Source organism: Phacochoerus africanus, chromosome 2 (assembly GCF_016906955.1).
Source record: "Phacochoerus africanus isolate WHEZ1 chromosome 2, ROS_Pafr_v1, whole genome shotgun sequence".
Taxonomy (NCBI): Eukaryota; Metazoa; Chordata; class Mammalia; order Artiodactyla; family Suidae; genus Phacochoerus; species Phacochoerus africanus.
Window position 1 is genome coordinate 247,917,897 of NC_062545.1, and position 72,089 is coordinate 247,989,985.

The 72,089-nt window shown below is 36.4% G+C and overlaps 4 protein-coding genes and 1 pseudogene across 4 annotated transcripts; 1 reads left to right on the top strand and 4 right to left on the bottom strand.

Annotated features, from left to right (window-relative positions):
* The first annotated feature begins 12,007 nt into the window (after positions 1-12,007).
* LOC125121321 (olfactory receptor 13D1-like) lies at positions 12,008-12,964 on the top strand (annotated as a pseudogene).
* A 1,667-nt stretch (positions 12,965-14,631) lies between these two features.
* On the bottom strand, positions 14,632-15,591 carry LOC125120846 (olfactory receptor 13F1-like). The gene has a single exon (XM_047769251.1). The coding sequence runs from the start codon at positions 15,589-15,591 to the stop codon at positions 14,632-14,634; it is 960 nt and encodes a 319-aa protein (XP_047625207.1).
* Positions 15,592-35,370: 19,779 nt separating this feature from the next.
* LOC125120847 (olfactory receptor 13C2-like) lies at positions 35,371-36,348 on the bottom strand. Its single transcript, XM_047769252.1, has one exon. The coding sequence runs from the start codon at positions 36,346-36,348 to the stop codon at positions 35,371-35,373; it is 978 nt and encodes a 325-aa protein (XP_047625208.1).
* Positions 36,349-48,003: 11,655 nt separating this feature from the next.
* On the bottom strand, positions 48,004-49,065 carry LOC125121322 (olfactory receptor 13C2). Its single transcript, XM_047769571.1, has one exon. It carries the CDS (start codon positions 48,980-48,982, stop codon positions 48,026-48,028), a length of 957 nt encoding a protein of 318 aa, XP_047625527.1. The 5' UTR covers positions 48,983-49,065; the 3' UTR covers positions 48,004-48,025.
* Positions 49,066-58,166: 9,101 nt separating this feature from the next.
* Positions 58,167-59,123, bottom strand: LOC125121324 (olfactory receptor 13C9). Its single transcript, XM_047769572.1, has one exon. It carries the CDS (start codon positions 59,121-59,123, stop codon positions 58,167-58,169), a length of 957 nt encoding a protein of 318 aa, XP_047625528.1.
* Positions 59,124-72,089: the final 12,966 nt, after the last annotated feature.

Here is a 72,089-nt window from a genome sequence, read left to right on the forward strand (position 1 = left end):
GTCCAATTCAGTAAGTTATATAATTTTGTCTTATACAAAACCCATATTTTCCCCAATTCATCCAGGAAGAGATGTGTTCTTTGGCAGCAGGGATTCATTTTGATACTCTTTCTATTGGTTTCTATTGGTTTTCATGGAGAGTAGAAAAACTACACTCAGACTCACTGAGGAGTAATCAAATATCATAGTGAAACTGTCTTTTATGGAGGTTATGCCTATTAAATACCAAGAACCACGATGAGTACTCTGTCACATACCAACCCTACAAGGTAGTTATACTACTCATTTTACAACTTAAATACCTTACTCAAGATCAATAAGCTACCAGTCAGGAAGCTGGGATCTAGCATATACAACTCCAGAGCCATTTTCTTTCTGTAGCAGTAGGATGCATATTTTAAATCATCAATATAATTAAAATAGCAAGCACATTTATTGAGTACCTACCATGCATCCATAACTATGTTAAGCTCTCCATGTGCACTGCCTCATTAGTTCTCAGAACAATAGTATAAGGTGTATTTTAAGTTCCTCCTTTTCAGACATGGAAACTTAGGCTTAGAAAGGTGCAGTGAACTCAGTGAGGTTGTAGAGGTACGTGTCTGACAGACCTGGCCTATCTAACTTCAGAATCAAATGTCCTCAACCATCTCACTCGTCTGCCTCCTAAATGACAGAAAATGCTTTATTCCTGTGGAATCAGGCAAAACCAGTAACCAAAGTATAATACATAGGTGAGGGCCTTACTTATTATAGAGAATCTCACAATCCTAAAATATTCGCTTCAGCAATTCATGCTCTTAAATATTTTGACAAAACGCATGGGGAATGGCTGAAAGAACCAAAAAACTGTAGTCTGGTATAAGAAAGACTCAGAAATAGCTATCTGTAAGTACTTGAAAGCTGTCAAGAAAAAGAAGGATATACTTATTCTTGTTATTCCACAGGGAAAGATGAAAATGGCATACAGAGTTATATATACAGTTAAATGTAAAAAAAAAAAAACTTCCTAATAATGAAAATTATCAACCTGAGTGGCCTCATAAACTGCTCTAAGCATCACTGTATTGTGGGGCAGAAGTAAAACAAACACCAACCACACTGTAGGTATAATTCTGTCATCTAATAAGGGTTAGGACTAGATTAACTTTTTTATTTTTTTTTTAATTGTTTGCTTTTAAGGCTGCGCCCACAGCATATGGAGGTTCCTAGGCTAGGGGTCAAATCAGAGCTACAGCTGCCTGCCTATGCCACAACCATGGCAGTGTAAGATTCAAGCCATGTCTGTGACCTATACCACAGCTCACTGCAATTCCATATGCTTAACCCACTGAGCAAGGCCAGAGATTGAACCAACATCCTTATAGATCCTAATTGGGTTTGTTATCCCTGAGTCACGACAGGAACTTTCAGGACTAGATTAACTTTAGGATGATTTCTCTGAAATATAATCATTTAGAATTTGGCTATTCCACTGGTATGACTGTATACAAATATATTTAATTATCTTACTTCTAATTTCATAATTATGAAAGTGAGATTACTCCATAATAAAATATAACCATTTCTGTTAAAGAATAAATTAATTCTAATGTTTTTTGGCCATGCCCACAGCATGTGGAAGTTCCCAGTCCAGGGACTGACCTGCACCACATTGTAACCAGAGTCACAGCAGTGACAACACTGGATCTTTAACCCAATGAGACACAAGGGAACTCCAGGAATAAATTATAATTGTCATTGCAGCACTGTTTATAATAGCAAAAAAAATGAAAGCAAGGTAACTGCCTACTCTTTGAAAATAGATTAAATAAATCTCAAAACATAAATATAACAAATATTATATGGCCAAATAAATGTATTCCCTGAGTTTTGATGATATTTGAAAAAATGCCTATGGTTTAATGCTAAATATAAGAGGATTTAAGTTACACATATGGTGTAGAAATTTTATGACCTATAATTCTTTTCATGTTTATCTTTAAAATTTTTGAAATGGTATTTTTCTATCAACTATGTCCAAGCTAATCCCAGTGTTGGCCATAGTGCCTGCACATAAAAGGTGCTCAAAAAATACTTGGTGAATGAATAATGGGAGAAGAATGAGACATGTTTTCAATATAGTATTGTTTTAATTACTTAATTATTTTATTTTATTTTTCATTATAATAATTTTTATTTTTTCCATTATACCTGGTTTACAGTGTTCTGTCAATTTTATACTGTACAGCAAGGTGACCTAGTCACACAGACACATGTACATTCTTTTTTCTCACATTATCATGCTCCATCATAAGTGACAATATATAGTTCCCAGGACTATATAGCAGTATCTCATTGCTTATCCATTCCAAAGGCAATAGTTTACATCTATTAATGCCAAATTCCCAGTCCATCCCACTCCTTCCCTTCCCTCTCCCCCTTGGCAACCACAAGTCTGTTCTCCATGTCCATGGTTTTCTTTTCTGTGGAAAGGTTCATTTGTGCCATATGTTAAATACCAGATATAAGTGATATCACATGGTATTTGTCTTTCTCTTTCTGACTTACTTCACTCAGGATGAGAGTCTCTAGTTCCATTCATGTTGCTGCAAATGGCATTATTTTGTTCTTTTTATCTCTGAGTAGTATTCCACTGTGTATATATACCACATCTTCCTAATCCGATACTCTGTTGATGGACATATGGGTTGTTTCCATGTGTTGGCTTTTGTGAATGGTGCTACAATGAATAGGCGGGTGCATGTGTCTTTTTTTTTTTTCCTGCTGTACAGCATGGGAACCAAGTTACACATACATGTATACGTACTATTTCCTGCCATTGTTGTGTTATGATGTAAGTATCTAGATATAGTTCTCAATGCTACACAGCAGGATCTCATTGTAAATCCATTCCAAGAGCAATAGTTTGCATCCGTTAACCCCAAGCTCCTGATCCCTCCCACTCCCTCCCTAAGGCAGCCACAAGTCTATTCTCCAAGTCTATTATTGCATGTGTCTTTTTTAAGGAAAGTTTTGTCTGGATAAATGCCAAGAGTGGGATTGCTGGGTCATATGGTAGTTCTATGTATAGATTTCTAAGGTATCTCCAAACTGTTCTCCATAGTGGTTGTATGAGCTTACATTTCCACCAACAGTGCAGGAGGGTTCCCTTTTCTCCACACCCCCTCCAGCACTTGCTACTTGTGGACTTCTTAATGATGGCCATTCTGACTGGTGTGAGGTGGTATCTCATGGTAGTTTTGGTTTGGATTTCTCTAATAATCAGGGATGTTGAGCATTTGTTCATGTGCTTGTTGGCCATCTGTATATCTTCCTTGGAGAAATGTCTACTCAGGTCTTTTGCCCATTTTCCCATTGGATTGTTGGCTTTTTTGCTGAGTTGTATAAGTTGCTTGAATATTTTAGAGATGAAGCCCTCTCAGTTGCATCATTTGAAACTATTTTCTCCCATTCTGTAAGTTGTCTTTTTGTGTTTTTTTTTTTTAATGGTTTCCTTTGCTGTGCAAAAGTTTGTCAGTTTGATTAGGTCCCATTGGTTTATTTTTGCTTTTATTTCTGTTGCCTTGGAAGAACGACCTGAGAAAACATTCGTAAGGTTGATGTCGGAGAATATTTTGCCTATGTTCTCTTCTAGGAGTTTGATGGTGTCTTGTTTTACGTTTAAGTCTTTAAGCTCTTCTGAGTTTATTTTTTGTGCATGGTGTGAGGGTGTGTTCCCTTTTCAGTGATTTACACGCGGCTGTCCAGTTTTCCCAGCAATTCTTGCTGAAAAGACTGTCTTTTTCCCATTTTATGTTCTTGCCTCCCTTGTCAAAGATTAATTGACTGTACGTGTCGGGGTTCTCTATTCTATTCCATTGGTCGGTCTGTCTGTTTTGGTACCGGTACCACACTATCTTGATGACTGTGGCTTTGTAATATTGCCTGAAGTCTGGCAGAGTTATGCCTCCTGCTTGGTTTCTGTTCCTCAGGATTGCTGTGGCAATTCTGGGTCTTTTGTGGTTCCATATAAATTTTTGAATTGTTTGTTCTAATTATGTGATAAATGTCGTGGGTAATTTAATGGGGATTGCATTGAATCTGTCGATTGCTTGGGTAGTCTGGCCATTTTTCCAATATTAATTTTTCCAAGCCAGGGGCATGGAATATCTTTCCATTTCTTTGAATCCTCTTTAATTTCCTTGATTAATGTTTTATAGTTCTCAGAAATATCAATATGTTCCATGCATTAGACATAAAACAATGTAATTATCATATTGATGAAACAAATAAAACCATAGAAGAAAATTTCTCCCATAATTTTCAGGGATAATTGAAAATCTTAATGCAATGAAAATTTAAATAGCATGTCAAAAATAAGAAGGAAAACTATATATTGGAAAACTATTTGCAGAAAATATGTTATTTTCTACAAATTGTGTTATTTGAGCAATGAGCAAAGTGTTATTAATTGGGACTTCACACACGTGGAGGAAAACTATCAAGAGATAATTAGGCAAATGTTATCGATGCATAGTAAGAGAGAACATGTAAGTAATAAATACAGAGGAAATGTTCACTCTAACTAGCAATCATAGGAATAAAAACTAAAACAATGTTTTATACAAATAGAAAAGTATGAACACCTTCTCTGGTTCTAGAATATATATGAAAAATGGTCTGAACAAGTACCACAGTAGCAGAGTAAATTTTACATTTTGAAAAAATATTTTTGCATATGTACTAAGCATTCTCTCAATTCATATCTTTCCATTCTATAGTACTATCTCTGGAGTTTTATCTTGTTTCCATTGGAAGGAAAAGTAGATTAGATTGCCAGATATATAGATATCAAAGGTCATTGTATCAAAATCTCAAAATATTAGAAATAATTTAAAATATCCAATAATATTAAATTAAAGGCTGGGTTTTTCTTCACATATTAAAAAGAATATTATAAAGACTGAAAAATCACAGAAAAGTATTGATTTAATATGAGAAATGCTAATTAAAATTAATCCATACTACAGTTATACTGCTATAAAGAAAAATTATTCGTGTGTGGTTGAATACGAATATGAAAGACAAATAGCTTAAAGAGAATTATTTGTGGAATTTAAAAGAATAACAAATTCTTGTGGAAATTTAACTTTTGGAAAACTTTTAGACATAGTCTGACTTCAGTCCCAATTTATGTTGAGGTCAGTAAGCAGATGTATTCAAAGAATATTCCAAGAAATGTATGGCTGGGGAAAGTCTTCTTTAAGTCAAGATAATTGTGCCTTTGGAATGAGCAGAAAGCAGGAAGTTTTATCTCTAGAGAATCCTAAGTTTCTGACTCAAAACCTTAGGGACCAAAGAAGTTCATAAAAAAACAAGAGCTAAATTAACTTCCAAAAGAAGCTGATTCTCTTGAGTAAGTGTCAACTTTAAGAGAACTCATGAGAAACTAGATCATTGATTTTTAAAAAGTTTTTTTCTTCATACCTTTTAAGAATACTCATGTACAGGCAAACTGCCTGATTGTAGCTATTATTTCTCATATCTCTTTTTCAGGAAGGAGCAACTGTCTTTTAAGTTGAGAATCTTCCAGTCTCATTTGAAAAATGCAAATGAAATTCAAAGTCTTGGGAATTTTTCCTATTACTTCATAGAATGGAAAGGTGTGAGTAACTTTAAAACGTAGTGAGAAGGAAAGGTAAAGTGAAAAGTTTTATTTAAATTATTTCTAAAGAAAAATATTAATAAATGTAAAGACTTTTGGGTTGTAATGACATTGGTGGTGGGAGTTTGAAAATATGAATGTGTATGTATGCAAAGGAGGAAAAAAAAAACACACAAAAACCTGGGCATCATCTCCAGGATCAGGATACGACTTAACTTTAAAAAAAAAAAAAGTCCCAAAATCTCCATGAGAGAGAGACTAGTGAAGAAAGGCAAGTTGCTTGGAATGCAACAAACCCATATAAATAATAGGCAAATGGCTACTGTATTCAAGTATCGAGAAGTATCCAGATCACTAAAATCTTAAGTAAAAAGTATCTTGAGAAATAGCCCATGGTTATGTATCTATTATTCCTTCACAAACTATGCTCAATAAGTGTCTGAGAAAACATGTAATTAAAGATGTTTATGGTAAAAATCAGATTAGAAATAAAAATATGCAAAAGAGGGTGGAAGGACATATGAGTGTTAATCTGAGTCGCAGGAGTCCAAAGCAAAAGAAAAAATATGAAAATTTTTGAGTTCTCACTTATATAATTAATAAATTCCACTACCTAGAAATGAATTCTCTACACTAAGCTGAAAGACACTTGGGGCATGTTTTTCAGTTTTTTCATTTGAACTCATTCTTGGGATGATGTCTTCATAAGTGGAAGACAATGAATGTCTGCAGTGTTTTCAAAAGAGGCAAATATGTATTTTATATGTATATTATACCATACAGGTCCTTGTAAAAGGTAAGTGTAACATATTAAATTGTGATTTTATTAAAATTTTATACATAAATATTCACTGTGACATAGTGGTCAAAATGGAGTCTTGGAGATCAGAAAGACAAGGGTTTAAATCCTAGTTCTGATATTTACCAACTATAAGATATTGAAAATCATTACTGACCTTTGAAATTGCAAATTAATTTCCTCCTCATTAAAAGTTTAGACTAATATTTGGGCTATTCTGGAAGTTAAATGATTAAAATTATAAATGTCTTACATAGTTGTCAATTACTCTTCTCTCTCTTGCTTTTTTTTTTTTCTTTTTAGGGCCATGCCTGTGGCATATGGAAGTTCCTGGGCTACAGGCTGAATCAGAGCTGCAGCTGCCAGCCCACGCCACAGCCACAGCAACACCAGATCCAAGCCACATCTGAGATCTACACCACAGCTCACAGCAACGCTGCATTCTTAACCCACTGAGTGAGGCAAGGGATCGAACCCACGCCCTCAGGGATACTAGTTGGGTTCGTTTCTGAGCCACAACAGGAACCCCTCAATTACTCTCCTCTTAATGAGCTAAAATAATGCATATTTCCTTGTGGTACTTGAATGGAAGACTAGAGTTTATAAAGTCTGTAATTGAGAGTTGGCAAATCCATTTATTTTTGCATAATATCAACTGTCTTAATTGATTTTTAGAGGAACTGGAAAGGATAACAGAATTATTTCTTCTGGTGAGAATGTATAGATGGTATGTGTTCTTCACTGAAAATTCTTAGTACTGTAAATATTAGACCTAGAGTAGCCAACTCAATAAAACGATACAAAAAAAAATTCTAGAAAGTCAGAAGTTTTTCTAGGAAATTAAAGAACTTGATTTCTGACTTGAATTTTTAAAAACAGTTATAAACATTCCTTTAGATCTATTAAAACACTAAAACAGTACCTGGATGAAGTCCCAAGCATTGGTTATTTCTTCTAAAAGACTAGGAGTTGGGTGAGAGAGATTAAAGAATAGCTAGGATCGGGTAGTTCAGAGCCTTTACAACTAGGAATTTTAGGAGTACCCAAGTGACTAAGCAATTTAAGGATCTGGTGTTGTCAATGCTGTGGCTTGGGTTGCTGCTGTGGTTCAGGTCCGAATTCCTGGCCTGGGAACTCTCACATGCCACTGGTGTGGCCAAAAAAGAAATTAAGAATTTTGCTTCTAGAGACAATTATGTTCTAGGCGCCAATGTTCTGAAATCTCTTGAGAAAACATGATTAAGTCAAGAATAAAATCTTATCTTGGTTTTCTCCTAAAAAAAATAAACACTGCTACCTGGAAGATTTTGAAAGTAGAGATTATAATTCCTGGACATACACCTAGATGAAACGGTAACTCAAAGAGCTACATGCACCCCCATGTTCATAACAGCACTATTCACAATAGCCAAGACATGGAAACAACCTAAATGTCCACTGACAAATGAATGGATTAAGAAGATCTGGTACATAAAGCAACAGAATATTACTTAGCCATAAAAAAGAATGAAACAATGCCAATTGCAGCAACATGGATGCAACTAGAGATACTCATATTAAGTGAAGAAAGTCAGAAGGAGAAGGAAAAGTACCATGTGATATCACTTCCATGTGGAATCTAAAATATGGCATCAATGAACCTACCTACAGAATAGAAACAGACTCACAGATACGGAGAACAGACTTGTGGTTGCCAAGGTGGAGTGGGGGAGGAAGTGGGATAGATTGGGAGTTTGGGGTTAGTAAATGCAAACTATTACATTTAGAATGGATAAGAAATGAGGTCCTCCTGTACAGCACAGGAAACTATATCTAATCTCCTGGGATAAAACATGACAGAAAATAATACAAAAAAAGAATGTATATAGATGTATGACTGAGTCACTTTGCCATTCAGCAGAAATGGGCACGACATTGTAAATCAACTATACTTTAATTTAAAAACCTTTAAATGAGTTCCCTTGTGCCTCAGTGGGTAAGGACCGGACATTGTCACTGCTGTAGCTGTGGTTATAGTTATGGCATGGGTCCGATCCCTGGCCAGGAAATTTCTGCATGCTACGGATGTGGGGAAAAAATTAAGAAGTGAAAGTAGGGGTAATAAATGGTCTAGGTCTGCCAGAAATAGTGGGTTCCTATGAATAACTGGACAAGGCACACCAATACAACTCAGCCTCAATGTGTAATCACTAGCCCACTAAGATAACCATTATACCATTTATTTTTGTTTGTGTTTTTGCTTTTTTAGTTTTTTTGGAGTAGAGGTGACTTACAATGTTATGTTAATTGTAGATATACAGCAAAGTCAATCAGTTATTCACAGGCATATATCCATTCGTTCTCAGATTTCTTTCCCATATAAGTTATTATAGAATACTGAGTATTTTTCTCTGTTCCATACAGGACATCCTTATAGGTTATCTGTATGATAGTAGCATGTACATATTAATCCCAAACTCCTAATTTATCCCTCCCCACTACATTTCCCCTTTGGTAAACATAAGTTTGATTTTGAAATCTGCGAGTTTGTTCGTCTTATAAGTAACTTCTGTACTATTTAAATTATTTAACAATTTTCTACTTTGAGTTAATCTTTCTAACATAATTGGACACCATATTCAGTATTTTTCTCTTTTCCATTATATTTTCTTTATGCATATTTCTTTGAGAAATTTAAGTTACTCAGAAAAGTAGAAAAGAGCTATCCAAGGTAACCATTAATGTTTGGGATTTTCTTTCCAAATGTTCTATTATGTCTTGGTTATCTTGGTTAGCTTTTGGTTTTACAATGCTGTAACTCTTTTGTTTCTGTTTTCACTTAATCACTTGTAAGTAATTTAAATATCATTTTTGTTTCTGTTTTCACTTAATCACTTGTAAGTAATTTAAATATCATTTTCGGGTTAGCACAAATTTGTCACAAACGTCATATACGTAGGTTATAAAGGCCCATCATATGAGGGTAGTATGGTCATATAACATATGGTCATATAACAATTCTCCTATCATTAGCCATGAATGAAAAGTATTTGAAAAGATAACCTCCTATCAAAAACCAAATTGAATTAACCAATATGTAGATATCATGGAAAGCAATGCTTTTAGAAACCACTGAAAGTCTTAAACATCTTCATTCCCTTGTTCCAAGATTCTGGGAATCCATTTAAGGAAAGTAAAGTCAAACAGGGAAAAAAGTTCAGGCACAATGCTATTCAACAGAATGTTTGGTAATTGATTCTTAAAAGTTACACTAACATTGCAAGAGCGAGGAAAAACATCTCCTCTTTACTATCCATTTTCTATTCTCCCCCCTCATTTGAAAGCATTAAAGCAGATTGATGAGAACACTTTAAAAAGTTTGCTAGTGAAACTTTTTTTGTGTGCAATTATGTCAGGACTACTGGGATACCAAAAGTTCACCATAATGATTTTATGCAAGGAATTTCCAAATAGGAGTCAGTTTTAAGAACATATCCTAGAAAGAAAGAAAGAAAGGAAAGGAAAGAAGGAAGAAGGAAAGGAAAGGAAGGAAAGGAAAGGAAAGGAAAGGAAAGGCAAGGAAAGGAAAGGAAAGGAAAGGAAAGGAAAGGAAAGGAAAAGGAAAGAAAAGAGAAAGAAAGAAAAGAAAACGAAAAGTTATTTGACCTGGATTCACATTTTCCCTGCCAAAATTGTAACAAATACAGACTTCAGTCATCTGGCACCTCTATCAGAATTATATTCCCAGAGAAAGAGTAGATTGATAAGTGCATCTATGGTCAATCAAATTCCAATCTTTTTTTTTTTTTTTTTGCCATGCCTGAGGTATGCAGAAGTTCCTGGGCCAGGAATCAATCTAAGCCACAGCAGTGAAAATGCCAAGTCCTTTAACCACTAGGCCACCAGGGGACTCCCAAATTCCAATCTTAATATCAAGTAGAAGTATATCCTGACCTACACAACTTCCAACCCTCTTTGAAATGTATGCAAAGTAGGATGCAGCTTGAATTGGATAAGAGTCCTCCTTTCCATAGCCAATAGATATGTAAGCATTTTATTATGCCACTTGATTTGTCCTGCCATAGTAAACTGGTATTTTCATAGAAAGCAACAAAACCTGTTGCCAAATGACTATCAGAGAGAAATGGCCAGTCCTCTACCAGATACACAGCTACTGTATGAAAGCATTAAGTAGAGACACATTCATTAGGTCAGTTTTTTTTTCCCCCTCTGGGAATATTTTTAAGCTAAGTAAAAATACCTTGAAGATGAAAAGGAATTTTCAAAATTCTGCTCATTTACTTATTTATGATAAAGAAGTACGACATCTACTAACATCTACTCTTTAAATTTTTTCAAATTAAAATCATTTTATTCTTACTCTATGGTACACTACTCAGATCTTGAGCCAATCTCAAAATCCTTTCTTGGCAAATATTGACCCTAATTGTGACCCCCTTCCTCAGCAAATGGAAGAGGAATGACTTTCATATGGACAGAAATAAAAGGCAAACCCTTCTGCATTTAATTTGGTTGTTTGTATATCTAAAACCTAACAATACAACACTAATTGCAATACACTTCTACAAAAGTCTCATCTCCAAGTCTCACCAAACTGTTTAGTTTTGCATTGTCTGCTATTTAATTACAATCCTACATACAATTGAAATAGCGGTGGGCAGCTCCAATGGTACCAGAGAGAGATGGTCTGAAAGGCCATGCTATTCATATACCTGTAGACAAGCACCATCAGCAGCATCTAGAAACATGTCCATAAATTTAGATCTTGGAACCCACCTCAGATCCACTGATTGAGAATATTTTACAAAGATTTCCCACATGACTCATCTGAATACTAAAACTTGGAAACACTTTACTGGGTGGGTGGTTCTCTTCTTGAACTGCACAATAGAGTCATCTGGAGAGCTTATTTTTAAAAGGTGCCTTATTTCTCCTCCTTAACTTTGGGAGGACAATAAACATGTATTAAAAAAAGGAGGGGATACAAAGTCAGAAAATGCAGATTTGAATAGAAGCTTGTTCACTTACTGTGTTTTAAAATACCTTTATCTCTAGGAACTTTATTTTCCTCAGACAATTTGTATGAGGATAAATAAGTAATATGTGTGAGCATATTCGTAAATTGTCAAAGCCTAGTCCAATATATTGTTAGTGACTGGTATGGTATAAAGTCAAATAAATAAAGAGATTAAGCAAAATAATGATACTCAAAACAGGTCTGTGTTCAACTGAATTGGAAATAATCAATGTTTGCTAAAAAGCAAAGGGCTCATCCCTGACTCAGAACTTCTACACCACAATCTCCAAAATTGAACACAGAAGTTTTGTATTTTTAAGAAACGACCAAGGTAATTATTGTGAGTCCTTTATCTCCTGCCTTATGAGCTAGAAGAGGAATTTCAAAAGCTAAACTCACAGCTGTTAACCTACTCCAGCCAGTGCTGACATACTTGTTGCCCCTCCCCCCAATGACATCTTCCTTCTTATGCTAATACTCTAGAGACTCATGAAACTCACATGTAGTTTTTCTCTTCTGGATTACTCTAGGTACAATAAAGTAAATGGAAAGGACCAATTGGACAGAGATTGAGTTCATTTTACAGGGACTTTCTGAGTACCCGAGAGCTGAAAATTCCTTTCTGTGATATGCTTAGTGATGTACCTGGTAATCCTCCTGGGGAATGGCACCTTGATCATCCTCACTCTCCTGGATGCCCCGCCTTCACACCCCTATGTACTTCTTCCTTGGTAATCTTTCCTTCCTAGACATTTGGTACACATCCTCCTTTATCCCCTCAATGCTAATACACTTCCTTTCAGAGAAAAAATCCATCTCCTTCACTAGATGTGTTGTTCAGATGTCTGTCTCTTACACTATGGGGTCCACAGAGTGTGTGCTCCTAGCAGTGATGGCATATGACCGTTTACGTAGCCATCTGCATCCCTTTGAGGTACCCCATCATCATGAGCAAGGCACTATGTATTCAGATGGCAGCTCTCTCCTGGGGACTCGGCTCTTTCTCAATTCATTGACAGAAACGATTCTTGCAGTACGACTGCCCTTCTGTGGAAAAAATGTCATTAATCATTTTGTTTGTGAAATACTGGCCTTTGTCAAGCTGGCTTGCACAGATATTTCCTTGAATGAGATTACTATAATGTTGGGCAATGTCCTATTTTTGTTTTCTCCATTACTGTTGATTTGTGCCTCTTACATTTTTATCCTTTCTACTGTACTAAGAATCAACTCAGCGGAAAGAAGAAAAAAGGCTTTTTCCACCTGCTCAGCCCACGTAACAGTCGTGACTGTGTTTTATGGAACAATCCTCTTCATGTATATGAAACCAAAGTCTAAAGACTCTGCTTTTGACAAACTGATTACCCTTTTCTATGGAGTAGTCACACCCATGCTCAATCCTATCATCTATAGCCTGAGGAATACGGAGGTGCATGGAGCTATGAGAAAACTGATGACTAGGCTGGTTTGGGAGGAAAGGATGAGGAATTTACATCTTTGAGTTGATGCACAAAATAAGTTCATATGGAAGGTTTTCATATAAACAAAAGAAATACAGGCTACATGTAGAATCACAGAATTTAGGGGTTGTAAAGAAATTGCAAGGTAATAAGTAAACTTTACCTTTTATGAAAATAAGATAAAATATAGAGACAACTAGTCTAACAAATAACAACAAACTTTTAGAAATAAGAAAACAATTGATAATATCTTTTACCAAAAAAAGCCAGTGCACATGTCTATTTAACAAGCAAAACAAATGTTTTCACTTCCCTTTTAGGGGAGAACTATTTGTCTTCATGTTTTTGTGCTCATTATTTTGTTTTACTCAAGGGAATTAATCTGGCCCCAACCTAATTTTCCAGGTACATGGGATTCCTTCTTTCCCTCCCTGGGTTCCCCCCATGCCCTTTGCACATACTGTGCTCTATTCACTATATAGTTATCTAATTATATCATGTTCTTTTTCACCTAAAATAGCACATGCCATTTCATCCCCATTATCACCTTTCTCCTGTGGCGGCACTGCAGCCACCTCATTAAAGACAATTTAAGTGTTGTATCTTCCTGAAAATCCTTCCAAACTTTACCCACATTATTTGGGTAAATTATTGCAAAGCAGTATTTACAATAGCCAAGATATAGGTGCCATCTAAGTGTCCATGGACAGATGAATGGATAAAGAAAATGTGCTGTGTGTGTGTGTGTGTGTCTGTGTGCGTGTGTAAATGATGTAACATTACTCACCCATAAAAATGAATGAAATAATGCTATTTGTAGCAACATGGATGGACCTAGAGTTTATCTTTGTACTGAGTGAAGTCAGTCAGACAGCAAAAGACAAACATTATATGATAACATTTATATATGGAATATAAAATAATGAGGGAAAAAAAGGAGTTCCCACTGTGGTACAATGGGATCAGAAGGGTCTCTGAAGGCTGAAACTCAATCTCTGGCCCAGCACAGTGGGTGAAGGATCCAGCATTGCTAAAGCTACAGGGTAGGTCACAACTACAGCCTGGCCTGGAAACGCCATGTGCAATGGGGCAGTCATAATGAAAAAAAAAGCATAAAATAATAATTACTATTATTATAAAAGTGAACCTATCCACAAAACAGAAATGGACTCGCATGGAAAACAAACATGCTTACTAAAGGGGAAGGGGGTAGAGGAGGGAAAACTTGGGAACTCGAGATAAAAAGAGCAACATAAAAAAACATACAGACAGAAAAAGGAATTAGATTCAATATAATGTACATACCTAAATGGAAATACCTATATGGAAAAGATTCTGAAAAAGAATGTACATATACATGAACATATGTATCACTAAATCACTTTGCTATACACCTGAAAAACTTTAAATCAGCTACATTTCCATTTAAAATTTTTAAAAAGAAATCAAAATAACACTAGGACAATAATAAAGTTGTATTTACATCCCATAAGACAAAAAAAAATAAAAATTGTCATGGTAAAACCTATTTGTTTACAATTTCAGGTAAACTTATGTAAGATAAATCAATATTTTCTTAGACTTTCAGTGACTGGCCAAGGAAGAGACTTAGAGATTCACACATCACATTTAAAATGATTGGCTACCCCCATTATCCCAATCTTCAGATGTATACTGACCACAAAACATCCCTTAATGTTTAGAGATATTAATTGCTAATAGAGATAAAAAGAGCACAAAGAGAGTTCCTGGCCAGCAATTTATTCACAGCCACTTTTACCTCTTTGTTCCGTAAACTATAAATGATAGGATTCAACATGGGGGTTAACCCACCATATACCAAAGCCATAAATTTATCTATTTCCTGAGAATCTACAGCTGAGGGCTTCAGGTACATGGAGAGAGCTGTCCCATAGAACAAAACCACCACAGTCAGGTGGGCTGCACACGTTGAAAAGGCTTTGCTTCGACCATCCACTGAGCTGATTCTTACGATGCTGGAGACGATGAACCCATATGAGATACAAACAAGGAGCATCGGCATAGGAAGAAGAAGTACACTGATCACCAGCATGATGAACTGCACCTTGGACGTGTCCACACAAACCAGTTTCAGGACAGCCAGAATCTCACAAGTGAAATGATTGATGATGCTATTTCCACAGAGAGACAGCTGCAACACAGACACCGTTTCCACCAGGGCAGTGAAGCAGCCTGTCACCCAGGAGCCAGCTGCAGTCTGCACACAGACCCTCTTGTTCATGATGATGGGGTATCTCAGGGGGTTGCAGATGGCCACATAGCGGTCATACGCCATCAGGGACAGGAGCACACACTCAGTGGAGCCAATGGCAAGAGAGAAGTACATCTGAGCGGCACATCCTGAGAATGAGATGGTGTTTTTCCCCGCAACGAAGTTTGCCAGCATTGGAGTGAGGGCAGAAGAAGTGTACCAGATGTCCAGAAAGGAGAGGTTGCTGAGGAAGAAGTACATGGGTGTGTGTAGGCGAGAATCCAGGACACTAACGGAGATCAGGATAATATTACCCAGCAAGGTGGTCAGGTACATCAGCAGGCATAGCACAAATATGATAACCTCAGCATTGGGGTAGTGAGAAAATCCAAGAAAAATAAAATCAGAAATGACTGTCAAGTTTGTCTTGACCATTTTATTCCTTCTGGTTCCTCTGTAGTAGTGAATAAAAGTATACATTGTTTAAAATTTAAACTCTTCCAATTTTCAAGGGGTTTCTGATAGGGGTACTTTAAGAGGTTTATTATCCTGCCCATACATTATTAATTAATCATTCATTCAACATTTATTGAATATACTATGAGTCACTGATGATCCACAGTCAAGGTAGACAAGTTCTTCTCTATGGCAACTCACAATAAAATATAGAACTCATTCAAGCAAATAAAAACTACAACATGATAGTCTGCCCCAAAGGTACTAGGCAAACACAGAGGAAAGACCATAACCCATGTCAGGGGTGCTGCTCAGTGAGACATTTTGAGACTTAGTTCAATTTTGAGACTTAGTTCAATTTTAAAAATGCATTGGATCCAATCAAGTTAAGGACAAGAGGAAGTTTCTGGGCAAAGAAAATTTTTTCAATTTTCAATTTTAAAAATGCATTGGATCCAATCAAGTTAAGGACAAGAGGAAGTTTCTGGGCAAAGAAAATTTTTTTCTAAAAGTTACAACAAGAAAGGAATTTGATGCACATCATAAAGATGCAAATTATGTGATGAAACAGATGGAAATGCCATATACTAAGGAATATATATAGAAAATAGATGAGTCCGTTTGCTATTACACTGTCTTCAAAAGGGCATTTCTGAATATGGAATTATCTTGAACCCATACTTTTTTACAAAGATGATTATAGTTTCAAACTTAAGTAATTTAGTATGCAAATAAAATGCTTCACAATATATTTACACTATATCTCACAAGTGATCACATATGGAGGCAACTTTAAAAACCACTGTCCTACAAGACAGATTTCAAATGAAATCAATCACAAATCACACAAACCTCACATTCTCATCATTGCTTACTTCTCTAACCTCATCATCTTCCAACACTCCATCTCCACTCTCTGATATGAAACAACCAGCTGCTGGTTCCTTGTACTTGCCATGCCAATTTGTATTTTTATGTCTTTGATCTACAGTTTATCTCCTTGTAGGACCTTTCCTTTCCAGCTCCAATCTTGTCTTTCTTGAATATTTTATCCGGCTCTCTGTACCTTAAGTCTTAGGACCAGCTTCACTCTGCGGAGAGCCAAGGAGATGCAGGAGGCCGAGGAAGGGAACTAGCCTGACCGCACAGTTCCGAAGGCAGGGTTCCTAACCGAGGAAAAAAAGCCTACCCGCCAGCACAGTTCTGAGGGCAGGTTTAGAAATAGGGAAAAGGGCTTAGCCAGAGGCACAGTTCCGAGGGCAAGTTCTAAAAATAATGAGGCTCACCTGCTAACCTGACAACAATGGCTACAATAACAAAATGAAGGCTTTGCACAACAGTGCAAGAATAAAAATCGCTTCTTGGAAAAATCAGTCTTTCTTGTTATTTACTTATTATTCATTCTTTCCTGTTATTTGCTTGTTATTCTTTGTTATTTTCCTATGTTGTTTTGTGACTCAATAAAATTGGAACAACAAAAAATTGGAACAGTAATAAAATAATAAGAGCTTCACTTTGGTTGAATTCCCCCTATTCAGATATGTAATTAAAAACAAAGTATTCATTAGTTTGTTACAAGTAAGAATAGGTTTTAGAGTTAGGTAATTGTGCTATGTACAATAGGTTAAGAATAGGTTAGACATACATGGAAAAACATAATAATAATCTTGCTTTTAATGAATTTTGTAAAAAGCTTTTAAGTTTTAGGAAATTAAGTTGCTTTGATATAAAAAATATTTTCTCATACTGTCCCCTGACCATAACACTTTGAAGTTAGTACCCCAGGCTTTAATGTAAAAGACGAATTTTTGTAAATGTCAAATTCTTGTGCTTGTGACCTTTCTAGTTGTTAAAGATTAGCTTAAAACAATACGGGTGGTGCTTGCTAAGAGTAACCACAAAACGTTTTATACCGAATCGCCTTACTTTCATATAATGTTTTTTCCACATGATGTTTTGTACCCATTATATTTTTACATGATGTATCGTATCCATTATTTTTAAGATCCTTAGAACACAATGTATATCTACTGTACCATGTAATCTAAAAGTTTAACCTTTAAAAATATGATCTAAGCACTGTAATGTAAGTTACAATTAAGCTGTCTATATAAACTGCTACTTATGCTAATAAAATTTGAGCAGTCCAGCACCCTGAAAGAAGGGACAAAGAGGCTATCTCCGTTTGCATCCACCGACACTGTCCATCCCTGCAGGGACACCCGGGCTGCTGGAGCTGGACTCCGGCAATTCTTTGTACATTCTTCATGTTACTCAAGTATGTCACACTGAACAATAGCCATATGTCCACATCCCTACTGCCCCAGCAGTGGACACTAAGCTTGTCAAGAGCCTATTCTCCACAATACTAGCAAAGAGATAACTTATATTTAAGATGTGATAACACATGCCTGCCTTGAACATAGTAACTTTTTGATACGTGTTAAAATAAGTACATTTTCACTGCAGTTCTCTGTGTCAGCATAAAAGCCTAAAGCTTCTCAACGTGTATGCACATCTGCAAACTTATCCGTAATCCTAAAGAAACTAGTCGAATTAAGAAACAAAATGATTAGCTCTTAGCTTTAAATATTTGATGTAGAGGAAAATAAAGGAAAAATAATGACCACTTGTACTCTCAGAAGCGGTGGAAATGCTTTCCAAACAGTCATCCTGTAGGAAATTAGAGCACTGTCCCCAGAGTGCGTGATTTGGGCTCAAAATCCAACTATGCTACTTACTAATATGCAAAATTAAGCACATTACTTGACCTCTTTCAGATTTGGTTTCCTAATCTGTATAAGGAAGAAAATAATTCCTGTCATGCACACATCTCAGAGATCTAGATTAACCTGTATTAAATTCTTCCTACCTAACCCCCATTCCATGACCACTCTAACATTTCAGAGAATCACAGTGGGCTTAGGATTTCGTGGTTTTCTTGCTTTCCAGAACCATAATTGCCAGCGTATTGCTCTAGTGCTAGCTCACACTGACTCAGATTTTTTCAAATTGGCACCTTTTCCACAATCTATTAATATTTCAACCCCCAGCCCCTGTGTGAAAAAGAAAGACTTCACTGATTACGACCAGAAAGGAGAGAGTCAGAAACGCCTGGACTTTTCTTGCTCTAGCTCTGGTCCAGCTCTTGCTGTTCCCTTTCTCTTTGCCCTTTGGCTGTATGTTCCAGACATTTACCACTGACACATCATAACCAAACATCTCTCAGCTTTAAAATGCCCTCTCTTTCAGAAACAAAACAATGAAACCTCCTTTTCCCACTCACCCCCTCATCCTTACTTGATTGGCATCTCTGTCAGTCTCACCTACCCCATGTCATTTTATGCAGATACGTTTTCTTTCTTGACAATGATTTCTGACTCCTGTGCGAAGATAATTGAATATTTTCAAACAAACTCCTCGTTTTTCTTTTTTTTTCTTTTTTTTTTTGTCTTTTTGTTATTTTAGGGCCACACCCATGGCATATGGAGGTTCCCAGGCTAGGGGTCGAATCAGAGCTGTAGCCACCAGCCTGCACCACAGCCACAGCAAGGTCAGATACGAGCCACATCTGCAACCTACACCAAAGCTCATGGCAATGCCAGATCCTTAACCCACTGAACGAGGCCAGGGGTTGAACCCGCGTCCAACCCGCATCCTCATGGATACTAGTCGGGTTTGTTAACCACTGAGCAGGACGGGAACTCCTCCTCCTTGTTCTAACATCTCTGTCAGAGCATCACCTACCCCATGTCATTTTATGCAGGTTTTTTTTCTCTAAAGTGATTTCTGATCCCAGTGCAAAGATAATTACATATTTTCCAACAAACTCCTTGTTTCTAAACGTCTGCACCGGAATAGACTTGGAGAACTTCCGATCCAACATTTCTCAGTTGAAAGCTAGGAAATATTTGGTTAGGATTTCTCTGCAGTAAATGTCTGGAACATATAGCCAAACTTTTATGCCATATTCAGGACTCATTGCTTCAACTCAATATTTTCCCTACCAGCTGGTACTTCCTTTTAAGGTAAATATCTGTATTCTGGTTTCTGGGCCTGGCTGAGACCCATTAATGGATTGTGTAGATCTAAGATTACAGACAGAGATGCATATTGTCTACTCCCACTTACCTCAGCACATGTGAGGAGCATCTTCCCTTTTGGTCAACGTGTGAGTCAATACTGAGAGTCAGAGGAGAGCCTCAACATGGTCTTTCTTATATGTCTGGTACAGTGCTCAAAAGAGTAAAAGACTCTGAATTTTGTAAGTTTTGATAATATGTTGTGAAAAGTGTTTTAATGTGGGTTGTGCAGAGGTATTTTCTCTCAGAAGATTGCAATGAAAAAGGACATGGATGTTCTTGGTTTGCAAGATACCAACCTGAATCTTGCCTCACTCACAAAATCTTGACATACATAGTTCCTGTTACTTCAAAAAAAAATAATAATTTCTTCAAAGAAACCGTGATATAGAAATTTTTATGCCAAAATCACCCCCTATGATCCTCGTCAAAAATCTTCCAAAGGGTAATCCCTGGAACTAAGACTTCTAAAGTCTTCTTTTGCTTTTAGGGACCTTCCAACTCCCTTAACAATTTAGGGTTGAGATTCTGAAACATAAACGAGTTAAGAAAGTTTCCAACTCTCCAGGGTGTGATTCTTCAAGTTCCATTAACTAATTCGGGACAGGAAAAAAGTAGGTAAATTTTTAAAAATTATTTCAAGCCATTTGGCCAAATCAAAGGCCTGACTCTTTTGTTTTCTTTAGCTGTGGCTGTGGCATGCAGAAGTTCCCAGGCCAGGGATCAAACCAGAGCCACAGCAGTAACTTGAGTCACAGTAGTGACAAGGCCAGACACTTATGCCACTATCCCACCAGGGAACTCCATAAATGGCTCGACTCTTGAGCAGCATTTGTGCAAGCAGACCCAGAGGAGACTATGTGCCTATCCCATTCCTCTGTAGGTGGCCCTTGAATTATATAGTAAAAAATTCCAATTAATGGATGCCTTCCCAAATAGCCTCTGAGCTTGTAAAGTGACCCATTTCTTTTTAGAAATCTCTCCAGATTTCTCAGTTATCTGAGTAATAGAAGATTAAATACACTTACTGTTTAAATGGCCACAAAGTAGAGAAACAGCATTGATCGATCAGATAATTTATTACTATTACCATCAAATGCCTCTTGAATAGACTAAGTGCCTAGCATAACATTTATAGGGGTTTTTTTTAGGGTTTTGTTTTTTTTTTGGTTTTTTTAGGGCCATACCCAAGGCATATGGAGTTTCCCAAGTTAGGGGCCGAATTGGAGCTGTAGCCACTGGCCAACACCACAGCCACAGCCATGCCAGATCCAAGCCGCATCTGCGACATACACCACAGATCACTGCCAAAGCCAGATCCTTAACACCCTGAGTGAGGCCAGGGATCGAACTTGTGTCCTCATGGACTAGTCAGATTTGTTTTCCCTGAGACTTGATGGGAACTCCAACCTTTCTGATTCTATAAAGATTACATAAGAGTCTTTGAAGAAGTGCATTACAGTGAATATTAGACTTAAAGTAAAAGAGTGGATTGAACCTCAGCTCAAGTATTGATTAGGTAAATGACTGGTGAAAATAAAGGGAAATCTCACTAGACTGGAGTCTAGAAGCCAGAAGAAGCTCTCATGCATGAAAAACTCATGTCCTCACAGATCTTAACAAGCAGATACATATCCTGCATCTCCTGCAGGAAGTGACACTACTTTACTCCTGTCAATAGAAAGAAGAAAGATTTTCTCCTCGCCTGAAACTAGATTCTGCCAATGAAAGACTGTCACAACTCAGCCAATGAAAAGCTACTATACTTTGAACCCCCAATTTTCTTCAAAGGGTTTTTTGTTCATAACAACCCTTTCAATTTCCCTTTATCCTCTATAAAAGAGCTTCCTCTGCGTTGCTTTTCTGAATTTGCATGTGGTTTGCCATAGCTGCATACCCTAAAACAAGATTTTCTTGCTGCTTTTATATAAACCCATTTTGCAGCTAAAAATAACTGGTTGTTTTATTGTTTTAGGTTAACATGATGTTATGTAGCTGTATATTCATTGCATAAGGATCCCAAATCTTCAGTCCTTTCTAGGCCCACCACCTCTGATTTTGGCTTTAAACTATGTAGCTTGATTTCGTCACTGGATCATTAGCAAATACAATGCAAGCAGAGACTTGTAAAGCACTAGCACAATTAGGTTAGCTATCATTCTTCCATATCTGTTATTATCATGAGAATAGGTCCAGTTTTGCCATGGAGGATAAAATGCACAGTAAGCAGAATTGAGTTGTCCCAGAACCCACTGCGGAGGCCATCCTACTTGAGCCAGCAATCAGTCAACCACCTACAAGTCAGTGATCCCAGAAAAAAATCAACTAGCTAAACCACAGCTGATTTGAGATTCAAGATATCTAGTTGAGATTACCTGGCTCCATTTTCTTAGACTTTAACAAATATGAATTTTTGTATGCTACTGTGAACTTGTGATTATTATGCTGCATCAGTGTAGCAATGTAAGACCAATGCAGCAATAGATCCTTTTATTACCTGTACAACACTGACTCACCTGGGCCTTCATCCTTCTTAAAAGAATCACAATTTTATTCATTTGTCTATCCTGTTTTTATCCTTAGGAAAATATTCTGATTACTTCAAGATTTCTTACTCTCCAGAATGCTTACATTTTTATCTTTCATATTGAGATATACATTCCATTTGGAATTAATTTTTGTATATGCTATGAGGCAAGGGTCAAGATTTTTGGTTTTTTTTTACTATGTGGATACTACTGACTTAACCTGATTTGTTGAAAAGATTCCTTACCCACTGCACTGCAGGGTCACTTTTGACATAAACTACTTGACTGTACATACATGGCTCTGTTTTGGGCCTCTTGTTCTGTTCCATTAATCTATTTTTCTATCCTTAAGCCAATACAATATTGTCTTATGAACTGTAGCACTATAAGTCTTGATTTCTGGTCCCTTAAATATTTTCATCTACACAGATGGTTTGGCTGGTATTAGCATTCACATGTTTTAGTATCTGTTTATCAATTTTCACAGTGTACCTGTTGGTACTTTGATTGGAATTACTTGAACCTACATGTCAATTTAGAGGAAACTGAAATCTTTCTATTACTGAATCTTCTAATCCATTAGAGAGAGACATCTTTCCATTATTTAGGTATTCTTTAATTTCTCTCAATAATATATTATTTTTCTTGCATAAATGTCTTGTACACATTATATTCCAATATAATGACTTTGATGATATTATAAATTGTTGGTACTTTAGATTCCATGTTCTACTTTTTATTATTGGTATATAATGATTTTTGTAGGCTAAATTTGTAGTCAGCAATCTTGTAATATTACTTTAATTCCAACAGTCTGTAGATCAGTTGGGTTTTCTATATACACAGAGTGCCATTGGTAAAGAATGACAGATTTTTCTTTCTCTTATTTATATGATTTTTCATTACTCATGGTAGTAATTATGAATTCCAGTACAATACTGCATAAAAGTGATGACAGCATGATTTATTATCATCTTTCACTTCATTTATTATAAATACTGACACATATGATATATAGGTGAGTCTTTAAGACTTTACTCTGTTTACTATTAGTTCCAAATGTTCTATGTTATATTTTGTCCCTCTTAATTGCTTTTTTAGGACTAGTTAATTTGTGATCTTCCCTTCATTCACTTTTATTTCACTTTTTTGGGAGGGATAATAGCCTCAGATATATATATATATATATATATATATATATATATGAATATAAAGCTGACATAATATTCTAATATATATAGACACTAGAAAATGCTAAAGTTGTAATTCTACTTAACCACTCCTACTTTTTGTTATTGGTATTATAAATTTTAATTCTACATAAAACTTGGAAGCTGACATTATAATTGCTGTTTGTGAAACTTGATATTTATTTAAATTGACCCATATATTCATCAATCCCAATGCTTATTATTCCTTATGCTATCTTAAATCATTTTCGTTCCACTTGTATAGTTATTCCTTTAGGATTTCCTTTAAGGCAAATCTGCTAGAACTGAATGGGGGTGTGGGTATGTGGGTGTGTGTAAGGTGGGTTTGGGAAAAGGGTTTTACAATATTTTCATTTTCCTTTCACTTTGACAAATATTTTCACTGAGTATATCATTATTTGTTGACAATTACTGCCTTTCAACATACTAAAAATGCTGTTCTTTATGTTCTTGTACCCACTGTTTAACTTAGTAAGTCACCCCTAAGTTTTGTTGCTACTTCTTTGAGGAAATGCATCTGTTTTTTTCCCTTGAATGCATTTTATATTTACCTTTATTGTTGGTTTCTGAATTTTACAAAGAGATTCTCAAATCAGGTTTTATTTTTACTTACCCTTCTTAACATGCTACATCTCCTTGAGTTTGGCTTGATATCTTTCATAAATTAGAGAAAATCAATCCATATTAGCCATTTTCTTCTTCTACCCCATTTCATCTTTCTCCGATCCCTTTGAATGCTCAGTTACACATGTTAGACTTTTCCAACATGACCCATGTAGCTCTTACATGCCTTCCTATGTTTCCTGTCCTTGTTCTTCTCCTTGCATCAATCTGAATATTTTCTACTGATCTATCTTCCAGTTTGGAAGCCTTTCTTCAAAGTTGTCTAAGCTATGGTTAATACATCTATTTAGTTCCCCATTCCAGTTGTATTTTTTAGTTCCATAATTTCTACATAATTTTTTAATGTAATGTCTGATTCTCCAGCGAACTCTTTTTATCTTGTTATCTATGTTGAGGGACATGTTAACATTGGTTATTTTACTTTATTTTATTGATTTTTTTTTTGTCTTTTGACCTTTTAGGGCCACACCTGCGGCATATGGAGCTTCCCACGCTAGGAGTCTAATCAGAGATGTTGCTGCCGGCCTACGCCAGCGCCCCAGCAACACCAGATCCAAGCTACGTCTGTGACCTACACCACAGCTAATGGCAACGCTGGATCCTTAACCCACTGAGTGAGGCCAGGGATCAAACCTGCAACCTCATGGCTCCTAGTCGAATTTGTTTCCACTGTGCCACAATGGGAACTCCCCTACATTGGTTACTTTAAAATCTGTGTCTCATAACTCCTATTATGGGTAACCCTGAGAGACTTTGAATGCCTGTTTTTGTCTCTTGATCTTGTATCTTTTTTCTAAAAAGATATTATTCCAATATTTTTATTAAATGTCAGATATCACATATGAAAAATGTGTACTCTCTCTTGGTTATGTTTTATTTACTCAAAGAGAATTCACTTTAACCTCTGATAGAAACCTAGAGTAGGACAGAATGCCTTATATCAAAGAGAAAACAAGATAAGTTAGAGTTGGATTTCAGATTTTACAGTCTTAGCCAAAATATCGGTCCTCTCATATTTTAGATTTATCTCTCTAGAGTCCAACTGAGGCCCTGGAGGTTATATAAAGGAGTTTTCTCCTTCATGGATCCCAGACTTCAATTCTTGTCTCAGAAGCATTGTGGGACTGCTGAAATCTCTTCTAGCATGTTTAACCCCTTTCTGCTCAAGTTCCAGTCCTCTTATTCCAAACAGCGAATGAGAACAAATGGTTCATATGGGAAAACCAATGATACATGCTGGGATCACATATGCATAACTTCCTTCAGTTCAGGACCTTGGCCCCCCTTTAGTTGAGAATGGGATACCTTGGTAGGTCTAAAACTCAAGTTTTGTCTTCCCAAACCCATAAGATTACCAAAATTTGTCCGTACGTTTCTGCCTCTTAGCAGCATTTCTCTGCCCAGGTTCTAGCCAGCCAACAGGTAACAGTGAGGAATTAGCAAATGCCCCAAGGAAAAAAGAAAAAGGAACACAGAATGTTTGGTTCACTTAGATGACCCTCCCTTCTCTCTAGAACCTAACTCCTCATATTCTGACCTCTTCAGAAAGCTATCTAATTCATTAAAAAAAATTATACTCTGCAGCTTTTCTAGTGGTCGTAGAGCATTATTACACTACTCATATGTTCAATGTTAACCTTTTCTTTTACACTTGTCATCTGTTTCCATAACTAGTATGTGAAGACTCCCTGTGAAGACTCCCTATGAAGGCAAGGATGTTCGTTATATTCACCAATGGATCCTGTGTGCCTAGAAGAATGTAAGGAAATATCAGGCACCTGAAAATACACTTGAGTTGAATTGAATATCTTTTGAGGAGCTGATACATAATCTATTGTGAAGAAAAAATGGATTCCAGCTTACTGTTGTGCAAGTGTCTAGTACTTTAGAATATATTAGTGTTTTGCATCCTTGTGCTATGCTAATCTGCTTAAAATAGACATTCCGTATTAGGGAGAAATTTTCAGTCCTGGATAGAGTTTTTGCAGAGCATATCAATATCACTATAATGGAGTATTTAGGAGGTGAGAAAAATAGAGTAAAATGAGAGAATTTTATTTGAAAAATGTATTGCTGCCTGAAAATAGCTACGGACTACTTAAAGCTAGGTTTTAGATCTCCTAAAAATTAAGATTCTCTTTGTAACACAAACAATCAGGTTGCAAAAAACACAAAATATTTCTAGCTCCAAAATTTTACAGAAAATGTAAAGTCATTTTCTTAGTACCAAGTGTAATGAGCTTGAAATTGTGAGATCCCAGGAATCCTAATAAAACATATTTCTATTTTACTGAGACATAAGAGAAAAAAAATAAGTAAAACAAATGGATCATTATCTGATGCCTAATAAGTAAAGCAAATTACAAATTTCAAAGTAAATTGTGGAAAATATAATTATAAGAGAGACCTGATTTGGCCAATAGATCTGTAACATGAGTAAATTCTAAGACAGAATTACTTGTTCCAAAGTTATGAAGCCCAAGACCCTCAATAAAAAGCTTCAAATATTTTAGCACAGACCAAGGTCAACTGTCCTGAAGATTTTATATTCCAAGCAACTTCTGCCTAGGGATCAATTAATGGGTCCTCACATATCATAAAGTTTATTGGAAAACTAATGGTGAAAAAGTATGGCTGAGTAGCATTCCATTTTGTATACATTCCACATCCTCCTTATCCAGTCATCTGTTGATGGACATTTGGGTTGTTGGCATGTCTTGGCTATTGTGAATAGGGCTGCAGAGAATATGCGGGTGCATGTGTCTTTTTTAAGGAAAGTTTTGTCCTTAGAAAAAAAAATACAGTGACAGTTTTATCTCTTCTCTTCCTATATGGATGCCTTTTATTTCTTTGGTTTGTCTAATTGCTGTGGCTAGGACTTCCAAAACTATGTTGAAGAGCAGTGGTGAGAGTGGGCATCCCTGTCTTGTTCCAGATTGGAGTGAGAAGGCTTTCAGTTTTTCCCCATTGAGTATTATGTTTGCTGTGGGTTTATCATAAATGGCTTTGATTATATTCAGGAATGTTCCCTCTATAAAGAACTATAAAAACATTAATCAAGGAAATTGAATAAGATGTAAAGAATGGAAAGATATTCCATGTTCCTGGATTGGGAAAATCAATATTGTAAAAATGGCCATACTACCCAAAGCAATCTACACATTCAATGCAATCCCTATCCAATGACCCATGACATTTTTCACAGAACTAGAACAAACAATCCAAACATTTATATGGAACCACAAAAGACCCAGAATCGCCAAAGCAATCCTGAGAAACAAAAACCAAGCAGGAGGCATCACTCTCGCAGACTTCAAGAAATACTATAAAGCCACAGTCATCAAAACAGTGTGGTACTGGGATCAAAACAGACAGACAGACCAATGGAACAGAACAGAGAACCCGGAAATAAACCCTGACACCTATGGTCAATTAATCTTTGACAAGGGAGGCAAGAACATCAAATGGGAAAAAGAAAGTCTATTCAGCAAGCATTGCTGCGAAACCTGGACAGCTGCATGCAAAGCAATGAAAATAGAACACACCCTCACACCATGCACAAACATAAACTCCAAATGGCTGAAAGACTTAAATATACGACAGGACACCATCAAACCCCTAGAAGAAAACATAGGCAAAACACTCTCTGACATCAACCTCATGAATATTTTCTCAGGTCAGTCTCCCAAAGCAATAGAAATTAGAGCAAAAATAAACCCATGGGACCTCATCAAACTGAAAAGCTTTTGCACAGCAAAGGAAACCAAAAAGAAAACAAAAAGACAACTTACAGAATGGGAGAAAATAGTTTCAAAGGATGCAACTGAGAGGGCTTCATCTCTAGAATATATAAACAACTTACACAACCCAACAGCAAAAAAGCCAATCAATCAATGGAAACATGGGCAAAAGACCTGAAGAGACATTTCTCCAAGGAAGATATACAGATGGCCAGCAAACACATGAAAAAATGCTCAGCATCGCTGATCATAAGAGAAATGCAAATCAAAACTACCATGAGATATCACCTCACACCAGTCAGAATGGCCATCATTAAGAAGTCCACAAGTAGCAAGTGCTGGAGGGGGTGTGGAGAAAAAGGAACCCTCCTGCACTGTTGGTGGGAATGTAAACTGGTAACATCACTATGGCGAACAGTTTGGAGATACCTTAGAAATCTACACATAGAACTTCCATATGACCCCGCAATCCCACTCTTGGGCATCTATCCGGACAAAACTCTACTTAAAAGAGACACGTGCACCCACATGTTCATTGCAGCACTATTCACAATAGCCAGGACATGGAAACAACCCAAATGTCCATTGACAGATGATTGGATTCGGAAGATGTTATATATACACAATGGAATGCTACTCAGCCAGAAAAAAGAATGACATAATGCCATTTGCAGCCACATGGATGGAACTAGAGAATCTCATACTGAGTGAAATAAGCCAGAAAGACAAAGACAAATACCTTATGATATCACTTATAACTGGAATCTAATATCCAGCACAAATGAACATCTCCTCAGAAAAGAAAATCATGGACTTGGAGAAAAGACTTGTGGCTGCCTGATGGGAGGGGGAGGGAGAGGGGGGGATCGGGAGCTTGGACTTATCAGACACAACTTAGAATAGATATACAAGGGGATCCTGCTGAATAGCATTGAGAACTTTGTCTAGATACTCATGTTGCAGCAGAACAAAGGGTGGGGGAAAAAAAATGTAATTGTAATGTATACATGTAAGGATAACCTGACCCCCTTGCTGTACAGTGGGAAAATTAAAAATTTTAAAAATAAATAAATAAATAAATATGTATGTGTATACACACAAAAAAAAAGAAAAAAAGAAAAAAAATAATGTATTGGGGAAATTTTAAAAAATAAATAATTTTTTTAAAAAAGTATACCTCAAGATAAAATACTGTATCCCAGAGAAAAAGAGAAATGGCTCTGATCTATACTGAGTCAGTGTTATCAATGATATGCTGACATTCCTTCTAACCAGATTCAAACTTTGAAAAATGAGCATGCCTATACCCCTTGATAAGTATGGATATATTAGTTCACTAAACATTCCACCAAAATTTAACAACAGCTAAATGCTGGATAAATTTTATGTTTCAGACCAGTATTCTTCACGTGTACCAGGTAGGATGTATACACAAATCTACATCTGTCCAGAGGAATGCTCTTTATGATTTATTGGGAAATTTGATCAGAAAATAATATTGGTTTCCTTGCCGCCTTAGTTGATCTTTCTTCAACATTTATCCTAAATGCATGGCCTGGTTACTCAAGAGCCTCAGGGTAACCTTAAAAAGGCAGTTAACAGCCCATTCACAGAAACTTGAGAAACTTGTTATCCTTCAGAACTCAAGATATTCCATGGCTGTGATAACTTGAATACATCTTGTCCTAGCTTCATACAGACCCCGGAAACTCATTTCCCCAATCTAGCGGAAAGCGTGGCTCTTAATGTCAGTATTTTCAAAGACATGGCAAACACATCTGCACATTTTCAAATTTCCTCAAAATTTATATAGAGTCACAAATGACATCTCATTTTTGAACATTCTGAGTTATTTAGCTTTCAATATAAAAGGGAAATGTATCATGGCCTTAAAAGACCATTGGCCAGAAGTCTATCAAAGATGTCATAAAGGAATGTCTTAAAGTAATGATATATGCAAATAGATAGGACAAAAGAAAATCTGTGTGCAAATGTATGGCCATCAGGCAGTTCACCTTAAGAGAAGTATTGAACTTCTAGCAATGATGGTGAATAGAGAAGTATTTAAAATTGTTCCTTTAGATAATACTCCATTATATCTTAATATTTAATGTTAAAGATAAGCAATAGGCCAAGGTTTTCAAGCTCAAAACTGATTTACCATTATATACTGCTCGTCTCATGAGGCTAATTCAGTAAGAGTGATCTTTTTATGGTTGAATAGTATTCCATTGTACAAATATGCCACGTCTTTATCCATTCGTCTGTTGATGGACATTGAGGTTGTTTCTATATTTAGGCAATTGTAAATAATGCTGCTAGGACCATTGGGGGTGTATGTATCTTTTTGAATTACTGTTTTGGGGGTTTTGATATGTAGATATATATACACAGAGAGAGAGAGTGTGTGTGAAATTAATGAATCATATGGTAGTTCTATTTTTAGGTTTTTGAGAAACTTTTATACTATTTTCCACAGTGGCTGCACCAAATTACATTCCCTCCAACAATGCGCAAAGGTTGTCTTTTCTCCACATCCTCACCAACATTTGTTAAATAACATTGATAGCCACTCTAACAGGTGTGGGGTGATATCTCATTGCGGTTTTGATTTGCATTTTCCTGATAATCAGAGATATTGAGCATCTTCTCATATGCCTGTTGGCCATCTGTGTTTCCTCTTTAGAAAAATATATATACAGTTCTTCTGTCCAATTTTCAACTGGATTGTTTGTTCTATTGATCTTGAGTTATATGAGCTGTTTATATATGTTGGATATTGATCCTTTATCAGTCATATCATTTGCAAATATTTTCCCCCATTGAGTGGGTGGTCTTTCATTTTATCAATGGTTTCCTTTGCTGTGTAAAAGCTTTTAAGTTTAACTAGGTCCCATTTGTTTATTTTTGCTTTTATTTCCTTCACCTTAGGAGACAGATCAAAAAGACATTGCTGTGATTCATGTCAAAGATTGTACTGGCTATATTTCCCTCTAGGAATTTTATAGTACAGGCTTTTAGATTTATGTTAAAATTTGGCCCTTTGCAGCAACATAGATGGACTTGTAGAGCAATATGCTAAGTGAAATAAGTCAGTCAGAAAAAGAAAAATACTCTATGATGTCACTTAAATGTGGGACCTAAAAAATACAAAAAAACTAGAGAGTATCACAAAAAAGAAGCAGACTTAGAGTTCCTGTTGTGGCTCAGCGGTAACAAATCCAACTAGTATCCATGAGGACACAGGTTCAGTCCCTCGCCTTGTGCAGTGGGTTAAGGATCCAGCGTTGCCCTGTGGTGTAGGTCCCAGATATTGCTCAGGTCTAGTGTTGCTGTGACTGTGGTGCAGGACAGCAGCTACAGCTCCAATTCAACCCCTAACCTGGGAACTTCCATATGCCACTTTTTAGGTGTGGCCTTAAAGAGACAAAAAAAAAGGTTTAAAAAAGGAAGATGAGTCATAGAGAATAAACTAATAGTTACCACTGGGAGTGCAATAATGACAGGGGAGTGGGAGGTACAAATTATTGGGTGTGAGAGAGGCTAGAAGTATGTATTGTACAACATGGGGAACACAGCCAATATTTTGTAATAACTGTAAGTGCACTATAATCTTTAAAATTGTGTAAAATTGTGTAAAACTTTATAATTAATTTTTTAAAAAGAAAAATTAATCTTCTGATAAAAAAGCTACCATGTTCCAGTGGTTAAAGAAAGTTGATTTGTTTCATACTCTCATTTTTTTCTACCTAGTATATAATGATCACATATCATTTTAGACGAGGCCCTCTATTTTTAGGAAGAAAAGAACATTTTTAAAATAAGATATGATACAGCTTTAGTATCCTAATGAGGAGCTACCAGATTTAACTGTTCTAGTGAACTACTGCCAGAATATTCACAGATCCATACAAAGTTATTATGATGTGTGGACATTTCATAACTTTCAGTGACAATTCAAAATCTAATTTGTAGAATGTTTTCCTAGTGAAATATCTCTAAACTCATGAAAGACCTTCCCACTTAATTTTAAGAATTCCTGGGAGTATCTCGCATGTGCTAAATATGTGTCCATTCTGTCCTCTTCAGGATACAGTCATCACAGTGTTATGATCTACTCTTCCTATCAACTCCCTGGAATCTGACTTTCCCACCATCTTTAATAGGTCCTAATGCTTAGGGTGACCAGATATTCGATCACATAAACTACAACACTTTTGACAATGAAAGGGCTAACACACTAGAGCAACTGGTATTAACTAGAATAGTTCTGAGCAAATAGAAACATATGGTCACCGTTCCAAGGTTGTTTCCATTATGGCCATCATGTTCCAAAGTCACAAGATGGTTCACACACACACACACACACACACACACACCAAGAAAAATGCTGACATCATATTTTGTTACCAGCAGCCTAAAACAGTACTATTTATGCCAGGACTGATAACAACTACTCAAGCTTTGACCTGCATCTGATCACTTCCAAGAACCAGGCCTAAATGCATGAAATTAAGCTGAGAAAACAATCTCTGACAGGTATTACACTTCCCTGGGACTCAGGGTGATAATAAATTTAAGATATAATTCTAATCTAGGGCAAAGTAAAGTCTATTAACATAACAGCAGACCGGGGCTAAAGAGAGAGCTGGATGATAAGGAATCTTCATGAAAGCTTATGATGGAGGTTAGAAACAGAGAGAAGTGATGTCTATTTTTTTTTTTTGCTTTTCTACATTGTCATTCCCTTATAGCTTCCTCAAATCTTCAGTTAGTGTAAAGAAGCCCAGAGCCAGCTATAACTCAGAGAATGAAGGAAAAGTAAATCCACACGAAATGAAACAAACTAGACAAAGAACTGCATCAATATTAAAGACATTTAAAAACAGGCAGAAATGAGTAGCAATGAAGCCAGAGTAATGATCCAGAACAAGAAATGATTAGCCACAATCAGGAGTCTCTAAAAACTCCCATTCTCTCACCCTTCAGTTTCCCTCTGAATGGCACATGGTTCTGTCTTAGAAAGTCAAATAAAGTTAAAAAATCACTAGTATCTCTGTTCCCTATGTATTTTCCAAAGAAGGATAAATCTTCCATATGATATGGTAGATTTCTGAGCAGGTGTTGAATGACCAATGCTGGCAAGATCAGAAAACCATGACCCAGTAAAACAACACTGATCTCATTTTCCAAAAATCATATTTTGGATAATCCACATCTTGGCCATCTTCTTACTGATGACAATGATGAAATAAACTAATTCAAAGGAATAACACAAAAAATAATATGCATTAATTCTTCTGAAAAGAAACTCACAAGAACCCTATCTTGGGAATGAATATATTCCCACTTTATGTAAAAGGAGGCTCTGAACCTGGATACAAAACCTCTACTGTGGGAGTTCCCACTGTGGCTCAGTGATTATGAACCCGACTAGTATCCATGAGGATGGGGGTTCAATCCCTGGTCTCACTCAGTGGGTTAAGGCAGGGGATTAAGAATCCAGCATTGCTGTGAGCTGTAGTGTAGGTCGCAGATGCGGCTTGGATCCCACATTGCTGTAGCTGTGGCATAGGCCAGCAGCTGCAGCTCTGATTCAACCTTCAACCCCAAGCCTTCGAACCTCTGTATTCTGCAAATGCAGCCTTAAATGGCAAAACAAAAAAAGAAAAAACTCTACTGTGGTTTTTCTTTTTCTTTTTACTGTGGTTTTTCAATTGTATCTTTCATGATCTTGAGTATGCTAACAGCTTCTGGTGTGAGACAAATTTTGGCAGAGTTTATCAAAATATAACAGCTTTATGTGTTGGAGACTATATCTTGAGACATTTTATTCCCTGTCTAGTTTCAGAAAGTACACAATTCCAAGAGGAGGTCAGTTAGGTCTTCTTCTTCCGCTTCTGCTTTTAAGTTAGACATAGGATCTGGGAAGGATTAACTTGTGGTTCTCTCAAATTTTGGGGGGGACATTCTCAGAAAACAATTACTAATGGAGCTAACACAGATGCAACTAGAGATTATCACACTAAATGAAGTCAGAAAGAGAAAAACAAATACCATATGATATCACTTATAAGTGGAATCTAAAATATGGCATAAATGAACCTATCTACAAAAAAAAATTAAGGATAAAATAGAAAACCAATAATTTTTTTTCTTTTTAGGGCCACACCTGTGACACATGGAAGCTCCCAGGTTAGGGGGCAAATCGGAGCTATAGCTGCCCGCCTATGCCACAGCCACAGCAATGCCAGATTTGAACCACATCTGTGACCTACATCACAGCTCAAGGCAACACCGGATCCCCAGCCCACTGAGTGAGTCCAGGGATTGAACCCACATCCTCATGGATACTGGTCGTGTTCATTACTGCTAAGACACAACAGGAACTCTCAAAATCAAGAATATTTTTGTCTAAATAAAATTAACAAATAATGTGAGATTTCAATTAACATTAAAAAGCTAAAGCAATTAAAGAGAAAATAATAAAGCTAAATATCTTAATATTTTAACTTTTTTAACTATTAAAAAACATGTTAAACTACCTAAAATTTAAAAGTCAGAGGCTAATATAATAGCAGTTAAAGAAAAAAAGATGTAATATTAAACATTAAAATCTAACATGAAAATTTGAAGTGTACAATTCAGATCAAGAAAAATAAAATGATAATGGTAAATTTTTTTACATGTTGAAGGTTACCATAACAAAGGAAAGAAATATAAAACTCAGAAAAAAATCAAATGTAAAAACCATCTAAAAGGTAGATTACACTTCCTAATAACAGATTCTTCTTAGATCAGCAATATACTTCATGGATAAAGAGCCAATGGCAAAAAGAAAAAGACGCAACTCTACTTTTATCAGTGGATATTTGACTCAGACGTTACTTATATTTAATTTTTCAAGCAGCTTTTAAAATAAGTTATTTGGTTCCAAGTCCAAAGCAGTTAGATCCCATGTATCAGAAAGTAATTAGAAAGAAAACTGCCAAAGTAGAAATGTTGAAAGTAGAAAAGAATAACTTAATGCTTCCTTTTTAGAGATTAACAAACACTTAATAAAATAATACTACTCTATAAACAACAAGTTTAATGGTATTCAGCTTCTAAACAGATGACAATCAGCATTACATATTTGAATAGACTGCAAGTTAAATTATTTTACTAATTATGCTATTGGAAATTCATAATTTTAACTGAGTTTTAAAAGTCAGAAACTAGCTTTCCTTCTGTCTTGTAAAGAAATTAAAGAAATACAAAATTGGTTTTGGAAATATTTTTACAAAAAAAAAAAAATGTTACAGTTTTAATACTAGTGTAGCTTTCTCCTGTCTGAAAATCTCTCTCCCCATTACACCATCCTCTATGCTCCCTCACAATCAAGCTCATCAACAACAAATTATAACCCTTGATTCCTAAAACACTGACATCTCTTTATTTACTTTCATATGTACTGTACCAAAAAATATTATTTTAGAGCTTGAGAGATTTGAGAGGAAAATTTGACACAGCAGCAAGAACCTATTTAACACTTCAGTATCCCTCAGTGATCTCTACATTGTGATTATAAAAATTACCTGTTCCTTTCCCATTCACTTATAAAAAAATGTTTTCTTCTCAGTAGGTGTTTTACTGCATCTTTCACATCCTTGTTCCTAAAACTGTAGATTAAAGGATTTATCATAGGAGTAATGATCGCATAGAACACGGATATAAGTTTGTCAGTGGCATTCAAGTCATCCGAAGTAAGTGTCTCTTTAGACTTAGGTTTCATGTACATGAAGAGAATGGTTCCATAGAATATTATCACCACAGTCAGGTGAGCTGAGCAGGTAGAGAAGACTTTGCTTCGCCCCTCAGAAGTGCGAATCTTCAGGATGCTGACAATAATTAATGTGTAAGAGATAATGATAAACAACAAGGGCATCAATATGAACAATGTCGTGGCCACAAGCATGATGAACTCATTGCCTGAGATGTCAGCACAGGCCAGTTTCATGACAGCCAGAATCTCACAGGAGAAATGATTGATGACATTATTCCTACAGAAAGGCAACTGTACCACAAATGCTGTTTGTACAGCAGAATTGACAATTCCTATGATCCAGGACCCAGCTGCCATGGGCACATAGGAAGCCTTGCTCATGAGGACAGAATATCTCAGAGGGTTGCAGATAGCCACATACCGGTCAAAGGCCATCATGCCCAGGAGCACACACTCTGTTGTCCCCATGGCCAAGCCCAGGAACATCTGCATTGCACAGCCAGAGAAGGAGATGGTCTTTCTTTCTGAAAGGAAGATCACCAGCATAGTGGGAATAGAGGTGGTGGTGTAGCAGATGTCCAGGAAGGAGAGGTTCCCCAGGAAGAAGTACATAGGGGTGTGAAGGTGGGAGTCTACGATGCTGATTAAAATAAGGGTGCCGTTGCCCAGGAGGATGACCACATACATTATGGAGATTAGCACATAAAAGAGTAGCTCAAGCCTTGGGTAGCCAGAAAGCCCCCTCAGAAAAAATTCCACCAGAATGGTCTGGTTTTCCCATTCCATTTTATTGTTTCTCTTTCACCTGCAATATAGCAAAATATGTAAAGATAAAATAAGTCTTCTACTATGATTACTTTCAACTGTATACTAATGTGCATGTACCATATGTTCCCAGAGAACAAAATACAAAAGGACCAAAAAAAGAAGAAATTAATAAAAGTGAACCAAAGTGAATGAAGGCATGAATAGAGAGAGGGAAAGGAAGAGAATCTAACATGTTTCAAGCAATATGCCATGTAATTCATTCAATCTCATCACAGTTCTGGGAGAGAGGTACAGTATCCACATTTTACAAATAGATCAAAGCAGAAATCTTAAGTAAACATGACTAAAGGTAAGTATAGAGGAGAGCTAAGATTCAAATCTAAGTTTTCCTTGCTGAAGTCCGAGATTTTGCTCATTTTTGTCAACTAGAGGTTAACTAGAGGTTAAAACAAAAATGAGTACTGTATTAAACATAATTGCAAAAAGCTATTTTTATTGGTTACAACTACCACACAACAGATCAGTGATCTTGTCACTCTTCCAAATTACACTGTTATGTTTATTATCTGTCTTGCCCAGTTGCCTGTAAACTTTGTCAGCTACTTTTTTGTTTGTTTACTTCCACAGTCCCAGTATCTACAGTAGAACAGACACAGAGATAGATGTTCAGAAATATTTCTTGAATAAATAAATAAAGCCAAGAACAATTAACAAAAAAAGACTAACATGTCTTACTCTGTGTCAGTTCTCTACTAATAGTTTTCTTTGTGCATTACCTAATTTAGTCTTAATAACAACCCTATTAAGCAATTATTGTTATTATTAGCACCATCATTCGCCTTATAAAGATGAGGAAAATAAAGCACAGAAAGTTTAAGTAATTTGCTTAAGGTCAGGGTCATATAGCTAAATAAATGGTAGAGCCAGGACTTAAAGCCAAGCCATGTGGCTGTAGAGTACAAACTCTTAATTGTTAATTTTGCAGAGACCTTGGCTCACATACTAGAATATTTTGTAACCTAATTGAAAATGCTAACATTTAAAAAGAAATATCGGACTAAAAAAGGTGACTGGTCAGAAAGAAGCAAGATTTCAACATGCTGATTTGAGAGCAGTTTATTTTGATACTTTATATTTTTCTAAGAAATTATTCATTTCCATGATAAAAATATATATTCATTATATAATTCTTTATAATTTGGTGGTCTCCCTTTATGAGAAGACCTATCTCCTTTATCAGTGCTATTCTAAACTGATTTATTTTCTTTATTAGTTTTACAAGAGGTTTTCCAGGAGTTCCCGTCATGGCGCAGCGGAAACCATTCTGACTAGGAACGATGAGGCAGCAGGTTTGATTCCTGGCCTACTCCAGATCTGGCATTGCCGTGAGCTGTGATGTAGGTCTCAGAGGCAGCTTGGATCTGGCGGTGCTGTGGCTGTGGCATAGACCAGCGGCTATAGCTCTGATTAGCCCCCTAACCTGGGAACCTCCATATTCTGCGGGTGCGGCGCTAAAAAGACAAAAAAAAAAAAAGAGGTTTTCCGGTACTATAGGTCTTCTCCAAAATAACATGACCCAGTAATCCCACTCTTGGGCATATATCTGGACAAAATTTTCTTTAAAAAAGACACATGTACCCGTATGTTCATTGCAGCCCTACTCACAATAGCCAAGACAAGGAAGAAACCCAAATGTCTATAGACAGATGATTGGATTAGAAAGATGTGGTATATAGACACAGTGGAATACTACTCAGCCATTAAAAAGAATGAAATAATGCCATTTGCAGCAACAGGGATGGAACTAGAGACTCTCATACTGTGAGTGAAGTAAGTCAGAAAGAGAAATACCATATGATATCACATATCTGGAATCTAACATAGAGCACAAATGAACCTTTCCACAGAAGAGAAAATCATGGACTTGGAGAATAGACTTGTGGTTGCCGAGGGGGAGGGGGAGGGAGTGTTATGGATTGGGAGCTTGGGGTTAATAGATGCAAACTATTGCTTTTGTAATGGATTAGCAATGAGATGCTGCTGTGTAGCACTGGGAACTATGTCTAGTCACTTATGATGGAGCATGATAATGTGAGAAAAAAGAATGTGTACATGCATGTGTAACTGGGTCACCATGCTGTACAGCAGAAAAAAAAACTGTATTGGGGAAATAATTTTAAAAAAATAATATTTTTAAAAAGCTATTTGGATAGATTTATCCTTTCTGCTTTTTTTATCCCCCTGTTTCACTAACTTAGGTTTTTGTCTTTGTAAACATCTTTATGCCTATATGGAATTTTCTAATTTCATGAAAGATGAACAAAATTCTGTAATATTTTATCTTTTTCCTCTTTCTAGCTCTAAGGCACTTAAAACATTTTGTTTTACTATAGACTTAGATTTTGATACGAAATGTTCTTTTATTGGTTTCTGGATAATATTTTTCTTCTTTCTCTTTGGACCAAGAGTTATCTAGATATGCATAACTAGCTATCAGATATTTTTGTTCCATTTTTATTACATGAATTTATTTTATTATGATAAAATAATGTGACCTGTAATTCTATAGTTATGCATTTTTGGCAGCCAATTACTTGATCATGTTGCAATTGTTAACAAAAATGCAAATTCTCTCTGGGAGAGATATATGGTTTTATATATGTATATGCAATACATGTACACATATAACCATGTTTATTGAATATAGCATTCAAATCTTTGAGATTATTTTCTATTATCTTTATTTAATCAATTCTACATAAATATTTGTAATCAATTTTTCCTTATATATTTAGGATTATTGTTTATATGCTTAGTTTCTATGTTATTTAGTGTACACCTCCTTATGGCTGATAATCTTCCTCATAAATTGTGAATGTTATAATTAATTGACATATTTTTGGTTATTTTTTGCACTTTAAATTCCACTTTTATGATACTGATATTACACTCCTGAGTAATATCCTGTGTATACTTTTTAGTTTGCTTTTGCCTGCTGCCTCTTTTTATATCATTTATTTTCAACTTTTGAAATACTAGTTGTGAGTAATATATATCTGGGCTTAAGCCGTTAATCCCTTTTGACAATCTCTGCTTTTATGAGCATATTCAGTCTATTTACTTTAGAATGTAACTATCAATGTACTTCAGTTCTTTCCTTCCATATACTTTATTTTTATCACTTAATTTGCATGACTTATATTTCCCACCTCCTTGTTTCTGCTGGCTGATTAAGTTGTTATTTACTATTTATTTGCCTTAACTTGAACATTTCACTCATTTCTTCCATTCCATAAATGGTTTTTTACCTTCTTTCTCTACTCTTATGATTTGAATTACAGACCCAAACATTTGATCATAAAAATTTTCAACTAGAGTGCTCCCAAAAAATGAAGTTAGAAGTACTAGAATACTGGGAGTTCCCGTCATGGCACAGTGGTTAACAAATCTGGCTAGGAACCATGAGGTTGAGGGTTCGATCCCTGGCCTTGCTCAGTGGGTTAAGGATCCGGCGTTGCCGTGAGCTGTGGTGTGGGTCACAGGTGCAGCTCGGATCCCACCTTGCTGTGGCTCTGGCATAGGCTGGTGGCTACAGCTCCGATTAGACCCCTAGCCTGGGAACCTCCATATGCCGTGGGAAGCGGCCCTGGAAAGGTCAAAAAGACAAAAAAAATAAATAAATAAAAAAGTTCTAGAATACTTTTACTCCTCTATTTTAATCCCTGTTCTACAATTCTCAGATGTGACTGAGATAATTTAGAAGAGCCAAATTTAAATAAACATAGAAGAATCGAAAGTATATATTCGCTATATACATACATTTGTATATATGAATTGTGACTGAAATCCTGTTATTCATTTTGGTACTTTGAAAAAGGGTGTTTAAGGAACTTAGTGACTAAAATCCCAGAGAATTTCCACACAGAAAAATGCGCTAATACCTCTCACTGTGACCCATCCTCTAGGTAGTTGTGCATTGATATCTCTCATGGAAAAGGCCTAGTTTCATCTCTAATGACCTTGCCTCCCCAGGGTAAGAAAAGAGACATTCCTATATATTCTCAGGGGACACAAAAATTGGTACACCCTCTGTATAGGACAACTTCACAACATTTAGCAAAATCACAAAGGCATGCGGTATATGACTTCTAGGTAATAATCGCACGTTATGCTGGTGCAAGTTTAAAATGGTTTATATACAAATTAATTCATTAAAGTATTGTTTGTAATAGCAGATGTGGAAGCAATTTAATTTTCCATGAAAAGGGGTCACTTAAATAATGGGATACTATTCTTCTGCGAAAAAGAATAAGGGGCTTTTTGTGCATTAATATGGAAAGGTCTTCAAGAACTATTAAGCGGAAAAGCAATTTCAGAACGGTATATATGGCACACTAATATTTGTGTAAAAATGGTTATGTATGTTTGTGTATATGCAGACACACACACGTGCACTTGCTCTCACATAGATTATCTCTTGAAAAAGAAACCAATGGCTTGTTATCTACAGGAAAGGATATGAATAGTTTATTAATAGAAAGAGAAGTAAACAGCTATTTACTGTTTATTTATAGTACCTTTTTAAAATTTTGGATGTTGTGTCTATAATACCTTTCAATAACATAAATAACAATTAAGAGCTCTTACCTTTGAGATGCATAGTCTTTCTCCTTTCACTTTCCAAGGATGTCATACATCAAACCATACACACTGCCATGAGACACAAATATATGTGCTTAAAAATTGATCTAAATTGCTCAGTATCACACTCTAAAAGGGAACTGCTGAAGACTAAGAGGTCCTTTAAATCTATTCACATTCTTAATACTCAAGATACTTTAAATAGTATCATCAGGATTTCTAGGCCCATATGAATCTCTTGTACCACCATCAAGCTATCCTGTGACCTGTTTTAGGGTCTATACTTCTACCCCATGTCATTTCCTTTCTATTAAGTGTGTTCCTACTTTTAGGAGCTAGTAAAATTCCTGGAACAAAATTACAGCTCAATAAATGTTAGCTAGTATTCTTGCTCCATTCTCAAGTCCAAAGAGCCTTCCTTCTTCAGAATCCTTTGTCCTCCTATCTTTGTTAGTTACTTTGCTCTGAATCTCAGGCCTGTCTTCAATTTCAGGACATAATCAGTAACCTCAGAATCACCTCAAACACAACTTGATTTCCCTATTCTAACCTCATCTCTCTCTTTCTCATATTTTTTTTTTCCCTTTTAGAACATATGGAAGTTCTCAGTCTAAGGGTCAAATCAGAGCTAAAGTTGCCAGCCACAGCCAAAGGCACGTAGCAACACCAGATCTGAGCCAGCTGCATTTGAGACCTACACTACAGCTCACAGCAATGCCAGATCCCCTAAACCGCTGAGCGAGGCCAGGGATTGAATCCACATCCTCCTAGATACTAGTCTGGCTCCTTACCACTGAGCCACAACAGGAACTTCCTAACCTCATCTCTATGCCCAGCTCTCAACATTATGATGCTTTGTATAAACTTTGCACTTTATTAGGATTTTTCAGAATTTCATGGCTAGGGTATAAACCACTTGAGACCCCAAAGGACATTAGGTACTTGAGAAATTCACTGAATAATGAACATTATGTTCACACGTGTAAAAATCATCTCTGTAAAAACCCTTTTCCATGAGCTACTGTTGGAAACCATTGAAACTCTGAACAAAGCAGTAAACAAATTCGGCACACCTGCAAAAGCACAACCACTAAGAGATAGCTTTGTCATTAACCATACCTGATTTTGCTCATTAACCTACGTCACCTTTCCTAATAAAAGGCATGTGGGGTAAAACCTAGGCACCTTTGTTCTGCGGAACAGAGTGCCTCCTGGTCCCCCACTTTTCTAAATGTAAGAGTCTTCTGTGCTTTGTTATGCTGTGCCGTCCCTCTTCCAGGATCTCCAGTTGCCCTGCAGCGCTGGAGGCGGCAAGCTACCTCCATGCTACTGGATATTCTTTCAAACACATGCTGCACTACGTACTACCCAGAGCACAGGCCTTGGAGGCAGGCTTTAAATGACACCTACGCCCCTTACTAACCAGAGTGGCCTGAACATGTTTCTGATCATCACCTTACCCGGCTATAGCAGGAAGATAAAGATAGCACCTGTACCACATATTCGTTGATAAGACTAAATGAGACAGTCCATATTAGACAATTGCCACAGTAATGGTTTCTACCATTAGCGGTTTGCTTTACACCTCTCTTTCATGATTCTTCCTTCTTTAGAGTCTTTTTACATTTCTGAACTAGTCATCATTGTCTTTCCACAAAGCCAGGTATATGTAGCTTAAAAGCTTAATCAGATCACACACAGTATTCTGATAAATGGTATTATCTCTAGCTTACAATCAAATCCTAATATATTTTATCACAGTGTATAAGACTGTAATCCTTTATCACACTTTTGGATGCTTTGGATGCCAGCAAATTAAGTGCTAAAAAGGAAAAATCACTCAAAAGATTTAATTCACTCTATTAAAAAAAAATAGGGTTTTAGGAAGCATCAGGATGTTCCTTGTCTTAAAAATATGGCTTTTTTGACAGACAATTTTAACATTTTAAGCATACCTATACCATAAAAATTGAAAGGAAATATCACTTTTATAATTATAACCTATAATAGAAAAGTAAATATTCAAATAGTCATCAATTTTGTACAATAATGTTCAAGAAGTTCTCTTTCTGGCTATCCTCTGCTTTGGTAAATTATCTTTTTTCAGATCTCAGGATAGGATTATGTTCAGGATTTGGGTTTTTTGTTTTATTATCTTTTTTTTAGGGCCACAGGTTTAGCATATGAAGATTCCCAGGTTAGGGGTCAAATCAGATCTACAGCTGCCGACGTACGCCACAGCCCCTGCAACGTGGGATCTGAGCCATATCTGCAACCTACACCACAGCTCACAGCAATGCCAGATCCTTAACCCACTGAGTGGGGCCAGGGATTGAACCCACAGCCTCATGGATACTAGTTGGTTTCTTTTCTGCTGAGCCACAACAGGAACTCCCACGTTCTTCTTTTTTTTTTAATCCAAATTGGTCATAGTTTCTTCCTCACATGCTACTTTTGTATAAAGAGTTCCTAGCACAGTACCTGTCGCATAGTTCACCTTGTTCTCAGCTGTCGCTAAGGGACCAGGAAAGACATATTTGTTAGGTTATCAATTTTATACCTTAGGATACAGAGTCTACTGTCTACTGTGTAGTGAGTCTTAATTAGCTAAAAGTGATAAGAGACTTCCAAATACTTTGTGATGTGCTAAAAAGCTACCCTTTGGCAAAACATAATCGTACCTGCTGGGAAAATTCCTTTCAGTTTGTTGCTCAGATGCCTTTTTATGCAGAACTGCTCTACGAGTCTCAGAGCTCTTTTGTTCCTACTACATCTTAGTGAATAGACCCTTAAATTCCATTTCCAGTACTCAGTCTCTCTTTAGTGAGGAAAACACCTCAATTGCAAACTTGACACCTTTAACGCATCAGTCCAACAGTTGCTTACACTTGGTGAATTTTGTTTCTTGTCTTTGCAATAACTTACCCCCAAACCAGAGATGGCCTCTCTTTTCTCACTGCAGCAACAACAGATATTTCTATCTTGCTTTTCTACCTGCAGCCAATCTTCATGACTCCTTACTAGCAGCTGAACCTCTAAAGAGGCAGCTATTGGCTTGTAATCATTATGCTACAGAAATTCGTTGATTTGTTGACATTTATAGAAACATGGTTGCTGCAGGTATGATAACTAGGATAAATTCCTCTACTACAAATAAAGCACCATTAGATTTCTAGTTCAAAATAGCAGGGAAATTAACATTTAGCAATAAATTTTAGGAATAGGGCGATTTGCCCACGGAGCCTACATTGAAACACTACCCCATTGTTAAGACCTGCAAACACCTGAAGAACCTGCTTCAGGCTTTGGACACAATTTAAATGTTCTCAAGGACTTCTCTAAAGCAATATGTACAACTTTAAATTGCTTCAGAGACGAAATACGTATAAAACTTATGAGACTTCAGAAATAAAGCCCGAAAGACCTAATTACAGGAAGCCTATGACTCCACTTCACATACAAAATCAGGAGGGGGCTTGTGTATGTCATCAGTTTCCCCAGCTGAATTCTCTCACAAGCTCTCTCAATCTTTCTCTCCCCCACACACCTGTCTATCTCTTACACACACTTAGACACACACACGCCATTTGAAGTATAAATGATTATTTACTGCGCAATTTTTCTGTTATAGTAAATGTTGACTTTTGAATAAACATATTCATATTGTAAACATTCTGCTATAAACACTGTAAAAGAAAAAGAAAAATTTTGTGAAGGAAGGAAATAGGAGGGTAAAGAAGGTAAGGCAAGGCAAGACATCCTCAGACGATACATAGAGGTGTAAAGAACAAAGCTGAAAATAAATTATAATTAAACTTGGTCATATTCATAGTTCTAAAAGCAACTTGATCTTCATTATAAAAAATATAATAACTCAGGCTAAACTCATTTCCTCCTTTCTTCTGAGCATCCACTGAATTACCTTAAGCCTGGACTCATTGACTGCTTTTTTTCTTCTCTTTTTTATCATTTATTTCTTATCTTTATTTTTTAAATTAACTTTTAACAAAGTAAGTTCAAATTATTTTGTTAGAATAGAAATCTAGTAGTGAAATCAATGGATCAAAATAAATGAAGATTTGCATGAATTCAAAGGATAATAATACTTTATGCTCCCACCAGTGTTATGGTGTTGCTGATTTTTCTCTAGCTCTTAACATAACTGGATTTTGTCAACAGTTTCGATTTTTTCTAATCCAAAGAGCTTAAAATGGTATGTCACTATTATTCCAAATGACAATACAAACTACCAAATATATTTAATTTTTCTGTATCTTAAATAGGTATATTTTCCTATTTATGTATTGTGCACTTATTTCCTCTACCAATAATTGTATTATGTATTTGTATATTTTCCGATCACCTCCATTTGCTTGAAATTCATTGCTCACGTACTCCATGAAGCTCACAGTTAGAATCTCTGTGAATGTAAAAATGCCCAAGAAACAGTATCTACCTTCAAGAATTCGACAGGTAGTGACAAAAATACCCCTGCGATCAGATGGTTTCAATAAAAGGTGGAAAATTCTGCAATATAAATGGTATGCTAAGGAAGTATAAAGGACAATCAACTCAGATTCAAGAAATCATTTCCAGGAGAGGTGCTATCTGAATTGATTCTTTGTTTATAAGAATTTGAGAGACAAGTAACATAGGCGAGGACATTCTAAAAAGAGGAAGCACTAATATCAATGGTGAAAGACAAGAAATGGCACAATGAATGCAGGAAAATAGAAAATAACTCAGTATCGCAGGAACTTAAACACTGAAGAGGCAGACGGGGGTTGGTAGAAGATGAAACTAAACAGACCAAAGCTCAGAGGGCCCCATACGCCATGAGTGTCAATCAGGGCTTAGTTACAAATGACAGAATACAGTCTGGGTGCTTTAAGCAGAAAGGAATTATTTCATTTACTACGATATTTAAATGATAGCATAGGGTGTTATTATTCCTTCTCAGCATCCTCAGGAGACTTAATGTTTTCCACATCACAAATCCTAAGAAAAACTGTGAAATTGGAAAAACAGGCAAATCTTTCCAAAGAAATTTTCAGAAGGAAAAACCCTCTAGAGGCTCAAGTATTAGATAAGCATAGGACACTATTATAATGATAGTGGATTAGCCCTGCCAGTTTGAACATGCGGGGACATCAAAACAGGTCACTTGCTTTCTTTCCTTCAGATCTTCATTCTACAACCCTGGAAAGGGAAAAACCCTTCTGGCGTTTTCCTGTTGGGAGAAAAATGCACGCTAAAACTTCTACTTGCTTTAGTCAATTGTCTAACCAGAAATGGATAAATCTGGAATAAGACTAGCACCTAGATCAGTCATCCCAGAGAGTTGATGGCAGCAGCTGGACTCAAGCCATGAGAAAATACAAAATCAGACTCTGAGTATGCAAGATAGCCTACAGGTCAAACACAACATGCCTGACTACAGACTTCAGAGGTTCTCCACCTACAGGAATCTTAGGGAAGAAAAGGTTCTGTGAGCTGGTGTGTGAGAACAGATAGATTTTTACAGTCTGTGTTGTCAGGGTGTGAATCGGATACACCAGTGGTCTCAGCCTTTGCCATCAGATTTGATCTGTGAATAACAATGATAGAAGCTAGAGGTAACTAAATATAGGACATGCCTGTTTCATAGTCCTTCTACTAAAATTAAACAGTAAACTTGAAAAACTAAGATGAATATGCCCCAAATTCCGCAAATATTTAATTCTTATTTCTCCAGGTAAAATGTTTATGCTCAACATCCTCTGAACTTAAAGATCCGTCAATATAAATGTAACCAGCCAAATGGATTTTCTAGAACATGGCTCACTCCTAAACACACTTTCTTATTCATCTTGGGCTGTGAATTAGAAGTATTCTTCAGATGGAGTAAAACTTTGAGGAGAAAAACAAGGAAAAATCAAGATAATGTCACCATTGTGCTTCCTCATAGCACTAGGAGCACAAAGCTAGTTAGTAACAGAGATAAGACATAAATGCAGGAATTCCCACTGTGGTGCAAGGAGATCCACAGCTTGTCTGCAGCACCAGGATACAGGTTCCATCCCCACATCAGCTTTGCCAAAGCTCGGGCATACATCACAACTGCGGTGCACAGGATCTGATCCCTTCCCCAGGAACTCCAATATGCTGAAGGAAAGCCAAGAAAGGAAAAAAAGAGGACATAAATGCACATCTACACTAAATATCAAGAGCTTGGATATTCTGAGACTTGGAAAAGAGCTGGAATTTCCTCAGGATATCAAAGAAATCTGGCTGCTTCTAAATCACACTGATACGACATCCCTCTAACACCTGTCCCTATTTTTATCTAGACCAGCAGACCAGATTTCAAACTTAGTTTTAATTTTGCAACATTTTTGTTATGCTAAAGCTAACATATAAGCTGGAAAAAACTTTTAAGGAAATAAAAAGGTCATCTTGATTGATTGCATAGGACTCCCCCCCCCCCATAAGCCTCATTTACCCACTCCCTCAATAGTCCCAAATGCTCAGTGCTCTCAGATTTACACAGGGAAAAAAAAAAAAAAAAAAAACTCCAAATACTGAGCAAGAAAATAGTATATCCTGGCTTAGGGTGATTTGGAGGTTAATGTGAATCTACAACATAAGACATTCCATGGAAAATGTGGGTATAGTGTTTGGAAGTTTTCTGATTACCTTTTTTCACAATGGAGAGACTTACTATTTTGAAAGATTTAATGAAGTGTTCCCTATGAAATAATGCTGTATAGAAAAGAAAACAAAAGAGGCATATAATGCCCAGTTCCAATACTGTAAATCATACAGAATATGAAAGATATTTTTCAAAAGCGGCCATCTCCTAATGTTGGAACAATAGGTGATATCTCTCTTTTCCTAATGCTACTGTCCTATACCTTGCAAATTCTTCAGAATGAGCATGCAATAATTTTGAAATGCTATGTCATTATAAAATTTTTTAAATAATACATGAAAGCACAAGAAGTAACCAAATATCCAACATAATTCTCAAATTTCAACAATGTACAATGTGTTCACAATCCAATACTTTTCCCACTCACTTTCTAAAAAACCTTCTGTTAAATAGGTGTAGCACTGCTTCCTTCACATCCTTGTTCCTAAGACTGTAGATTAAAGGATTCACCATGGGAGTCATCACCCCATAGAACATGGATATAAGTTTGTCAGTGGCATCCAAGTCATCCGAAGTAAGTGTCTCTTTAGACTTAGGTTTCATGTACATGAAGAGAATGGTTCCATAGAATATTATCACCACAGTCAGGTGAGCTGAGCAGGTAGAGAAGACTTTGCTTCGTCCCTCAGAAGTGCGAATCTTCAGGATGCTGACAATAATTAATGTGTAAGAGATAATGATAAACAACAAGGGCATCAATATGAACAATGTCGTGGCCACAAGCATGATGAACTCATTGCCTGAGATGTCAGCACAGGCCAGTTTCATGACAGCCAGAATCTCACAGGAGAAATGATTGATGACATTATTCCTACAGAAAGGCAACTGTACCACAAATGCTGTTTGTACAGCAGAGTTGATAACCCCTGCAACCCAGGACCCAGCTGCCATGGGCACATAGGAAGCCTTGCTCATGAGGACAGAATATCTCAGAGGGTTGCAGATAGCCACATACCGGTCAAAGGCCATCATGCCCAGGAGCACACACTCTGTTGTCCCCATGGCCAAGCCCAGGAACATCTGCATTGCACAGCCAGAGAAGGAGATGGTTTTCCTTTCTGACAGGAAGCTCACCAGCGTAGAGGGAATGGAGGTGGTGGTGTAGCAGATGTCCAGGAAGGAGAGGTTCCCCAGGAAGAAGTACATAGGGGTGTGAAGGTGGGAGTCTACGATGCTGATTAAAATAAGGGTGCCATTGCCCAGGAGGATGACCACATACATTATGGAGATTAGCACAAAAAAGAGTAGCTCAAGCCTTGGGTAGCCAGAAAGCCCCCTCAGAAAAAATTCCACCAGAATGGTTTGGTTTTCCCATTCCATTTTATTGTTTCTCTTTTACCTGCAATATAGTAGAATATGTAAAGATAAAATATGTCTTCTACTATGATTACTTTTAAATGTTTATGAATGCACAAGCATCATATACTTCCATTTAAAACAAAAAAAAACACACACACACACAAAATGGAAAGGACTAAAGAAGAAAACAAAGAAAAGCAGACTGAAGAGAATAAGGTATGAAGAGAGAGAGGGAAGAGAAGAGAAACTAATTTCAAGCTACAAGCAATATGTCAAGTAATTTATTCAGGCTCATCACAGTTCTAGGAGACAATTATTATTAGCCACATATTACAATTAAATAAATCAAAGCGGAAATCTGAAGTAAACTTGACTAAAGGTAAGTATGGAACAGAGTTAAGATCCAAACATAAATCTTCCTTGTTGAAGCCTGAGCTTTTGTCATATTTCTCATCACAAGAGCTAATTTCAGGTTATAATTAATACGAGTGTTTTACCGTGTGTAACTGAAGAATAAATATTTTTATTGGCCAGAAGACACCACATGGTATATCAATGAATCCATCACTCTTCTAAATTATACTGTCATATTTATTATCTGGCTTGCCCAATAGCATGTAAACTTTATTAAGGCAGCTACTTTTTCTTACTTCCACAGTCCTAGTATCTACAACAGAATACATACAGAAATAGATGCTCAGAAACATTTGTGTGTAAATGAATAAATCAAAGGCAAAAAAAGACTAACATTTCTTACTCTACTAATTGTTTTCTTTGTGCATTACCTAATTTAGTCTGACTGAATAGCAACCTTCTTAGGCAATTACTGTTATTATTAGCAATAGCATCCTCCTTATAAAGAAGAGCAAAATAAGGCACAGAAAATTTATTTGCTTCAGGTGAAGGTCATATAGCTAAACGAATGTTAGAACCAGAACTTAAGCCTAAACCATACGGCTGCAGAATACAAGCTCTGCATTGTTACTTTGCAAAGAGTTTGACTCATAGGCTAGAATATCTTGTAATCTAATTAACAATACTAAAATTTCAAAAGAACATCAGACAAAAAACGGTGATTAGTCAGAAAGAAGAACAATTTCAACATGGTGATTTGAAAGCAGTTTATTTTGGTACTATAGACTTTTCTGGGAAATTATTTGTTTCTATGACAACAAAAGTATCATCAAGGAGTTGCATTTAATCTTTATAATTTTGCGTATCCCTTAAAGAGAAGTCCTATGTCCTTTCTCATTACTATCCTTAATTGATTCCTTTCTTTTTTAGTCTCCTAAGAGGTTTTCCCAAAATATCCTTCTCCAAAAAAAATTTAGGTCTTCTCCAAAAAAATTTTTTAAAGACTTTGGATAGATTTATCCTTTCTGCTTTTTTTTTTTTCTATTTCATTAACTCGAGTTTTTGTCTTTGTAAATTTCTTTAAGCTTACTCAGAGTTTTATAATTATACGAAGTGAAAATAGAATTCTTTAATATTTTATCTTTTTCCTCTTTCTAGTTCTAAGGCACTTAAAAAACTTCTGTTTTATTATAGACTTATGTTTTGATATGAAATTTTGTTATTGGTTACCAGCTAATTTTTTTCTTTTCATTCCTCTTTGAACCAAGGGTTGTCTAGATACACGTACCTAATAAGTAGATATTTTTGTTCCAATTTATTATATCCAATGTATTATGATAAAAGAATATGACCTTTAATTCTATTGTTATGCATTTTGGCAGCCAATTACTTGATATATGTTAATATATGTTAACAAAAAATGTTAATTTTCTTTGGGGGGATTTCTGGTTTTATATAAAAGCACATAATGTAAGTATATGGAGAGACATACAATCAAGTACTGATTGTACTATTCAAATTTTTGAGATTATTTTCTGCCATTGTTTTAATCAATTAAATACACATATTAATAATCAATTTTTACTTTCACATCTAAGTTTTTATATGTTTAGATTCTGTGTTGTTTAGTTTTTATATGTTTAGATTCTGTGTTTATATGTTTAGATTCTGTGTTGTTACCTGTTTACGGCTGATAATCTTCATAAATTGTGAATGTTATCATTAATTAATCTATCTTTATCACATTTTTTAATTTAAATTCCACTTCTATGATATTTCTGTTACAATCCTGAGTAATACTGTGTGTACACACTTTTAGTTTGTTTTTGCCTGCTATCTCTTTCTGCATCCCTTTATTTTCAACTTTACTTTTCACCTTGTTCAAAGTACACTAGTTATAAATAACATATATCTAGGTTTAAGTTGTTAATCCATTTTTTACAGCCTCTTCTTTTATAAGCATATTCAACCCATTTACTTCAGAATATAATCATAAATGTACTTCATTTTTTCCTTCCATATACTTTATTTTTATTATTTATACTTCCTACTTCCTTATTTCTGCTGGCTTATTAAGTTGTCATTCACTATTTATTTGCCTTAACTTACACATTGCTCATATTTTCCATTCCATAAGTGGTTAGGTACCTTCTTTCTCTACTCCCATAATTTAACTTACAGACTCAACCATTTGCTCATAAAAATTAACTATTTTCCACTAGAGTGCACTCTAATCTCCTAAATTATCCCTCCCTCAAACACAAAAAAAAGGGATAGAACTATATGAATACTTTATTCCACCATTTCTATCCCCATCCTCCAGTTCTCAAATGTTACTGGGATAATTTAGAATAATCAAACAAATAAATTTAGAAGAATCAAAAATATACATTAGCTATATACATGCATATGTATATATGAATTGTAACTATTATTGTTCATTGGCATATCATTATTCTATTTGCTAAAGTACTGAAAAGGCTGAAACAGGTGTTTAAGAAACTCAGTGATCAAAATCCCAGGGAACTCCAAAAAAAAATGCCCTAATATCTATCATTGTGACCCATCCTCTAAGTATTGATATTTCACATGGACCAGGCCTGGTTTCATCTCCAAGGGCCTTGCCTCCATAGAGTAAGGAGACAGGCACTCCTCTATATTCTTAGTGGACACACAAATTGGGACATCCCCTGTGTAGGACAATTTCACAACATTTAGCAAAATCACAAAGGCATGTGTATAACATTTGACCATAGATTTACTTCTAAGTAGTAATCACACATTTACACTGGTGCAAGTGTAAAGTGGTCTATATACAAATTAATTCATTCAAGTATTGTTTGTAATAGCAGATGTGGAAGCAATTTAATTTTCCATGAAAAGTGGATGCTGAAATAATGAAATACTATTCTGCTGTCAAAAAGAATAAAGGGTTTTTTGTACATTGATATGGAAAGGTCTTCAAGGACAATTAAGTGGAGAAATAAGGTTCAGAAAAGTGCATATGGCACGTGAACGTCTATATAAAAAAGACTGTGTGTGTGCGTGTGTGTGTGTGTGTGTGTGTGTGTATGTACACACATACATTTTTGCTCCCACATAGCATATCTCTCAAAAAATAAACAGAAATTGTTTTGTTATCTCTAGGCAAGGAAGTGAATAGTTTATTAAGAGAAAGGGAAGGTAGGCTGTTTGCTGTATATGTATAGTACCTTTTTAAATTTTTGAACCTTCTGTCTATAATACCTATTCACACAATATAAATAAAAGTTAAGCTAAAGAGCTCTTGGGCATGTACTTTGCACTTTATTAGAATTTTTCAGAATTTCATGGCTAGGATATAAACCACTTGAGACCCGAAAGGACATTAGGTACTTGAGAAGTTCACTGAATAATGAACATTATGTTCACACGTGTAAAAATCATCTCTGTAAAAACCCTTTTCCATGAGCTACTCCATGGTACTCGATATTCTTTCAAACACATGCTGCACTACGTACTACCCAGAGCACAGGCCTTGGAGGCAGGCTTTAAATGACACCTACGCCCCTTACTAACCAGAGTGGCCTGAACATGTTTCTGATCATCACCTTACCCGGCTATAGCAGGAAGATAAAGATAGCACCTGTACCACATATTCGTTGATAAGACTAAATGAGACAGTCTGTATTAGACAATTGCCACAGTAATGGTTTCTACCATTAGCGGTTTGCTTTACACCTCTCTTTCATGATTCTTCCTTCTTTAGAGTCTTTTTACATTTCTGAACTAGTCATCATTGTCTTTCCACAAAGCCAGGTATATGTAGCTTAAAAGCTTAATCAGATCACACACAGTATTCTGATAAATGGTATTATCTCTAGCTTACAATCAAATCCTAATATATTTTATCACAGTGTATAAGACTGTAATCCTTTATCACACTTTTGGATGCTTTGGATGCCAGCAAATTAAGTGCTAAAAAGGAAAAATCACTCAAAAGATTTAATTCACTCTATTAAAAAAAATAGGGTTTTAGGAAGCATCAGGATGTTCCTTGTCTTAAAAATATGGCTAACTTTTTTGACAGAGACTATTTTAATATTTTCAGCAAACCTATACCATAAAAATTGAAAGGATAAAAAAATTGAATTGAAAAAACATCACTCACTTTTACAATTATAACCTAATAATAGAAAAGCAAATATTCAAATTTTCATCAATTTTGTAAGCAAACACAGTAGAATAATGTTCAAAGACTTTCTGGCTAGTCGCTTCTTTAGTAAATTATCTTTTCTCACTTCTCAGAAAATGATTTATGTTCAGGTTTTTTTTTAATCCAAACTGGTCATAGTCTCTTCTTCACATGTTGCTTCTGTGTAATGAGTCCCTAGCACAGTTCCTGGCACATAGTTTACCTTGTTCTCAGTTGTTGCTAGGGGACCAGGAAGGATACGTGTTATAAATTTTATACTCCAGGACACAGAGTCTACTGTCTACTGTGTAGTCAGCCTTAATTAGTTAAGCTGGTAAGAGAAGTCCAAACACCTTGAAAGGCAATAAAAAGCTACCCATTGGCAAAAAGTAACCAAAGCTGCTGGACAAATTCCTTATGCAGAACTGCTCTACGGGTCTCATAGCCCTTTTGCTCCTACTACATTTTAGTGAATAGACCCTTAAATTCCATTTCCAGTACTCAGTCTCTCTTTAGTGAGGAAAACACCTCAATCGCAAACTTGACACCTTTAACCCATCAGTCCAACAGTTGCTTACACTTGGTGAATTTTGTTTCTTGTCTTTGCAATAACTTACCCCCAAACCAGAGATGGCCTCTCTTTTCACACTGCGGCAACAACACATATTTTATCTTGCTTCTACTTGTAGCCAATCTTCATGACTCCTTACTAGCAGCTGAACCTCTAAAGAGGTAGCTACTGGTGAGTAATTATTTTGCCATAGAAATTCATTGATTTGCTGACATTTACAGAAACATGGTTGTTGCAGGTATGAGTAGGATAAATTCCCCTACTTCAAATAAAACACCATTAGATTCTTACAGTTCAAAATAGCAGGAAAATTAATATTTAGCAATAAATTTTAGGAATAGGGCAATTTTCTCCTGGAGCTTATGTTGAAACACTGTCCCATTGTGGAGACCCATAAATACATAAAGAACCTGCTTCATGCTTTGCATACACTTTAAATATTCTAAGGACTTCTCTAAAGCTCTATGTACAACTTTAAATTGCTCCAGAGAAGAAATATGTATAAAACTTATGAGGCTTCACAATAAAGCCCTAAAGGCCTAATTACAGGAAGCCTATGACTCCACTTCACACACAAAATCAGGAGGGGGCTTGTGTACGTCATCTGGTTCCCCAGATGAATTCTCTCTCAATATCTCAATACCTCTCTCGTTTCCCTCTCTCTCTCTCTGCCCCCTCCCCGGTCCCTGCCTCTCTCTGACACACACACAGATACACACACACACACACACACACGCACACCATTTACAGATACACACACCATTTTCAAAGTATAAAAGACAATTTACTATACAACTTTTCTGTTCACTTTATATATTTAGCTTAAGGTAAATGTTGACTTTTGAATAAATATGTATTTATAATGTAAAAACACTAAAAGTGTTACACACTGTAAAAGAAAAAAAAATTTTAAAGGAAGGAAAAAGGAGGGAAAAGAAGGTAAGGCAAGGCAAGAAAAGATAGTCTCAAGCAATACAAAGAGGTATAAACAACGAAGCTGAAAATAAATTATAATTAAAAACTTGGTGAGAACCATATTTCCAATAGGAGCCTGATCTTCAGTATAAAACAATATAATAACTCAAGCAAAATGCATTTCCTCTCTCCCCCGAACATCTACTGAAGCACCTTAAAACCAGACTATTTTCAATGCTTTTTTTCTTCTCTTTTGTTATTTCTTCTTTCTTTCTTTTTTGAATTTACTTTTAACTAAATAAAATCAAATTATTTCATAGGATAGAATTCTGGTATTCAAATAACTGGGTCAAATACATGAAGATTTGTATGAATCCAAAGGATAACACTACTTTATGCTCCCACCAGTGTTATGGTGTTGCTGATTTTTTCTCTTGCTCTTAAATCACTTAATATTTTTTGTCAACAGTTTAGATTTTTTGATGTCTAAAGGGCCTACTTAAAATAATATCTCACTAATGTTTCAAATGACCCTTCCAACCACCAGCAATATTTAAATTTGGTGTGTCTTAAATAGGGGTATTTTACTTTTTATGTGTTCATGTCCTCTGCCAACATTTCTATTAGGTGTCTTATATTTTTTAATCTCATTTGTTTGCATGAAATTCATTACACATCTATTCAATGAAACACATGGTAAGGATCTCTGAATATAAAAATGCCCAAGAAACAGTATCTACCTTCAAGAATTCGACAGGTAATGACAAAAATACCCCTGCGATCAGATGGTTTCAATAAAAGGTGGAAAATTCTGCAATATAAATGGTATCCTAAGGAAGTATAAAGGACAATCAACTCAGATTCAAGAAATCATTTCCAGGAGAGGTGCTATCTGAATTGATTCTTTGTTTATAAGAATTTGAGAGACAAGTAACATAGGCGAGGACATTCTAAGAAGAGGAAGCAATAATATCAATGGTGAAAGACAAGAAATGGCACAATGAATGCAGGAAAATAGAAAATAACACAGTATCGCAGGAACTTAAACACTGAAGAGGCAGACGGGGGTTGGTAGAAGATGAAACTAAACAGACCAAAGCTCAGAGGGCCCCATACGCCATAAGTGTCAATCAGGGCTTAGTTACAAATGACAGAATACAGTCTGGGTGCTTTAAGCAGAAAGGAATTATTTCATTTACTATGATATTTAAATGATAGCATGGGGTGTTATTATTCCTTCTCTGCATCCTCAGGAAACTTAATGTTTTCCACATCACAAATCCTAAGAAAAACTGTGAAATTGGAAAAACAGGCAAATCTTTCCAAAGAAATTTTCAGAAGGAAAAACCCTCTAGAGGCTCAAGTATTAGATAAGCATAGGACACTATTATAATGATAGTGGATTAGCCCTGCCAGTTTGAACATGCGGGGACATCAAAACAGGTCACTTGCTTTCTTTCCTTCAGATCTTCATTCTACAACCCTGGAAAGGGAAAAACCCTTCTGGCGTTTTCCTGTTGGGAGAAAAATGCACGCTAAAACTTCTACTTGCTTTAGTCAATTGTCTAACCAGAAATGGATAAATCTGGAATAAGACTAGCACCTAGATCAGTCATCCCAGAGAGTTGATGGCAGCAGCTGGACTCAAGCCGTGAGAAAATACAAAATCAGGAGTTCCTGTCGTGGCTCAGTGGTTAACGAATACGACTAGGAACCATGAGGTTGCGGGTTTGATCCCTGACCTTGCTCAGTGGGTTAACGAACCGGCGTTGCCGTGAGCTATGGTGTAGGTTGCGGCTCGCATCCCGAGTTGCTGTGGCTCTGGTGTAGGCCGGTGGCTACAGCTCCGATTTGACCCCTAGCCTGGGAACCTCCATATGCCATGGGAGAGGCCCCAGAAAAGCCAAAAATCAAAAAAAAAAAAATACAAAATCAGAGTCTGAGTATGCAAGATAGCCTACAGATCAAAAACAATACGCCCAACTATAGACTTCAGAGGTTCTCCATCTACAGGAATCTTAGGCAAGAAAAGATTCTGTGAGCTGATGTGTGAGAACAGATAGGTTTTTACAGTCTGTGTTGTCAGGGTGTGAATCGGATACACCTAGACAAGACATAAAGGCAGGAATTCCCACTGTGGTGCAAGGAGATCCACAGCTTGTCTGCAGCACCAGGATACAGGTTCCATCCCCACATCAGCTTTGCCAAAGCTCGGGCATACATCACAACTGCGGTGCACAGGATCTGATCCCTTCCCCAGGAACTCCAATATGCTGAAGGAAAGCCAAGAAAGGAAAAAAAGAGGACATAAATGCACATCTACACTAAATAGCAAGAGCTTGGATTTTCTGAGACTTGGAAAAGAGCTGGAATTTCCTCAGGATATCAAAGAAATCTGGCTGCTTCTAAATCACACTGATACGACATCCTTCTAACACCTGTCCCTATTTTTATCTAGACCAGCAGACCAGATTTCAAACTTAGTTTTAATTTTGCAACATTTTTGTTATGCTAAAGCTAACATATAAGCTGGAAAAAACTTTTAAGGAAATAAAAAGGTCATCTTGATTGATTGCATAGGACTCCCCCCCCCCCACATAAGCCTCATTTACCCACTCCCTCAATAGTCCCAAATGCTCAGTGCTCTCAGATTTACACAGGGGAAAAAAAAAAAAAAAAAAAAAAAACTCCAAATACTGAGCAAGAAAATAGTATATCCTGGCTTAGGGTGATTTGGAGGTTAATGTGAATCTACAACATAAGACATTCCATGGAAAATGTGGGTATAGTGTTTGGAAGTTTTCTGATTACCTTTTTTCACAATGGAGAGACTTACTATTTTGAAAGATTTAATGAAGTGTTCCCTATGAAATAATGCTGTATAGAAAAGAAAACAAAAGAGGCATATAATGCCCAGTTCCAATACTGTAAATCATACAGAATATGAAAGATATTTTTCAAAAGCGGCCATCTCCTAATGTTGGAACAATAGGTGATATCTCTCTTTTCCTAATGCTACTGTCCTGTACCTTGCAAATTCTTCAGAATGAGCATGCAATAATTTTGAAATGCTATGTCTTTATAAAATTTTTTTAAATAATACATGAAAGCACAAGAAGTAACCAAATATCCAACATAATTCTCAAATTTCAACAATGTACAATGTGTTCACAATCCAATACTTTTCCCACTCACTTTCTAAAAAACCTTCTGTTAAATAGGTGTAGCACTGCTTCCTTCACATCCTTGTTCCTAAGACTGTAGATTAAAGGATTCACCATGGGAGTCATCACCCCATAGAACATGGATATAAGTTTGTCAGTGGCATCCAAGTCATCCGAAGTAAGTGTCTCTTTAGACTTAGGTTTCATGTACATGAAGAGAATGGTTCCATAGAATATTATCACCACAGTCAGGTGAGCTGAGCAGGTAGAGAAGACTTTGCTTCGCCCCTCAGAAGTGCGAATCTTCAGAATGTTGGAAATGATTAATGAGTAAGACGTGATAATCAAGAGCAGGGGCATCAATGTGAACAATGTCGTTGCCACGAACATGATGAACTCATTGCCTGAGATGTCAGCACAGGCCAGTTTCATGACAGCCAGAATCTCACAGGAGAAATGATTGATGACATTATTCCTACAGAAAGGCAATTGTACCACAAATGCTGTTTGTACAGCAGAGTTGATAACCCCTGCAACCCAGGACCCAGCTGCCATGGGCACATAGGAAGCCTTGCTCATGAGGACAGAATATCTCAGAGGGTTGCAGATAGCCACATACCGGTCAAAGGCCATCATGCCCAGGAGCACACACTCTGTTGTCCCCATGGCCAAGCCCAGGAACATCTGCATTGCACAGCCAGAGAAGGAGATGGTTTTCCTTTCTGACAGGAAGCTCACCAGCGTAGAGGGAATGGAGGTGGTGGTGTAGCAGATGTCCAGGAAGGAGAGGTTCCCCAGGAAGAAGTACATAGGGGTGTGAAGGTGGGAGTCTACGATGCTGATTAAAATAAGGGTGCCATTGCCCAGGAGGATGACCACATACATTATGGAGATTAGCACAAAAAAGAGTAGCTCAAGCCTTGGGTAGCCAGAAAGCCCCCTCAGAAAAAAGTCCACCAGAATGGTTTGGTTTTCCCATTCCATTTTACTTCTCTCTTTTACTTGTAATAAATCAAATAATTTTTAAAATATAATAATTTCTTTACTATGATATGTCCAAGTTCATCAATGTACAAATGTAGAAATTTTCCATGAACCCAGTGAAAAGACAGAAGAAATGAAATAGGGAAGGGAAGAAGAGAGAAAAGGTAGAGGAATGAAGAAATAATACAGGAAGATAAATATGATGGAGAAGATATTGTACTGATCACTCTTCCTAAACCAGCAACTGTGTGTGAGGTTTTTCCCCATGCATTACCTCATTTGAACTGCACAGTTTTTATCATTTTAAAGATAAGGAACTTACCTTTTTTAAACCAAGAGAGTTTAAGCCTAAAGTCAGGTAACTGATGTGTTGCAAAGCCTAGGCTCAAACTCAAGCCTGCTTTTGTTCCATAATAATCTGAGATGTAGGCAGCCTAGCTCCTGGATTAGGAAGACCCAACGGTTACCCACTGCATACTAAAACATTTAAAGAAGTATTTCAATCTGATGGGAGAATGGTCAGCAATAAACCCAACTAGTGTTTACTGATTTTCTGATTGACCAAAAAACAGGGGCAATTCATGTGAAGCCAAATCTTCTTGTGAAGTCTTACAATGCAAATTTTTTGGTGACAGAACTTTTATTTATTTTTTTTTATCTTATGTCTAAAGAGATTTTTTTTCCCGCTGTACAGCATGGGAATCAAATTATTCTTACATGTATACATTTTCCCCCACCCTTTGTTCTGTTGCAATATGAGTATCTAGACATAGTTCTCAATGCTATTCCTCTTAAATGTTATTTATTAAATTATCACACAGTAAAATGCACAATAAACTTGATTTTGTCTCTTTCAGGTGATAGCTCCATGAATTTTAAAACACATATAAATTCATTGAACTATCACGATATACAGGACATAGGACATTTTTATCACCCTAAAAACCCCCTTGAGCTATCCCTTTACAGTCACTCCTTTCATCTATTCATATATCCTGGCAAAGATGTATATGCTTTTTGTCCCTAAAGTTTAATCTTTTCCAGAATGTCATACAAAAGGAATCATAGTGTCTGGCTTCTTTCGCTTATCATAAATTCTCTGAGATTCATCCAAATTGTTATTGCTGAGTAGTATTCCATTGTATTGATATACTACAGTTTATGTACTTACCTGCTGAAAGACATCTGGGTTGTTTCCAGTTTGGAGCACTTAGGAATAGACTATTATAAACATTTATGCCCAGATTTTTGCATGAACATAACTTTTCATTTTTCTAGGGTAAAGATTCAGAAGTGGCATAATGGATAATATGAGATACTTAGAAATACTCGATGATGTGAATATTTAAGTTTATAAGACAATGTCTTACAGTTCTCCAGAGTGGCTGCATTATTTTTACATTCCAGTGAATGAGAATTCTAGTTGCTTCCTATCCTGATCAATACTTAATATTGTCAGTATATATATATATTTATTTATTTCACCAATGATTAATGTTTGCTCATGGTGGGGGTTCTATCCTTATATTCTCTTTAGTAAAGTATTATTCATGTCTTTTAACTATTTTTAATTAGCTTGTTGTTTTCTTATTGTTGAGTCTTGAGAATTCTTTACCTAATTTGGATATGAATTGTTTATCAGATATATGACTAGCACATACTGTCTACAAGTCTGTGACTCATGTACTCATTCTCTTAATGCAAACACTTTTAACTACCATATTAATTGCTTGCTTCTTAAGTCCACCTGAAGCAGACACAGAAAGACAATGACCAAAAAGGCATCTTCTAAAAGGTGTATTCATTGACACCTTTCACCTTAAGCGATTCCTTAGTCATCCAGGAAGCACAAACGATAGGTTTTGCATCCAAAGACCTTACCTCATAAAGTCTCAGCCCATTTCTTTTCATTTTTTTCCTCAGAAATAGCACACCCCACTTCCCCCACACACACGTTTCCAGCAATATCTTTGTTTATGGACACAAAATCCATTGAAAGTTCTAGTTCTGTGAAAAATGTCATGGGTAATTTGGTAGGGATTGCATTGAGTCTATAGATTGCTTTGGGTAGCATAGCCATTTTTACAATATTAATTTTTCCAACCCAGGAGCATGGAATATCTTTCCATTTCTTTACATCTTCTTTGATTTCCTTGATAAGGCACAAATAAACCTTTCCACAGAAGAGAAAATCATGGACTTGGAAAACAGACTTGTGGTTGCCAAGGGGAAGGGAGTGGGGTGGTTGGGGAGCTTGGGCTTAATAGATACAAACTATTGCCTTTGGAATGGATTGTCAATGCGCTCCTGCTGTGAAGCACTGGGAACTATGTCTAGTCACTTGTGATGGAGCATGATAATGCGCAAAAATAGAATGTGTATATGTATGTGTAACTAGGTCACCATGCTGTACAGTAGAAAAAAAAGTTGTATTGGGGAAATAACTATTAATAATAATAATAAGCGAAAAAATACATAAAATTAAATTAAATTAAAAAGAATCCAATATACAGTTGAAACTAAAAAAAAAAAAAACTCCATCAAAAGTGCTCTAATCCATTTACAAAATAAATGGGCACTTAACATATAAACCATTTCTCCTTATTCAAGAAACTGAGTACAAAATATACGTCTGAATTGAATCTTTTGGACCTATTTAACCAGCTTCTAATCACCTATATCTACCTTTGGCTACATTAGGGTACTTCTCCTTTCACCTTATTTTTTCTCTTATTTTCATAAACCCCACCTTTTATGCTTTGGGATTATATTACATGTTAAAGATGCATGCCTCTTTTACTCTGAGTCCCAGATTCATCTTCTTAATGCTAGGTGATAATAAAGGGACCCAAGTCTTAATTCCCTGGTAAATAATGACTGATAGGCAGTTTCACTCTGCTAGCTCACTTTGTTTTTTGGAAAGAATACTTTTTTTTTCAGTATGAAGTTAAAATTTTTACTGCCATGCAGATATGCTTTAATATTTCTATAAAAAGGTTATATAAATAATAGGAAACTTCTATCATGAAATGACAAGACATTAAAACTATTACAATGCAGTAAATACCTCTATACCCCCTCAGAGGGAAGCATGCTTTGAGATGGCAGCTATTAAGTTTGGAGGGAAGCATGCTTTGAGATGGCTTTCACAGTGGACAGGTAGAAGCTCAAAGAACCACCCAGGAAGAGGGCTTGTGGCAAGTCCGTTCTGCAGAAACAGCTACACAGGCCTCCACTTCCTGTTTTCCCAGTTTCACCTCTTCCCAAACTCATTCTGCCTGGAGGCCCACACCAACTAAAGCTATAGCTTCAGTCCATGCTGTTCCACTCAGGCTCACTGAAGCCCTTTTGTCAGTGGACTGTATCAATACAGGCCTCTGTCTTTGTGAAGAACATATGGACACATGCTACATGGTTTCTATATGGATTAAGCCTGTCTCTGGCCAGCAATGACCACAGAGCTAGGGTCCTTCATCCATATCCTCTTGGTAAATAGAGCCAGCTACTAGCTTTGTCATGGCAAAATTTTGGTTTCCTTCATCTTCCACTGACTTGTTCTTTTTTGAAAATTCTTTTACACTTCTGTTGCCAGTTTCACACTCCTACAAAAGCACCTTTAAGTTTTCATCAGTCAGACCTGTTGAGGTATCTGGTCTCTTCTTACCCAACCAACCTACTAGTTTTCATCACACATGATATGACATTCGATGCATGACATTGGATTTCATTTATAATGAAAGCGTATTTCAATCAATTTATCTAAAAGTTAAATAAGTATGTGTGTGTCTGTGTCTGTGTGTGTGATAAATGCTTTATCTAAAGTTACCAAAGGAATGTATCACTACCAACAAAAAAATTTTAAAGTTCTCCCAACAATTCCCAAAATACTCGTGCAAAGGTAACTATGAAAGTCAAAATCATTTCCTGTTAGTTAAGGACTCAAAGTATCTCTTCACTTCCTTTTTACACAAATCAAAAGATATATTCAAAAATAAGTAACAAAGTTTTTCAAATAGCCCGTCCAGTAAGAGGCTCTGGGATGGAGACTATCTGTTCATGATTAACACCAAACATCTGCTAGAATGAACCAAAGAGAACTGAATTGGTGCCATGAGGTAAACTGATACAGAATCAGAGATGGCACCAGCCTACTTTATGTCCTGGATAAATCTGCTGCCTATTTTACAGAAACCTCATTGGACAAGTAAGAAATGACACCAGTAGACATGTAGGCACTTATACTGAACCAAGGACCAGGAAACTATATTCTGACTGACTGAAACTTTATTCCAACTAAGATATCTAGACCCTGGTGTCCATCTTTTTGGATACTCAAATTAATTTGGATTTTAAATTACTTTTTTGGTCATGTTTTTCATTTCTCTATTTTTTCATTATACCCAAAAAATGACACCCTTAGAATTTTTTTCTTTTTTTTTTTTGGCTTTTTGGCTTTTTGGCTTTTCTTGGGCCGCTCCTGCAGCATATAGAGGTTCCTAGGCTAGGGGTCGAATCGGAGCTGTAGCCGCCAGCCTACACTAGAGCCACAGCAACACGGGATCAAAGCTGCGTCTGCAACCCACACCACAGCTCAAGGCAACGCCAGATCATTAACCCACTGAGCAAGGGCAGGGATCGAACCCGAAACCTCATGGTTCCTAGTCGGATTCGTTAACCACTGTGCCACGACGAGAACTCCCCCTTAGAATTTTTAAAATTTCTATTCTTAGGTGCTTCATAGTAAGCAACATTCTATGGCCAAAATACATGACTCATTTCAACTCAGTTCATTGAACTGATATCCCCTTGGATTTGTGTATTAGTGTGTTTTCAGCAATTACCTTAAACGGAAGGTCGACTTGTCTCCTAGGTTGCAACAAACAGCAGATTGTTTTCTCTTGCTCTTCTATTTGCAGCCTATTGTATAGAATTTTCCAAGGAGTTGATAAATTTCTGAAGGTGTTACCACCGAGAAGCCATGATGTCACAAAACTTGCCTGAAAAACATTGATGACAAAGGTACTATTTCAAAATTGCTTTAAAACCTCCTACGCATTACAGCCAAATATGACTGTCTACAAAGGGAGTATGTTTTGGGTCCTCTAGGTCAAAAGTAAGAGGAAAATGAATATTTGAAAATATGGAAGATTCCATTTGCTCTTCAAAGCCAAGTAGAAACACTGCCCCATTGTGAAGACCCAGGAAATTCTCTAAAGGATCTTCCCTAGACTCAGGAAAGCAATTTAAATATTTCTTGCTCTCAGAAACTCATACAGTTTTCTAAGCCATAACTTTAAATTCCCTCAGGGAAAAGACATTAAAAACTTTCGAAAACTACAGAAAAATTCCCTAAAGACTTAATTATACTAGATTCATTACTGGATTTCAAATAACCAATCATAAATCTTGAGAATGTGTCTTATTCTATCCTGCTGGAATCCTTAATCCGAACAGATGCTAACCTTTGTTCATCCTACTATGTCTTATTTATATAATAAAGCAGAAAGATCTCACTTAGCTACATTAACTCTTGGTTATTAATAATAATAATAGGAATAAAACATAAATTTCTAGGCACTGTTATGAGTTTTATATATATTATCTAATCCAAATTTGCTAAATTAATGAGTAGAGTAAAAGGGTTTTATTGCACAAAACAATCTAAAAATTATTGCATTTGGCTCTAAAACTCAAAATTTACTTGTGCTATGTGAGTGAGTGGCATTTTAACATTCACAAGTTCAGAAGTTTTGAAACCATATAATGAAAACTATAAGTCATCAAGATTTTCAGTTTTTTTACTGTAACTCTTCAACCTAATTTGTAAATCGGTCCCACTCCATGCTCTAAGAATCTCCAAAGGATTTATCTAAATAAACATTACTCATATTAACTGACATACAGTCACTATCCAATTTACACAATTAGGAGGTAACTTACACAATTAGAAAGTAAATTTTTTTAATAAATTTTTTACTACCAGGCAGTGCTCAACTTTCCTTGAACTGCTTCACCCAAATAGTGAATATGACTTATTTACCACAAAACAACCTACCTAGTTAAAAGATATTTTGACTAAAAGTCTAACACTAATGAGGAAAAAAACCAAAGCACTGAGCAGGAAACCAGTAAAACTGAGTTGAGTGTCCAACATCATTGCGTCAGAAGTTCATCCACCTGATCACAAGGAATTGCTTTTTAGACATCTTCTTAGGTCCTGGTCTGCCACCATGTGGTTAAGCTTCCCTCCTAAGAAAAGAGCTCTTTAGTCATTTCTTCTTTTCTTCTCCCTAGTCACAAAGGGCCTTCAAAATCCTTTGCCCAAATATGTCACATCAGAACAAAGTTTCAAGCCAAGGGAATTATTCCTTTACTTGTTTTGGCAGAAAAATTTTAATTACTATTTTTAACCTATCTCATAACAGATGTTTATTAAAAATGAAAATCATTCTTCCCTGCTTACCTTGTGTATCACAATCTCAGGAAATGGAATATAGAAGCCTGCATTTTTAAGAAATTACCGTGTAGCTCAGCTACTTTATGCTCTAAAAGAGGAACCCCATGAGGTAATCTCCCTTCTATTACCACTACTCTAGCTAGTTGTTGGACCTCCTGTCCAATTACCTCTCACTTTATATAATTTGGGACCACTGCTTTAACTCATATGCTACTTCTTTCTTTTTTTTTTCTTTGTCTTTTGAGGGCAGCACCCCCGGCATACAGAGGTTCCTAGGCTAGGGGTCTAATCAGAGCTGTAGCTGCCGGTCTACGCCACAGCACACAGCAATGCCAGATCCTTAACCCACTGAGTGAGGCCAGGGATGGAACCTGCAACCTCATGGTTCCTAGTTGGATTTGTTAATCCATTGTGTATATGTACCGCATCTTCTTAATCCATTCTTCTGCTGATGTACATTTAGGTTGTTTCCATATCTTGGCTATTGTGAATAGTGCTGCAATAAAATAGGGGTGCATGTATCTTTTTAAATGAAAGTTCTAAATTAACTCCTCTTGTTGTCAAAACTCCTTGGAAGATAAATATTTTTTGTTTTTGTTTTGCCACGGAAGAAATTCAGTTTGCAGCACAAATGGAAAGATTTCCCTGATTCAAAATCAAAATTCCAATGAGGAAGTTCCCAGGCCAGGGATCGAACCCGAGCCACAGCAATGACAACACCAAATCCTTACTGCACTGAGAATCAAAATTTTAAGACTCCTTCAGAGAAACGGCAGCATGACTAATAGACAACCTCTTTTTTTCCGCCTTTTAAGAAATTTTCAAAATTCTTACCTTCCTGAAATATTTGACATGTAACTTATCTCTCAAATATATTCTAAAAGGAATATAAGAAACATAGACAATGGGCTTGATTATGGGCCTCCATGCATGACCTGTGTGACCTTTATTGAAGCCTAAATTTTCTCATCTACCTTACAAAACCACCTGGAGTTAGTCCTTAAGAGTAGAGAATCCCCAGCACATCCTAGGCACTTACACAGTGCTGAATAAAAGGGAGAAGTAATCAACCCCAAAATCAACACAAATTAACACTCTCATTATTAATTAATGAAAACAATTTAAAAGATAGTGTATATATGATACCACATAGCATATATGATTCATTAATTGAGTAATACTGACTTACCCATTGATTGCCTTCCTCATTTTCTCTTTCATTTTTGAAAATAAGAAAGTTAAAGATTCCTGGGTTTCTGTATCTGAATGAGACAGTGAGGGAGTTTTCACCATTATTAATTCATGAAAAATAACTTTACTCATTTATTTATTTATTTTGCTTTTTAGGGCTGAACCCATAGCAAATGGAAGTTCCCAGGCTAGGGGTCAAATCGGAGTTGTATCCACTGGCCTATGCCACAGCAAGGAGGGACCCAAACCGCATCTGTGACCTACATACACCACAGCTCACAGCAATGCCAGATCATTAACCCACTGAACGAGGCCAGGGTTCAAACCTCCAACCTCATGGTTCCCAGTCAGATTTGTTTCCACTGCACCACAAAGGAATTCCGATGAAAAAGAACTTTAAAATAGCATATATAAACTACCTAATTACATCCCTACCTAGCACATTTTATGTACCTATTATACATTATAAAATGCATAATAAAATGCAGAGGAACAGGAGCAGAGGTAGCAGTGGTTTGAATGACATCAAGCTAGCACAACCTTTCTGACAGGGGAAGTGGAAGGTAAAGATGGTGAGTGGGAGTCTGCCCCCATCATGCATGCTGCAGGTGAATGGACCCATCACTCTCTGAGAAGAAACCAGAGGGAAAGGTGAGGAAGAAGGCAGACAAATAGAACTGAAGGTGTGTCTGCCTAGGTATTCTGATAAGAGATCTATGCAGGAACCTCTAGGTCCCCCACCCCCTTTGAGATACCCCTACTGGAACCATGGGCACACCCATAGTACCAACTACTACTACGCTGCCACCTCCGTTTGTATCTGTTTTGTTTCTCCAGCAGCATTTTTTTTCTTTTGGTCTTTTCAAGGCCATACCTCCGGCATATGGAGGTTCCCAGGCTAGGGGTCCAATCAGAGCTGTAGCTGCTGTCCTACGCCACAGCCAGAGCAATGTGGGATCTGAGCCACATCTGTGACCTACACCACAGCTCACGGCAATGCCAGATCCTTAACCCACTGAGCGAGGCCAGGGATCAAACCCACAACCTCATGGTTCCTAGTCGGATTCGTTAACCACTAAGCCACGACGGGAACTCCTCCAGGAGCATTTTTTTTTTGACACACTCAGTCTCATTCCTAGTGTCCAGTCAACTCTGATAAGAGAAAACAAAAACTTGTGGTATAGTGCCACATTCTAAAAACAAAAAGAAGACTCCTAATTACCAACTGTTGAACTATTATAATCAAAGTAAAAAAAGCCTTCTAAATAAGAAAGGTTTTTCCTACTTCAAATGCAGAGGCAGGAGGACTTTCATCAAACACCATGAAAAAATCACAATCATTCAGTATCACAAAAAGAAAATGATGACTCTCCAGCAACCAGACCCAAAGATATGGAATATTGTTACCTCAGTCTGTTAGAATGGCTACCATCAAGAAAATAATAGAGAACAGGTGCTGGCAAGGATAGAGTGAAAAGGGAACCCTTACATTCTGCTGGTCAAAATATGAATTGGTCCAACCACTATGGAAAACAATGTGGAAGTTTCTCAGAAAACTAAAAACAGATCCACCATACAATCCAGCAATTCCACTTCTGGGTATATACCCAAAGGAAATGAAAATGGGATTTTGAAAAGATTTATACACTCTCATGTTTATCACAGAATTATTCACAACAACCAAGATACAGAAATAATCCATAGGTCCCACTGTGGTTAATGATTTGGCTTGTCTCTATGGAGGCACCAGTTCAATCTCTGGCCCAGTGCAATGGGTTAAGATTCTGGTATTGCTGCAGTTGTGGCATAAGTTGCAGCTTTGGATTTGATCCCTGGCCTGGGAACTTCCAATGCCCAGGGGGGTGGGGGGAGAAAGAAAGAAAGAAAGGGGGAGGGGGGGAGGGAGGGAGGGAGGGAGGGAGGGAAGGAAGGAAGGAAGGAAGGAAGGAAGGAAGGAAGGAAGGAAGGAAGGAAGGAAGGAAGGAAGGAAGGAAGGAAGAAAGGGAGAGAAAGGGAAGGAAGCTAAGTGCCCATCAGTGGTTGACTGGGTAAAAAATATGTGATACATATGTATAGACAAAGGAACATTATTCAATTCTGTGAATGAAGGATATTCTGCCATTTGCAACAACATGGATGGACCTTGAGCATGTTATGTTAAGTGAGATGTCAGACAGAGAAAGACAAGTCCTGTTTGATATCATTTATAGGTGTAATCTAAAAAAAACCAGATCTGTGCAAAACAGAGAATAAAAATGGTTATCAAGAGACAAGGATGGGGCGATAAGACATATAGTTTTAAGGGTAAAAATTTATAAGGTGTGGCAAATACACTAATAAATGTACACTAATTTTGTACTGTAATTATGTAATATGATAAATAGTGTTACAGAAACAGTCTTATTATAATACATAAATGTATTAAAGTAATATACTGTACACCTTAAATTAACACAATATTACATTCAAATTTATTCCATTAAAAATATATTAAAATCCAGGATTCAGAGGTTTAATAAAAAGAAGGCACTATGACTAATAGACAACCTTTTTTTTTTTGCTTTTTAAGAAATTTAGAGACAAAACCAAAAGTCTAACACACATTTAACTGATGTACCAAAAAGAAAGGAAATAAAGATAACAGCAGAAATCAATAAAATATAAAACAGGCAAGGCTCTCAACAGAATATATGCTAATTGAAACTTACAGTATATTAAAAGAATCATATATATGTTCAAGTGAGATTTATTCCAGTGTACAAGGATAGTTCAATATCTGCAAATCAATCAGTATGATATACCACATTAACAAAATGAAGGATACATTTATACAATGATCTCAAGAGATGAAGCATTAAACAAAATTTAGTATTGATTTGTGATAATAACTTGATCAAAAAACCATGTATTGAGGAAACATACCTTACTGAAATAAACGCCATGTGTGACAAGCCGCTAGCTAACATTGGACCCAATAGTGAAAAGCTAAGAGCTTTTTCTCTAAGATAGGAACAAAATAAGGATATCTACTCTTGCCACTTTTATTCAACATAGTACTGGAAGTCCTAGTCAGAGCAATTAGGCAAGAAGAAGAAAGAAAAGGCATCCGAATTACAAAGGAGAAGTACAAATGTCTCTATTTGCAGATGACATGGTATTATGAACAGAAAATTCTAAAGTCTCCACCAAAAATATTGTTACTGTTAATAAATTCAAAATATTGCAAGACACAAAGTCATCACTGTACAAAAATCAGCTGTGTTTCTATACACTAACAATGAACTGTGAGAAAAAAATTAAGAAAATAATCCCATTTATAATTGCATCAAAAAATAATAAAATATCTAGAAATAAATTTAACAAAGGAGGTGAAAAACTGGCACACTGAAAACTATAAGACAATGATGAAAGCAATTGAAGACACAAATCAATGTAAAGATATTCTGTGCTCATGGATTGCTATAATGTCCATAATACCCAAAGCAATCTCTAGATTGAATGCAATCTCTATCAGATTCCAGTGGCATTTTTCGCAGAAATAGAAAAAAAATCCTAAAATTTGTATGGAATGACAAAAGACCCCAAATCATCAGAGCAATCCTGAGAAAGAAGTTTTTTTTAACTCTATTTAAAATAGCACCAAAAATATTAAGGAATAAGCTGAATACATTTAGGAATAAGATCTCTACACCAAAACTACAAAACTTTCTGGTAGAATTTAAGAAAACTAAAATATTGGATAAGAGTTCCCATTGTGGCTCAGTAGGTTAAGGACTTGACATTGTCTCTGTGGAGATGCAGGTTCGATCCCTGGCCTTGCTCAGTGGATTAGGGATCCCAGGTGCTGCAAACTGCATATGTTGCAAAAGCAGCTAGGATCTGGTGTTGCTGTGGCATAGACCTGCAGCTGCAGCTCTGATCAACCCCTGGCCCAGGAACTTCCATATGCCACAGGTGTGTACTTAAAAATAAAAATAAAATAAAATAAATGGATAGATTGATGAATTTACAAAGTATTGTTAAATTAATTCTACCCAAATTTATCTTTAGAATCAATATAATCCCAATCATAACCCCAGCAGCTTTTTCTGTAGAAATTTATAAGATGACCCTACATTTTATATGAAAGGGCTTGATTTACCCACAAACATCTTTATGAGATTATCATATAGTCTGTTATCTTTGTTTTGATCAAAAGCTAATCTTTTGGGGGATGAAGCGTGGAAAGAAACGGTCTAAATACAACAATGCATGTCTAAGAAAGTATAAATATTTCCTGAGCACCTAACCCTAACCTCACTAAGAAGGAAGCCCTCAGAATCCACCAATTTCCCAGCTTGGTAGAAATGGAGCAACAGTATTTCTGAGCAACTCCACCCTGTGACAAGAGCTACAATATCACTTACCACAAAAACTAGGATACTCTTAAGACTGAAATAGAGTGTTTTTAACAATTATAGTGGGACAATGGGATCAACTTAGACTACTGCATGCAAATCACGCCATATGGTCATCCACAGATTATGCTATCAACACAGTTTAAAATAACACATTCTTATTTTGGTGTTAATGGCATATTTCATGGCCCCAAAGCCAGTAATATTCCCTTTTGCTCAGACCTTTGGCCCTTGATATCGTTAAGGCCTGCTTCATACAACTAAAGAGGCTTTCTTTATCACATGTGTCCCACCAAGAAATCTGAAACATGAGATCGGATATCCAGATTTTTTTCACAAATCCATGTCTGAGGATAAATGATGCATTTTCATTCCACACAGAATCCTGTTAGGCAAGACAATGTAGGTCAGTTTAGAAGAAATCTGACAATCTAGAAATCTCTGTCTTCATCTAAAGCTACTATATTTTTCTCTAAGAGTGGAAATATATGTGGACCTATAAAATATAACCTAACTATGCCATTTGTGAACATATTAGATATATCCTTATGATAAATGAAAAGGGCTAATTATTTTCTCTTGGTCTGTATCATTGTCCTGACTTAAGTTTCTTAAACACAGGAGAAGCATGGCTGTAATTGGAATTGGGCAAAGGAATCCTCCCTTGGACTTAGCCTCATGAGGAGGACTTTTTGGGGCTTTTTTTTTTTTTTTCTGAAAGAATATTACAGGGGCATTCCCGTCATGGCGCAGGGGAAATGAATCCAACTAGGAACCATGAGGTTGCAGGTTCAATCCCTGGCCTCGCTCAGTGGGTTGCCGTGAGATGTGGTGTAGGTCGCAGATCAGCTCGGATCCTGTGTTGCTATAGCTGTGGTATAGGCTGGCAGCTGCAGCTCCCACTGGACCCTTAGCCTGGGA

What these genes read in the sequence shown, in the direction of transcription:
- LOC125121324 (XM_047769572.1), bottom strand. Translation starts at nt 59,123, where the DNA reads ATGGAATGGGAAAACCAAACCATTCTGGTGGACTTTTTTCTGAGGGGG.
- LOC125120847 (XM_047769252.1), bottom strand. Translation starts at nt 36,348, where the DNA reads ATGGAATGGGAAAACCAGACCATTCTGGTGGAATTTTTTCTGAGGGGG.
- LOC125121322 (XM_047769571.1), bottom strand. Translation starts at nt 48,982, where the DNA reads ATGGAATGGGAAAACCAAACCATTCTGGTGGAATTTTTTCTGAGGGGG.
- LOC125120846 (XM_047769251.1), bottom strand. Translation starts at nt 15,591, where the DNA reads ATGGTCAAGACAAACTTGACAGTCATTTCTGATTTTATTTTTCTTGGA.